The sequence below is a fragment of the Dendrobates tinctorius genome, unplaced genomic scaffold, assembly GCF_039654945.1.
Source record: "Dendrobates tinctorius isolate UK_male_01 unplaced genomic scaffold, ASM3965494v1 ptg000086l, whole genome shotgun sequence".
Taxonomy (NCBI): domain Eukaryota; kingdom Metazoa; phylum Chordata; class Amphibia; order Anura; family Dendrobatidae; genus Dendrobates; species Dendrobates tinctorius.
Window position 1 is genome coordinate 62,153,718 of NW_027361754.1, and position 72,089 is coordinate 62,225,806.

Sequence of the window (72,089 nt, forward strand, 5' to 3'; positions counted from 1 at the left end):
AGTCCCCTAAGGAGACTAAAGAAAAGAAGTAACTGAAAAAATTGTTACAGAAGAAAACTGAAAAATTTCCCATTAATAATAACAATAATAATGATAATAATAATTTGCATCTCTATTATCACCACATCTATATTGGTCCGATACACAAAAATGCAATATTTATTATTATTAACGCAAACCGTAAACACTGAAATGAGAAAAAAGATGAAAATTGATTTTTTGAGAGTGCTGTATCCACCTAAACAATGGTAATGAAGAGATATCACAATGTCCGCTCTACCCAAGAAAGGTATCAATAAAAGCTACAACTCGACACCCAAAAAATAAGTCCTCACACAGTTCCATCAAGCTATCAAAATCAAAAAGATACAATGTCTCGAAATATGGGGATACAAACCAATTTTTTTTTTTAAATTCACAATTTTCTTTCAACATCAAATAAAATGAAAACCCCTATGTATATTCAGCATTATCATAGTTGTCACTGACGTGGAGAAATATTTTGTGAGGTCATTTTTACCACTTTTTTTTACCCCCACTTTAAATCTTTTTCCTTATTTTCCAGAACATTGAATGGTAAAATAAATAATGTTCAAAACTACAGCTCGGTCCACTAAAAAAACAAGTCCACATACGGCTACTTTGGCAGAAAAATTAAAAATAATTATTGGTTTTATAAGGAGTAAGAAAAAAAAACGGACAGTTACCAGCTCAAGAAGGGGTTAACAAATATAGCTCCAGAAGACATATTACAATTTTGTACAGCATTATGTAAATGAGCAGGAAATGTCTAATATTTGGGCTCCCATTCATCAAAAGTTCCTGTTGCCCATAGCAATGAATCACAGCACAGATTCTATTTCTTAACATTCTATAGAACAATGAAAGCGCATTGTGATTGGTTGCTATGGACAACAAGGACAGTTTTTCTGCACTTTCGATAATTGTGGCCAGTACATAATATTAGGAGTATAATCCCACTCACCCCAGTCGTATTATCCTGAGCAGTGTCCATCTTACCTGGTCCCTCTTTATCCAGTGATATGTTTGGTGGAGAATCACTCTGCTGTTTGTTATCTGGGATGGAGATGTTTTCAGCTGATGTCCTGGACCTCTGTGATGCACCATTCCCATTTATAATGGGTTTAGCATAGATGAGACGTCTTGTACATTGGACAACCAAGTCTCTGCTGTTCCTGATCCTCTTCTGGGCTGCCGCTCTTTGTAGGTTTGGTGTCTCCAGACTTTCAGATCTGGAGAATGTGACATGTCTCGGTGTTTCTTGGAGAACCTCTTCTAGCTCTAACTCTGCGCTGATGTTTCTCCACTTATTGAGGATGTCATCTTTGTTCCTCCTCCGTATTTCAGGGACCAGATCTCCGATTTTTTTCAAGGGGATAAGAATAGCCCTCTGAAGCTCAGCGGAGGCTGCAGAGTGAGACTCCATGAGGGTCTCCATTTTCCTTTTCTCTGTAAGGATGTCATGTCTTTTGGTCTTTCTTATTTTCTCCAGATTTTGTCGTTTGAACACCATTTCTGAGGCTTCAGTGTCCATGTCCAGTAATATAGAGTCTTTTCGCCCTAAAGCGAACAGTGGTACCTGCTCTTCATTTATTCCTCTCTTCTCTCTCAGAACCCAATCTGTTTGGGCTCTTCTTCTCTCTTTATCCATTTTAGAATGAATTTTTGCTTCGCTCGTCATGAAAAGCAAAAGGGGTTGCCTCACCCTTGGGAGTCTGTAAGGCAGTGATTTCCCTTAGGCCGCAACAATGGAATATAGAATGTGATGATGTCATCACATCACTTGTGACATTGGTTTTATTGTGATGTCACCATAAGAGAGATGATATAGATAGATAGACAGAGAGCTATATAGATAATAGATAGAAAGGAAATTTAAAGGGTGATGAACCAAATTTTTGCACATGTATGCATGTACATATATACCCTGTGTGCACAATTTGTATTTGTATACTACTGTGCTGCTGATTGATTCAAAATGTTAATAAATCTGAAACCTGAATATTTAGGAAATTAAAAATAAAGTTTTTTTCTTTCTTAGGAGAATATCTCTGTGCGCAGAAGTATTGAGTAACTATTATTGTGCAGAATTATTATGCAACTAAATGAAAAGCATACATTTTCTCATCTCATTTGTTTATTTTCCTCTTACAGTGAGAATAATAATCAAGGCACTCAAAAAGTTAAAAAATACATTTCTGACATTTAAAAAATATATATCAGTGCCCAATATAGCCGCCCTTCTGTTCATTAATAGACATAAGCCGCTCATCCATGGAATCTGCTGCAAAATCTGCTGCAATCAGCTTTTTGAGCAACACCAACCACAGCCTCCCAGACCCCGGTATAAGATGCATTGATACATAATGTTTTAGAGGATCCCAATTGGATTCAGGTCAGGGCCTGTTTTGGAGGTGGTAGTGGCCCGATAACCTCTTGGACCCCTGTGTGGCTTTACAAGTTGCACCAGGTCTGCGCCTGGGTCTGGGGATCATGGATTCACAGGGCCAGCGTTATGGGCAGCCAGACCAGGTAGCTGCCTAGGGCTCCCACTCCTCCAGGGGCCCCCAGCCAGCGGCACATCACACAGCCGCTATGGGGTCCCTGTGAGCCAGGGTGGCCTGCCTGCCCCCAGCGCCGACTCCTGCCGCCGCCGCCGCATTGAAGGAGGCAGTGATGGAGGAGAGAGCGTCAGCTGACGCTCCCTCTCCTATCATTCCCCACTCTGCCTCTGATACAGTGGGGGCGCAATGACATTATCGCACTCTCACTGTGTGCCAGACAGAGCAGGAGGAGACAGGAGCAGCCAGCAGCGCAGGCACGAGGAGAAGGTGAGGAGTGTTTTTTTTTAAATCCGTGTGAGTACTGGACTGTGGGGCCACTCTGGGGGGACTATATACCATGCTGGGCTGTATTATACCATGCTGGGGGGTTATATACCATGCTGGGCTGTATTATACCATTCTGGGGGACTATATACCATGCTAGGCTGCATTATACTATGCAGGGGGCTATTTGACATGCTGGGCCATATTATACCATTCTGGGGGGCTATATACCATGCTGGGCTGTATTACACCATGCTGGGCTGTATTATACCATTCTGGGGGGAATATATACCATGCTGGGCTGTATTATACCATTCTGGGGGGTATATACCATGCTGGGCTGTATTATACCATGCTGGGCTGTATTATACCATTCTGGGGGGGCTATATTCCATGTTGGGCTGTATTATACCGTGCTTGGCTGTATTATACCATTCTGGGGGGGCTATATACCATGCTGGGCTGTATTATACCATGCTGGGCTCTATTATACCATTCTAGGGGGCTATATACCATGATGGGCGGTATTACACCATGCTGGGCTGTATTATATCATTCTGGGGGGTTATATACCATGCTGGGCTCTATTATACCATTCTGGGGGACTATATACCATGCTGGGCTGCATTATACTATGCAGGAGGGCTATATGACATGCTGGGCCGTATTATACCATTCTGGGGGGGTATATACCATGCTGGGCTGTATTACACCTTTCTGGGGGGAATATATACCATGCTGGGCTGTATTATACCATTCTGGGGGGGTATATACCATGCTGGGCTGTATTATACCATGCTGGGCTGTATTATACCATTCTGGGGGGGCTATATATCATGTTGGGCTGTATTATACCGTGCTTGGCTGTATTATACCATTCTGGGGGGGCTATATACCATGCTGGGCTGTATTTTACCATGCTGGGCTCTATTATACCATTCTAGGGGGCTATATACCATGATGGGCGGTATTACACCATGCTGGGCTGTATTATACCATTCTGGGGGGGCTATATACCATGCTGGGCTGTATTATACCATGCTGGGCTGTATTATACCATTCTGGGGGGCTATATACTATGCTGGGCTGTGTTATACCATGCTGGGCTGCATTATACCATTCTAGGGGGGCTATATACCATGCTGGGCTGTATTATATCATTCTGGGGGGGCTATATACCTTGCTGGGCTGTATTATACCATTCTGGGGGGGCTATATACCGTGCTGGGCTGTATTATGCCATTTTGGGGGGCTACATACCATGCTGGGCTGTATTATACCATGCTGGGCTGTATTACACCATTCTGGGGGGGCTATATACCATGCTGGGCTGTATTATACCGTGCTGGGCTGTATTATACCATGCTGGGCTTTATTATACCATTCTGGTGGGCTATATACCTTGTTGGGCTGTATTATACCTTTCTGGGGGGCTATATACCATGATGGGCTGTATTATACCATGATGGGCTGTATTATACCTATAGCGCCCCTGAGGCGTCAGTCGCCACAGAGGTACTGCACCTTCTCCTAAGTTGTGGTACCCCACCATCCAGGTAGGGTGGGAACTCCCTTTCACATTCCAACACCTGCACCCCCACACACAGGATAGTTCAGCAGGGACCCATCCATGCTTTATGCTGGAAAGGTCATAGGGTGCCTTTTGTGGTCCCTGGCTTCGTAACACGAGAGGTGCTGGGGAGGCGGGTGGAGTTAGCTATAAAAGAGAGGGAAGGTGTAGGATTTCAAGTCAGTCAGTAGAGCAGTCTGACAGAAGGTCAGTCTGGGGTGAGTCCCAGAGTAGGAAGTCACTCAGACAGGATTGAGGATCCCTGGAAGATGGATGGAGGAAGGAGTGCTGCAGCTGCCTTAGTGACCTGAGCCAGCTGGCACGGGAAGGAAGAGAAGGAGAAAGAGACGTAGACGGGAGACTACAGATTCCATAAGAGAGAGAGAACAGATCAGAACGAAGGAGAATAGAACGACGGTGGGAAGCAGGTTGAGAAAAAGAGAGAACCCTTCCAGTCCAGAGCGCAAAGGCCGGGGCCCGATCCCCGAGGTTGATTGGATCTTTATGTCCGGCAACAGACACCGGAGGAATAGTGAGCCACTAACGCCTTGCTCCCATCATAGACTTGGGCACAACAGCAACTGGATAGTGAGTTGGGACGCAGAGAGGAGTCCCCGAAGCAGGCTACAGCTGTCTGTCATACAAGTAGAGACTAGGAACACCTAGAGAGAGGCATTCCAGGGTAACTAAGTACTGGAGTGCTTCGCACCTAAAGGCGCATGGGAGGAGTCGTTCAGTAAGGTACATATTGGCGGAGTATGGAGGGGAGAATCCTACCCTGCCTGGAGGTTGCCTGGGGCCCTGATCTGAAGAACACAGTGCGGAGGCAGGCCGTTGTATGAACTGCAAACAGTGAGTAAAGCTTTGGAACCGCATACTCTGGTGTCCTCCAGATATTCCAGCACTGCTACATCTGGGTAACAACATCTATACCATTCTGCGCCTCTCCTCATCCATTGCACCTACACTGCCCTGGGACTACAGCTCCACCTGTGGGGAGCTACACCATCTTTGCTGCACCACACCATCAGTCCCAACGGATCTGCACGCAGCTTTGGCTCATCTCAGTTGCCAAACACCACGGGTGGCATCACGAACTATCCAAATAAACTATTACACCATTAACATCACCGCCATTGATATTGGGCGCCCAGGGCCACGGACTGGGTCACCGATGCTGTGACACATTCCCCCTGACACCGGCCCGGTACCGAGTACCCCGCTGCCCTGGGTGTGAGGGGCGACCCATACCATTCTGGAGGGGCTATATACCATGCTAGGCTGCATTATATCATTCTGAGGGGCTACATACCATGCTGGGCTGTATTATACTGTGCTGGGCTGTATTATACCATTCTGGGGGGCTATATACCATGCTGGGCTGTATTATACCATTCTGGGGGGCTATATACCATGCTGGGCTGTATTATACCATTCTGGGGGGGCTTTATACCATGCTGAGCTGTATTATACCATTCTGGGGGGGCTATATACCATGCTGAGCTGTATTATACCATTCTGGGGGGGCTATATATCATGGTGAGCTGTACTATACCATGCTGGGCTGTATTACACCATGCTGGGCTGTATTATACCATTCTGTGGGACTATATACCATGCTGGGCTGTATTATACCATTCTGGAGGGGCTATATACCATGCTGAGCTGTACTATACCATGCTGGGCTGTATTACACCAAGCTGGGCTGTATTATACCATTCTGGGGGACTATATACCAAGCTGGGCTGTATTATACCGTGCTGGGCTGTATTACACCATTCTGGGGGGCTATATACCATGCTGGGCTGCATTATACCATGCTGGACTGTATTATACCATGCTGGGCTGTATTATATCATTCTGGGGGGGCTATATACCATGCTGGGCTGTATTATACCGTGCTGGGCTGTATTATACCATTCTGGGGGGCTTTATACCATGCTGGGCTGTAAGATACCATGCTGGGCTGTATTATTCCATTTTGGGGGGGCTATATACCATGCTGGGCTGTATTATACCGTGCTGGGCTATATTATACCATTCTGGGGGGCTATATACCATGCTGGGCTGTATTATACTATGCTGGGCTGTATTTCACCATTTTGGGGGGGCTATATACCATGCTAGGCTGTATTACACCTTGCTGGGGGGGCTATATACCATGCTGGGCTGTATTATACCATATTATACCATGCTGTGCTGTATTACACCATTCTGGGGGGGCTATATACCATGCTGGGCTGTATTATACCATGCTGGGCTGTATTATACCATGCTGGGCTGTATTATATCATTCTGGGTGGGCTATATACCATGCTGGGCTGTATTATACCGTGCTGGGCTGTATTATACCATTCTGGGGGGCTTTATACCATGCTGGGCTGTAATATACCATGCTGGGCTGTATTATTCCATTTTGGGGGGGCTATATACCATGCTGGGCTGTATTATACCGTGCTGGGCTATATTATACCATTCTGGGGGGCTATATACCATGCTGGGCTGTATTATACTATGCTGGGCTGTATTTCACCATTTTGGGGGGCTATATACCATGCTAGGCTGTATTACACCATGCTGGGGGGGCTATATACCATGCTGGGCTGTATTATACCATGCTGGGCTGTATTACACCATTCTGGGGGGGCTATATACCATGCTGGGCTGTATTATACCATGCTGGGGGGGCTATATACCATGTTGGGCGGTATTATTCCATTCTGTGGGGCTATATACCATACTGGGCTGTTTTACACCATGCTGGGCTGTATTATACCATGTTGGGGGCTATATACCACGCTGGGCTGTATTATACCATACTGGGCTGTATTATTCATTTCTGGGGGCTATATACCATGCTGGGCTGTATTATACCATGCTGGGCTGTATTATACCGTGCTGGGCTATATTATACCATTCTGGGGGGCTATATTCCATGCTGGGCTGTATTATACTATGCTGGGCTGTATTTCACCATTTTGGGGGGGCTATATACCATGCTAGGCTGTATTACACCTTGCTGGGGGGGCTATATACCATGCTGGGCTGTATTATACCATATTATACCATGCTGTGCTGTATTACACCATTCTGGGGGGGCTATATACCATGCTGGGCTGTATTATACCATGCTGGGCTGTATTATACCATGCTGGGCTGTATTATATCATTCTGGGTGGGCTATATACCATGCTGGGCTGTATTATACCGTGCTGGGCTGTATTATACCATTCTGGGGGGCTTTATACCATGCTGGGCTGTAATATACCATGCTGGGCTGTATTATTCCATTTTGGGGGGGCTATATACCATGCTGGGCTGTATTATACCGTGCTGGGCTATATTATACCATTCTGGGTGGCTATATACCATGCTGGGCTGTATTATACTATGCTGGGCTGTATTTCACCATTTTGGGGGGCTATATACCATGCTAGGCTGTATTACACCATGCTGGGGGGGCTATATACCATGCTGGGCTGTATTATACCATGCTGGGCTGTATTACACCATTCTGGGGGGGCTATATACCATGCTGGGCTGTATTATACCATGCTGGGGGGGTTATATACCATGTTGGGCGGTATTATTCCATTCTGTGGGGCTATATACCATACTGGGCTGTTTTACACCATGCTGGGCTGTATTATACCATGTTGGGGGGCTATATACCATGCTGGGCTGTATTATACCATACTGGGCTGTATTATTCATTTCTGGGGGCTATATACCATGCTGGGCTGTATTATACCATGCTGGGCTGTATTATACCATTCTGGGGGGCTATATACCATGCTGAGCTGTATTATACCATTCTGTGGGGGCTATATATCATTCTGGGCTGCATTAGACCATGCTGGGCTGTATTATACAATTCTGGGGGGATATATGCGATGCTGGGCTGTAATATACCATGCTGGGCTGTATTATACCATGGTGGGTAGTATTATACCATGCTGGGCTGTATTATACAGCCCACCATGATATACAGCCCAGCATGGTATACAGCCTGTATACCATGGTGGGCTGTATTATACCATGGTAGGCTGTATTATACCATGGTGGGCTGTATTATACCATGGTGGGCTATATACCATGCTGTGCTGTATACCACGGTGGGCTGGGCTGTATACCATGGTGGGCTGGGGTGTATACCATGTGGTGCTGGGCTTTATTCTATGCGGCTGTGTTATATACCATGGGGGGTACATTTTACATTATATTCTATAGGGGAGGCTGTGTTATATAATATGGGGAGGTGAGCTGTATAATATTCTATTTGGGGCTACATTATATTCTTTGGGGGGCTGTATTATATTTATTATATTCGATGGGTCTGCTTTATACTATATGAGGAAGGCTACATTGTATTCTATGGAGGGGCTACATTATACTATATAAGGGGCTGCATTATATCCTATGAGGGGGTTACATTATCTTCTGTGGAGTGGCTGCATTATACTCTGGGGTAGCTGCATTATTCTCTAAGGGGTGGCTGCATTATACTATAAGAGGGGGGCTGCATTATATTCTATGGTGCTGCATTATACTATATGTGGGCTGCATTATACTGTATCGAGGACTATGGTGAATACATTATATGAAGAACTATGGGGTGCTATGGGAAGTGAATTGTATTACATGGGTGACTATTGTGGTGCATTATACTATATGGAGGACTGAGGAGTGTATTATGCTATATGGAGGACTATGGGGCAGATTATATTATTTGGAGGAATATGGGGTGTAAACTGTAGATGTGCTACTGATAACATGATACTGTATGGTGATCTGTTAGGATGTGTGCACACGTTGTGGATTAGTCTGTGGCTTTTTCTGCAGAGAATCCATATCTCTTGGCAGAAAACGCAGGGTAAAACACATGCATTTTTCCTGCGGATTCCTAGCATGTGTACAGCGGATTTGATGCAGGTTCTAGTGCGGTTTGGCAGTGCGGATGAGAGAGAGAGATTGATTGATTTATATGTCCCAGAACGTACACTGCAGCTGCGGTTCGCAAAAAAGAAGTAACATGCTGCGGAAAATAAACCGCAGCAAATCTGCGCAGAATTTTCTGCAGCATGTGCACGGCGGAGTTGGTTTTCCATAGGTTTACATGGTACTGTAAACCGCATGGAAACCACTGTGGATCCGCAGGACCAACTCCGCTGCGGATTCGCAGCAAAAACCGCAACGTGTGCACACACCATTAGTGATCCATTAGTGATTGTTCTGTCCCCATCATTCTTTCTCAGATGGTGGAAAGAGGCCGGGAAACAAGTGGTGAACGACTTCTTCAGTTTTGTCGATCTCATTTACCGGCCTGAATTCAGCGCATGTAAATACAATCGAAATGCTTCTGTGATGTGCAATATGTTAGCATTTGAGGCCCCATTTTAAACTTTGCCTAGGGCCCCACTTTGCCTAAAACCAGACCTGTGGACTTATCTATACCTTCATCATCCAGTAACTGCATACCCAGTCTGGTCACATGAGGTCGAGTAATGTCCTGCACTAGGAGGAGCCCAGGGTCCACTGCACCGCGGTAAGGTCTGACAATGGCTCTGAGAATTTCATCCTGGTACCTAATAGCAGTCAGGAGACATTGGCTATCACATAGTACCTGTCCTACCAGGTGATGGTGCAGACTGCATAACATTCACCACGGCGTCTCCAGACTATCACATCTGTCACTTGCTCAGTGTGAACATGCTCTCATCTGTGCAGAGAACGTAGGACCGGCCAATTCTGGTGTTCTCAGGTTTGTGCCACTTGAATTACAAGGTGCTGGGCTGTTAGTAAGGCTAGTTTCACACTAGCGTTTATGAGCGCAGCGACGGCCTGCGCACGGCCGCCGCTAAGCCCCGCCCCCTGCCGTGCCTCCGCCGGTAGCTCCGCCTACCGGCGCATGACGCTGCATGCGCCCTGCATCCCCTATCTTTATCACTGGGGGAGCAGGCCGTGCGCAATATGTGTTTGGCGGCGCATGCGTCCTTTTGACGGTGCGCCGACCTGCGCCAAACGCAACCTGCTGCAGTTTGGTTGCGCCGGCGCACCGTCAAAAAGGTGCATGCGCCGCCAAACGCATATTGCGCACGGCCTGCGCCCCCAGTGATAAAGATAGGGGACGCAGGGCGCATGCAGCGTCATGCGCCGGTAGGCGGAGCTACCGGCGGAGGCGCGGCAGGGGCGGGGCTTAGCGGCGGCCGTGCGCAGGCCGTCGCTGCGCTCATAAACGCTAGTGTGAAACTAGCCTAAGGAGGCTGCGAGTAGGGAATTCAGGTGGAAGAAAGGGAGTAAGCGAACCAGTGGAAGACCGGGCACAGACAGGAGATTGGCGATATAAGTGTATGTTTTTTTATTTTTTAACCAGTCTGTTTATTGGCTTTTCATTCTGCAGAGACTACAAGAAAAAAAACAACAAAGTAAACGACAAATATAAATCGTGTTATCGAATATCTAAACTTTATTAACCAAACAGTAGATGTGCAAGAATAATACAACAGGATGACAGGGGGTGCATATCCAAATAATAATGTGAATAATCTAAAAACTATAAAAATTGTGTCTCCAAAGAAGCAGCTGAATAGAGACGAGCAACTTTGCCTTTATTCGGGTCGAGTTGGGTTTCATGAAACCCGACTTTCGCAAAAGTCGGGTCGAACGAAATCGGCTGATTATCGTGAAAAGTTGAAGGCCGACTGAAACACGAAGCCCAATGCAAGTCAATGGGGAAGAAAAGTCGGCAGTGAGTGGAGGACAGGAAACACACCTACCGTGCCCATTTTAATGCCAAAACCATCAATTCTTATTACTTAAGCTTGTTAACCTTAATTTACTTTATAATAATAGTTAGGCTTTGAAAACTGGGGGTTATTTGGCTAAAGTTGTGGGGGGGTAGGGCTGGCTCCAGATTTTCATGGGCCCAGGGCCAAAGAGTGTCACTGGGCTCTTTTAACACATGCCACAATTCATGATCCTCTGATACGGTAGAGAAATAGCGGTATAGTACAATGAAAAATACTTCACTTCTTACATCACATGACTGATACCCATTTTAAATTCACCAACAGCTCCAAAAACGGACAGTGTTATGGTCACTGCATAGAGCGCTATACAGAGTAATGAGGCCCATATAATTCTCCATACAGAAGCATTGGTCCCATATAATGTTCCATACAGTATATGATGAGCTCCACATAATGCAACAGTATATGTTGGTCCACATGGATGAAGCTCCACTGTCTTATGGGCCCAAATAATGCTCCATATATAACGGGCCCCATTTCTAGTGCTCCAATGTATAATGGGCCCTGTAAATGCTGCTCCAGTGTCTGATGTCCACCTTTGGAATGCTCCAGTGTATGGTGGGCCCCATATATCATTCTCCAGAGTATAGTGCTCCCCAAAAATTGCTCCCAACCTTTAAAACAATTAAATAAGTCTCCTCGCTAGGGAATCCCTGTACTAGTCTGGACTCTTCGTCGTCCCCATCTTCCATCTCTCTGCACTTGGACTGTTTAGGCAGAGGGCGTACAGACGTGATGTCATCGCGCTCTCTGACCAGAATGTCACTGTCAGGAAACGCGGAAGAAGTCACGGCGGTGGAGCAGGGAGAGGTAAGTATTTCAACTTTGCAAGTGCTGTGATCCTGAGCAAGCAGGGGGGCCCACACGTTGGCGACGGCACTGTCACAGGGCCCCTCATTGTACGGCGGTGTGTCTGACGGCGGGTGGGCTCTCCCACCGGCAGAGACACTTTTGCGTACTATGAGGGGCCCTGTGCCAGTGCCGTCGCCAACGAGTGGGCCCCCCTGCTTGCTCAAGGAACCTGCACTTTCATCTACATCTTCCTCTTTGTCACCGTGTAAGGTGGTATAGTATGCGGGAAGGGGAACCTTAGTTTGGTCAGGGTCAGATTCTGGCTGTGTAGAGTGCGGGGGGAATATAAGTGGTCTGGGTCAATTTACCAGCAGAATCATCTAGCAGTGGCTGGGCATCAGTGCACTTGTGGCGCCCCCAGGAGTACGGTCGCCACAGTGGCATTACCTTCCTCCTAGGGAGTGTGATGTCATGCTTCGGAGCAACGAAGGATCTCTCTAGCAGTTAAACCAACACACAACACAGTTCCCACTCCAGGCCAGCAGGGAGAGCTCTGAACCTGACTGCTGAGGAGCTGCTCTCTGTGGTTGGGAGGAGGGAAGTTAGGGCAGTCTGTGAAGGGAAGGGGAAGTGTGTGGATGTAAGAAGGGGAGCTGGAGGATGAGTAGAGTTAAAGCTCACTCCTAGCTGGAGCGCATGGTCTGGATTCCGGTCTCCGAATTTGTAGGGACACTGACGGTCCTGCAGCAGAAACCGGAGGAGGTAGCAGCTGTAAATGCTCTGTTCCCAACTAAGGCTCGGAGGCCCCAGCAACGACTTGTGTGAGCCAGAAGGAAAAGGCTACGGCTGCCTGCCATACGAGAAATTTTCAAAAGAGAGTCAACAGGGGGAACGTCAGTGAACTCAGTACTGCGAGTACATCAGATAAGCGCTAGAATGGAGGCCAGACTACCTATCTGCAGATAGAGAATTGCTAATTTGCTTCCAGGCTTACCAACTCCTTCTCCATCTGTACTCTGGGTCCTGTATGGCACTTACCAAGTACAGGTAAAGGGACTGCACGACTGTGTCTGTCATCTTTCTCCTGCGCCTGGCACATGGCTCTGCTACATCCTGCACTGCACACCATCTACCAACTTTTTCATCTGCCCTGTGACTACGGCCCTACCTGTGCAGGGCTTCTACATCTTAGCTGCACCACAACATCTGTCCCAGAGAAGCAACACTGCAGCGCTGGTCAATCTGATCAGAAACCACAGGTGGCGCCACGTATCATTCACCTATAAACGGTATTCACCCCTTTGCATGGACGCCCATGCCCACTGACCGGGTCACGACCACCGTGACACATCCCTCTGAGATACCGGCCCGGTACCGATTAACCCCACTACCCTGGCTGGCCACCCACACTCCATGTCAGATTCATCTTGGACTGGGGAATTCATGATTTGACTTGATAACCAAGGCATGGTATGTGGGAAAGAGCTACATGGACTAATGTGAAGTGTGGCCTGCTGCATCATTCACTTTTGGTGGGGGTGAAGGACACAAGGAAAGGGGTTCTGTTGTGAGTTCATTTTGCCCTTCACTACTGAGGCCCGAGGAACTCCCTCTTCTGGTAAAGAAAGGTAGTGAGCCTGATTATCAAACACCTGAGCCCGATGATGATGACTGGCTGAGTGGAGTTACTGACTGGATATAAGGCTGCCGACGCCCTTCTGCCCTGCGGGTGATTTCTCTGTGGGATCCTTGGAGACCAGTCTGAATTCCTGCTCTTCTAAAGCTAAGTTTTCTGCTCGGCTTTTTGCATTTGTGCTTTGACTTTGTTTTGCTTTGTTTTTCTGGATTTCTGCCATTCCCTGCTGGGGTGTGCTGAATTCCTTTAGCTCTGTCTTCTGAAAATACCTGAGTGCTGATTTAGTTTTTGAAGCCTAGCTGCTTCAGGGTCTTTTTCCATATCAGCTTGTTGGCTTATGTCTTTGATAGGGTTTTGGCAGATTGCAGACAGCAACCTTCCTTTCCTGTTCTGTTTAGTTAGCTTGGGCCCCATCGTTTGCTCAGCCTATCTGTCTATCTGTGTGAGTGTTTTTTCATCTTGCTTCACCGTCATTATATTTTGGGGGCTGCCTTTTACTTTGGGGTCTGCTCTGGGGCAGTTTAGATTTCCTTTTCTGTCTTTAGGCTATTTAGCTCTCCGGCTGTGATCGAGGGGTCTAGGGCATCGTAGGAACCCCCCCACGGCTACTGCTAGTTGTGTTGATAGGTTCAGGGGTCTGCAATCTGATAGTTGCCAACTTCTCTGGTTTTCTGGACGTAGCTTCTATTTTTGTGTCTGCCTCCTACGGTGACTCAATCATAACAGGGTTCTTCCTGACCAGGAGCCTGCACTTGACGACTCAGTACTTGCATTTTTTGAAACTTCAGAAGAGGAGGGCATATTTGCTGGAGTCTGTTACGGCAATGTAAGCCAAAACCAGTTCCTGATGCTCCGGCTTTAAAAGCGGTTAACCTACTCCCAGAAAAGGTAGCCGATTTGAGACGTGCTCTGGAAGAGTTCCAGGAGGGCAAACCTGAGCATTGTCCCAGTGGAAAGTTGTATGTTCCTGACCAGTGGAAGAAGAGAGTGATGTCTGAAGTTCATTGCTCTGCTTTGGCTGGTCATCCAGGTATTTTTGGTACTAGAGATCTGGTGAGTCAGTCTTTTTGGTGGCCCTCCTTGTCTCGTGATGTCAGGAATTTTGTGCAGTCCTGTGGGACGTGCTCCCGGTCAAAATCGTGTTCTCGCTCTAGTGGGTTGTTGATGCCTTTGCCTGTCCCCAAGAGGCCATGGACCCATATTTCAATGGATTTCATCTCTGATATGCCTGTCTCTCAAAGGATGACTGTTATTTGGGTGATTTGTGATAGGTTCTCTAAGATGGTTCATCTTGTACCACTCCCTAAGTTGCCGTCTTCCTCTGAGTTGGTGCCCCTTTTTTTACAACAGGTGGTTCGCTTGCACGGGATTCCTGAGAACATTGTATCTGACAGAGGAGTCCAGTTTGTGTCTAGATTTTGAAGAACTTTCTGTTCCAAGCTGGGAATTCAGTTGTCCTTCTCCTCTGCTTTTCACCCTCAGACCAATGGGCAGACAGAGAGAACAAACCAGACCTTGGAGTCATATTTGAGATGTTTTATTTCTGCTGATCAGGATGATTGGGTTTCATTTTTGCCCTTGGCCGAATTTGCTTTAAATAATAGAGCTAGTTCTGCCACTTTGATGTCACCTTTTTTTGTAACTTTGGGTTTCATCCTCGATTTTCTTCAGGGCAGGTGGAGCCCTCTGCCTGCCCAGGTGTTGACACTGTGGTGGAGAGAATGCACCAGATCTGGGACCAAGTGGTGGATAAGTTATCTCTCTCCCAGGAAAAGGCCCAGCGGTTTTCCAACCGACATAGGACCATTGGTCCCCAGTTTAAGGTTGGTAATATGGTGTGGTTATCATCAAAAAATATTGCTATGAAGGTGGCTTCTCCTAAGTTTAAGCCTAGATTTATTGGACCTTACAAGATTTTGGAGATTATTAATCCGGTCTCTTTTCGGTTGGCTCTTCCTGTCACATTTAAAATCCATAATGTGTTCCATAAATCTTTGTTGAAGAAGTTTGTTGAACCAGTTGTTCCGGGGGTGGCACCTCCAGACCCTGTATTGGTTGAAGGTAACATGGAATATGAGGTAGAGAAAGTACTGGATTCCCGTCTGGCTAGACGGAGACTCCAGTATTTGGTTAAGTGGAAGGGTTTTGGTCAGGAGGATAATTCCTGGGTCTCTGCCTCTGATATTCATGCCAAAAGATTGGTGCGTGCCTTTCATCGGGCTCACCATGATCGCCCTGGTGGCGTGGTTGAGGGTTCGGTGACCCCTCCTCAAGGGGGAGGTACGTTCATTTTCCCCTTCACTACTGAGGCCCGAGGAACTCCCTCTTCTGGTAAAGAAAGGTAGTGAGCCTGATTATCAAACACCTGAGCCTGATGATGATGACTGGCTGAGTGGAGTTACTGACTGGATATAAGGCTGCCGACGCCCTTCTGCCCTGCGGGTGATTTCTCTGTGGGATCCTTGGAGACCAGTCTGAATTCCTGCTCTTCTAAAGCTAAGTTTTCTGCTCGGCTTTTTGCATTTGTGCTTTGACTTTGTTTTGCTTTGTTTTTCTGGATTTCTGCCATTCCCTGCTGGGGTGTGCTGAATTCCTTTAGCTCTGTCTTCTGAAAATACCTGAGTGCTGATTTAGTTTTTGAAGCCTAGCTGCTTCAGGGTCTTTTTCCATATCAGCTTGTTGGCTTATGTCTTTGATAGGGTTTTGGCAGATTGCAGACAGCAACCTTCCTTTCCTGTTCTGTTTAGTTAGCTTGGGCCCCATCGTTTGCTCAGCCTATCTGTCTATCTGTGTGAGTGTTTTTTCATCTTGCTTCACCGTCATTATATTTTGGGGGCTGCCTTTTACTTTGGGGTCTGCTCTGGGGCAGTTTAGATTTCCTTTTCTGTCTTTAGGCTATTTAGCTCTCCGGCTGTGATCGAGGGGTCTAGGGCATCGTAGGAACCCCCCCACGGCTACTGCTAGTTGTGTTGATAGGTTCAGGGGTCTGCAATCTGATAGTTGCCAACTTCTCTGGTTTTCTGGACATAGCTTCTATTTTTGTGTCTGCCTCCTACGGTGACTCAATCATAACAGAATCACCCGCCATACCGCAGATCCTAGGGTACTCAATAGCAGGAAAGAATTGTATAAAAAAAAAAAAAAAAAGGGTCTATATTTTTTCCTCTATATCTCTGAGGCCGTAGGGGGAATTTTTTTTCTCTCAATGGAGATAAAGCAATTGTCTGATCGTGTGGAGCAGCTCGCTGCGGAAGTGCGGGGAATTTCCGCCTACCTTGCTCATTCACATGCTGCTGAACCAAAGATTCCTATACCTGATGTATTTTTTGGGGATCGGTCTAAATTTTTGAATTTCAAAAATAATTGTAAATTATTTTTTGCCTTGAAGCCTAACTCGTCAGGGAGCTCCGCGCAGCAGGTTAAAATTGTCATCTCTTTGCTGCGTGGCGATCCCCAGGATTGGGCGTTTTCTTTGAAACCAGATGATCCTATTCTGACTAATGTGAACGCATTTTTTCAGGCCTTGGGGTTGTTGTATGACGAACCTAATGCCATTGATCAGGCTGAAAAGACCCTGCTGGCATTGAACCAGGGTCGAGATTCTGCAGAATTGTACTGTCAAAAATTCCGAAAGTGGGCAGTACTTACTACCTGGAATGATAATGCCTTGGCTGCTCTCTTTCGGAAAGGGTTGTCAGAAGCCGTAAAAGATACTATGGTGGGATTTCCTGTTCCCTCTGGTCTTGACGATTCCATGTCATTAGCCATTCAGGTTGATCGGCGTTTGCGCGAACGCAAAGCTGCACGAGAGTTGTTGCCACCTGTTGAACAAATGTCTGAACCTATGCAATGTGATAGAGTTTTTTCCAGAGAGCAGCGTCAGGAGTTCAGAAGGCGTAATAAGTTGTGTTTTTTCTGTGGAGATGCCTCGCATATTATTTCTGTCTGTCCTAAACGAGAGAAACGCTTTGCACACATGTTTTCTGTTGGTGGTGTTCAACTTAAGTTTCTTCTGGCTATTACTCTGATCTGCTCCCTGTCCACATTTTCCGCCAAGGCTTTTGTGGATTCGGGAGCAGCCCTAAACCTAATGGACTTGGATTTTGCTAAACGTTGTGGATTTCCGATGACACCTCTGCAGACGCCTATCCCTTTGAGGGGGATTGATGCTACTCCTTTGGCTAAAAATAAACCTCAGTTTTGGACCCAGGTGGTAATGCGGGTCGCCCCAGACCACCAAGAAAATTGCAGATTTTTAGTGTTGCATAATCTGCATGATACTATTGTTCTGGGGTTTCACTGGTTACAAATTCATAATCCAGTTTTGGATTGGAAATCTGTGTCTGTGGTGAGTTGGGGTTGTTGGTGTGCCTTTAGTGAGGCTCCGGTGTTTTCCACCTCTCCTCAGTCGCATGACGTTCCTGATTATTTGGCGGACTTTTATGATGTATTTAGTGAGAATGAGTCTGCGTCTCTGCCTCCTCATAGGAGTTAAGACTGTGCAATTGAACTGAGCCCGGGGTGTAAATTTCCCAAGGGTCGGCTCTTCAATTTATCTGTACCCGAGCACGAGGCTATGCGATCCTATATTAAGGAGGTGTTGGAGAAGGGTCATATTAGACCATCCTCGCCACTCTTAGGTGCCGTTTTTTTTTTTGTAGCCAAAAAGGATGGATCATTAAGACCTTGTATTGATTATCGTGCCCTCAACAAAATTACTGTTAAATATCAGTATCCGTTACCCCTGATTTCTGATCTATTCTCCAGAGTTAAAGGTGCTTGCTGGTTTACCAAGCTTGACCTCAGGGGGGCGTATAATCTTATTCGCATTAAGCATGGGGATGAATGGAAGACGGCGTTTAATACTCCGGAGGGACATTTTGAGTACCTGGTGATGCCTTTTGGGCTCACTAATGCCCCTTCTGTCTTCCAGTGCTTCATGAACGATATTTTCCGAGATTTTGTCGATAAATTTTTGATTATCTATCTGGATGATATTTTGATCTTCTCCAAGGATTGGGATTCTCATGTGGAACATATTTGGACTGTGTTCCGGATCTTGAGGGAGAATTCCCTGCATGTCAAAGGATCTAAATGCCTTTTTGGAGTACAGAGGATTTCTTTTTTGGGATTTATTTTGTCCCCGTCAACTATTGAAATGGACCCGGCCAAGGTACAGGCCATTTACGATTGGGTTCAGCCCACTTCTTTGAAGGCCCTCCAGAAGTTTTTGGGTTTTGCTAATTTTTATCGGAAATTTATAGCAAAATTTTCTAGTATTGCCAAGCCATTGACTGATTTGACTAAGAAGGGTGCTGATGTGTTATATTGGTCTCCGGAGGCTGTTTCTTCCTTTCAGGAGCTGAAGCGAAGATTCACCTCCGCCCCGGTTTTGCGGCAACCTGATGTCTCACTTCCGTTCCAAGTAGAGGTGGATGCTTCTGAGATTGGTGCAGGAGCTGTTTTGTCCCAAAAGGATCCTGTAACATCTAAACTGAATCCCTGTGCTTTCTTTTCCCGAAAGTTCTCTCCATCTGAACGTAACTATGATGTGGGGAATCGGGAACTGTTGGCCATGAAATGGGCATTTGAGGAGTGGAGACATTGGTTGGAGGGAGCTAAGCATCAAGTCGTGGTCCTCACTGACCACAAGAATTTGATTTACCTAGAGTCGGCTAAGCGCTTGAACCCTAGACAGGCTGTGTGGGCCTTGTTTTTTACACGTTTTGATTTTGTGGTTTCTTTTCTTCCTGGAACTAAGAATGTCAAGGCAGACGCCCTCTCTAGGAGCTTCTTTGCTGATTCTCCTGTGGTGACCAAGCCTGCTACCATCTTAGGCGAAGGGGTAGTTCTTTCTGCCATCTCGCCCGATTTGAGACGTGCTCTGGAAGAGTTCCAGGAGGACAAACCTGAGCGTTGTCCCAGTGGAAAGTTGTATGTTCCTGACCAGTGGAAGAAGAGAGTGATGTCTGAAGTTCATTGCTCTGCTTTGGCTGGTCATCCAGGTATTTTTGGTACTAGAGATCTGGTAAGCCGGTCTTTTTGGTGGCCCTCCTTGTCTCGTGATGTCAGGAATTTTGTGCAGTCCTGTGGGACGTGCTCCCGGTCTAAATCGTGTTCTCACTCTAGTGGGTTGTTGATGCCTTTGCCTGTCCCCAAGAGGCCATGGACCCATATTTCAATGGATTTCATCTCTGATATGCCTGTCTCTCAAAGGATGACTGTTATTTGGGTGATTTGTGATAGGTTCTCTAAGATGGTTCATCTTGTACCACTCCCTAAGTTGCCGTCTTCCTCTGAGCTGGTGCCCCTGTTTTTACAACAGGTGGTTCACTTGCACGGGATTCCTGAGAACATTGTATCTGACAGAGGAGTCCAGTTTGTGTCTAGATTTTGGAGAACTTTCTGTTCCAAGCTGGGAATTCAGTTGTCCTTCTCCTCTGCTTTTCACTCTCAGACCAATGGGCAGACAGAGAGAACAAACCAGACCTTGGAGTCATATTTGAGATGTTTTATTTCTGCTGATCAGGATGATTGGGTTTCATTTTTGCCCTTGGCCGAATTTGCTTTAAATAATAGAGCTAGTTCTGCCACTTTGATGTCACCTTTTTTTTGTAACTTTGGGTTTCATCCTCGATTTTCTTCAGGGCAGGTGGAGCCCTCTGCCTGCCCAGGTGTTGACACTGTGGTGGAGAGAATGCACCAGATCTGGCACGAAGTGGTGGATAAGTTATCTCTCTCCCAGGAAAAGGCCCAGCGGTTTTCCAACCGACATAGGACCATTGGTCCCCAGTTTAAGGTTGGTGATATGGTGTGGTTATCATCAAAAAATATTGCTATGAAGGTGGCTTCTCCTAAGTTTAAGCCTAGATTTATTGGACCTTACAAGATTTTGGAGATTATTAATCCGGTCTCTTTTCGGTTGGCTCTTCCTGTCACATTTAAAATCCATAATGTGTTCCATAAATCTTTGTTGAAGAGGTTTGTTGAACCTGTTGTTCCGGGGGTGGCACCTCCAGACCCTGTATTGGTTGAAGGTAACATGGAATATGAGGTAGAGAAAGTACTAGATTCCCGTCTGGCTAGACGGAGACTCCAGTATTTGGTTAAGTGGAAGGGTTATGGTCAGGAGGATAATTCCTGGGTCTCTGCCTCTGATATTCATGCCAAAAGATTGGTGCGTGCCTTTCATCGGGCTCACCCTGATCGCCCTGGTGGCGTGGTTGAGGGTTCGGTGACCCCTCCTCAAGGGGGAGGAACTGTTGTGAGTTCATTTTCCCCTTCACTACTGAGGCCCGAGGAACTCCCTCTTCTGGTAAAGAAAGGTAGTGAGCCTGATTATTAAACACCTGAGCCTGATGATGATGACTGGCTGAGTGGAGTTACTGACTGGATATAAGGCTGCCGACGCCCTTCTGCCCTGCGGGTGATTTCTCTGTGGGATCCTTGGAGACCAGTCTGAATTCCTACTCTTCTAAAGCTAAGTTTTCTGCTTGGCTTTTTGCATTTGTGCTTTGACTTTGTTTTGCTTTGTTTTTCTGGATTTCTGCCATTCCCTGCTGGGGTGTGCTGAATTCCTTTAGCTCTGTCTTCTGAAAATACCTGAGTGCTGATTTAGTTTTTGAAGCCTAGCTGCTTCAGGGTCTTTTTCCATATCAGCTTGTTGGCTTATGTCTTTGATAGGGTTTTGGCAGATTGCAGACAGCAACCTTCCTTTCCTGTTCTGTTTAGTTAGCTTGGGCCCCATCGTTTGCTCAGCCTATCTTTCTATCCGTGTGAGTGTTTTTTCATCTTGCTTCACTGTCATTATATGTTGGGGGCTGCCTTTTACTTTGGGGTCTGCTCTGGGGCAGTTTAGATTTCCTTTTCTGTCTTTAGGCTATTTAGCTCTCCTGCTGTGATCGAGGGGTCTAGGGCATCGTAGGAACCCCCCACGGCTACTGCTAGTTGTGTTGATAGGTTCAGGGGTCTGCAATCTGATAGTTGCCAACTTCTCTGGTTTTCTGGACGTAGCTTCTATTTTTGTGTCTGCCTCCTACGGTGACTCAATCATAACAGGGTTCTTCCTGACCAGGAGCCAGCACTTGTCAACTCAGTGCTTGCATTTTTTGAAACTTCAGAAGAGGAGGGCATATTTGCTGAGTCTGTTACGGCAATGTAAGCCAAAACCAGTTCCTGATGCTCCAGCTTTAAAAGCTGTTAACCTACTCCCAGAAAAGGTAGGTTAACAAACACATAGAAAACAATTACAAAACACATTAAAAGATGTCCCAAAGCAGACACAATGGTCAGAAAACAAAAATAACATATGGAAAAGGGCAACTACATATAGAAAAGAGGTGGAGGAGTAAAAGGAGGAGGAGGAGACACAGATATAGGCATGTCATGCCCTTATAAAGTCAAGAAAGGCTGGACTAAAAATCTAAAATAAAAAAAATCTAGAATTCTAAAATTGAAGACGATCGTATACTGTTGGACTTCCCACCATAAATTAAGCCAACTGCCGATCGGGCGGCGTTATTCCCACGACCCTCCGAACAGCGTCCGTGCAGGCAAAGTGTTTTGTTTCCGGGGGCTGTATGGTTGCAAAGCTGAACCTTAAAGGAATGTCTAGAAGGGCACCACCAGGAGTGGAGCCTGCGGCTTAATTGGACTCCATACAGGCAACCTCAACCATACCAGCTATGGAAAAGATGGACAGATTGCAAGCTTTGTCGATTCTGTGGGTGGTGGTGCATGGCCGATTTTAGTTGTGCTAGCGATTTGTAAGCCTAATTCCGTTAACGAACGAGACTCCGGCATGACCCCGCGGTCCGCGTCCAGCTTACTAGAGGGACACGAGAGGCTCTGGCATGCAAGATCGAGCAATAACAGGTCTGTCAGGCCCTTACTTGTCTGGGGCTGCATGCACGCTACACTGAAAGGACCAGGGTGTGTCGCTTACAGGTGCGGATAACCCGCTGAACCCCGTTAGTGATGGTGATTTGGATTCCAATTCTTCCCCGCGAACGAGAATTTCCCAGTAAGTGCAGGTCAACCGGAATCCCGGAATTAGGCCTAACCGGCAATCCAGAAAGAATGTGAAAAAATTAATTGTCCAAACGACAGGTGCTGTAGCTTGCTTAACAGCTGGGCTCCTCTGCTGAGTAGCACGCAGTTCTTACATAAAAAGGCGGCATAGCTTGGTTCATGGGTGGGCAACTCTGCTGAGTAGCAGACAGTGCTTACATCAACAGGCGGCATAGCTAGGTTCACGGGTGGGCTCCTCTGCTGAGCAGTAGACACAGGTACTAGGCCCAAAGTATTGACTGGGCTAAATGGAGTTAAAAAATGGTTCTTACTTAAACAGGCGGCACAGCTTGGTTCACAGGTGGGCTCCTCTGCTGAGTAGCAGACACAGTTACTAGGCCCAAAGTATTAACTGGGCTAAATGCAGTCAAAAACTGGTTCTTTCATAAACAGGCGGCATAGCTAGGTTCACGGGTGGGCTCCTCTGCTGAGTAGCAGACAGTGCTACAAGGCCCAAAAGGATTTTCTGGACAAGATGCGGTAAAAAATTATTAGAAACACACACGGTGTAGCTCCTTGACAGGTGCACTACACCGCTGGCTACCAGACACCGCTACTATGCCATGAAACTGTCTATTAACATTTAAAACTATTATTAATGTGAAAATAAAGTTATGCTTTTGGTGAACGAACCGTTCTCGAACGGAACCTCTAACAGCCAAATTTTAAGCAAAGTGTTCGAGTTCGACGAACGGCTCGAACACTGCCCAAAACAGCTCGAATTTGAACTTGGCAAACAGGTCGACTCGAACACCGCTCATCTCTAATCAGGAGGCAGACTCAGACATTCTCAGGCCCAGTATGGATTCGACAAGATTGTAGAAAGTTGAGAAAGGGTACAGTATCACCAGATAACAGGTATATATGTAGCATAGTTTACACATTACAAATCGATGTCTGTATGTCAGGAGGCAGACTCAGACGGTCTCAGGCCCAGTATGGATTCGACAAGATTGTAGAAAGTTGAGAAAGGATACAGTATCTCTGGATACCAGGTATATATAGCATAGTTTAAACATTAAAGATCTCCCTGTATATTTCCGTAGTCCGACAAAGACACTTATAGCCTCAGTATGGATTAGACAAGAATTTAAAAAGTAGAAAAAGGGTAATGTGTTCGAAGCGTACACCAGTATACACTGTTGGGGTATTTTTCAATCTTCATATATATTTCAGTCTCAGTAAGACAGTCCAGACTCTCCGCAAGAGTAAACGAGATGGATACAAGTACAGACGGAAAGTCGAGTGTTTGCAGAAATTTGGGAATTACTAATCACGGGAAAAACTCCCGGGAGAATTCTCAGAGGCGATACTGACCCTCAATTACTTTGTCTGTGAAGACAGCGAAAACAGTTCTTGTGAAGAAAGGTTTGCTGTATCGCAGTACCGTGGATCCCATCACTGTTACTCATCTCCATCAAATTGTATTTACAGGGAGAGATGTAGACAATGTCCTCACTGCCTATCATGATCTGTCAGGTAACTTTGGAGTGAAAAAGACAGAAGCCACAGGCCGTAGGCGATTCTATTGGATTGGCATGAGAGGACACATTTAAAAATGTGGGCAGGAATGTCACAAGTCTGTGAGTCAGAAAACCGTGAAAGCTGATGACAAACCACCACTGCATCTCATTGTGAGTCGATGCCCATAACAAATGGAAGCCATTGATCATCTGAAGATAGAGCCCAGCAGGACAGGGCATAGCTACGTCTTAACCATCATCTATCAGTTCACCAAATTTGTATTGGCAGTCCCAGTGAAGGATTTAACAGCCCAGACTACACAGCGGTGGAGCAGGGAGAGGTAAGTATTGCAAGTGCTGGGGCTCTGAGCAAACAGGGGGGGCTCACTCATGGGCGGCGGTACTGGCACAGGGCCCCTCATAGTACGCCGGTGTGTCTGACAGCGGGTGTACACCCCCACCGTCAGAGACACTTGATTGTACTATGAGGGACCCTGTGTCAGTGCCGTCGCCCAAGAGTGTGCCCACCCACCTGTCCAGGGCAACGGCACTCACACGGGTGCGTGCGCCAAGTGGTGACCCCGGCCCTGGTGGGGGAGGCAGCACAGTTAGGGAGGTTGAAAAAATGGCATATGTTGATGTTGGACATTCAGCAGCTGAAAATGGAGGAATTGGAAAAGTCAGAGGAAGAGGAGGACAAAAGCGAGCCATTTTTCGGGCAACCTATGTGTCAGCAGGGGAAGCTGGGACAAAATCCTTTGAAACCCATGCATGGTTCATTTTAATGAAGGTTAGATCATGAACATTTTGGGTCGACAGACGGGTCCTTTTTTCTGTCAGGATTGATCCAGCAGCAGTGAAGGCTCTTTCGGATAGCACACTAGCAGCAGGGCAAACGAACTCCTGTAAGGCATATTGTGCCAATTCAGGCCAGGTGTCCAGTTTACAGGCCCAATATCAAAGGGGAATGACCTGTGAGGGAGAACATCGATATAGGAGGAGAAGTAGTTTGTAACCATAGTTGACAACTGCTGTCTCCTGTCACTTTCAATCGATGCAGTATTACCAGTCGTGTGAGCGGTACTTGCAAAATCAGTCCACAACATGGTCATGAAACCCCTGTGTCCAATGCCACTTCGGCTGTGTGCACCACGAACACCTCTTCCTTGTTTCCCCCATGGCTCGTGGGAGAACTATCACCACCGCTGTGTGCTGGGAATGCCTCAAACAAACGGTTTACCAGAGTTGCTTGTTTGTTAGCCAATATTAGCTCTCGGTTCTCCTGTGGCATGATGTTTTGGAATTTGCCTTTATAACGTGGATCCAGGATGCTGGCCAACCAGTAGTCATCATCGTTCATCATTTTGGCAATGCGGGGGTCCCTTTTTAGGATCTGCAAGGCATAATCACACATGTGGGCCAATGTTCTAGGTGTCAATGATGCACTGCGAGTGCTGGGTGGAGGAGCACTTTCTGGCAAATCAACATCCCTCCAGTCACGCACAAACCCTGTACCTGACCTTGCCACACCAACATTTTCTCTTGCCCCCTGAGAAGCATCCTCTTCCCCTAAATAATCATCCCCATCATCCTCCTCCTCCTCCTCTTCCTCTTCTTCCTCCACCTCGTCCAGGAGAGTTCCCTGAGCAGACAATGGCTGACTGTCATCAAGGCTTCCCTCCTCCTCTTCCTCCTCAGCTGCAGACGCCTGCTCCTTAATGTGCGTCAAAGTTTGCATGAGCAGACGCATAAGTGGGATGCTCATGCTTATGATGGCATCGTCTGCGCTTACCAGCCGTGTGCATTCCTCAAAATACTGAAGGACTTTACATAGGTCTTTCAGCTTCGACCACTGCACACCAGACAACTCCATGTCTGCCTTCAAACTGCCTGCCCATGTATCTTCCCACAAATGCATTACAGCCTGCCTCTGTTCGCACAGCCTCTGAACCATGTGCAGGGTGGAGTTCCACCTTGTTGCAACATCGATAATTAGTCAGTGCTTGGGAAGGTGGAGCAATCGCTGCAGCTTCTGCATACGACTGGAGTGTACGGGCGACCGGCGGATGTGCGAGCACAGTCTTCACACCTTATGGAGCAGGGCTGTTAACTCTGGATACTTATTGAGGAAGCACTGCACCACCAGGTTCAAGGTGTGAGCCAGGCAAGCTATGTGTCTGAGTTTTGAAAGGGCTATGGCTGCCACAAAATTCCATCCGTTATCACTAACTACCTTGCCTGCCTCAAGATGTAGACTGCCCAGACATGACTCAGTTTGTCGCTGCAAGTAGTCGGCCAGTACCTCCGTGGTGTGTCTGTTGTCGCCCAAACACATCATCTTCAACACAGCCTGCTGACGCTTACCACTAGCTGTTCGATAGGTGGACACCTCGTGTGCAACACTGGCAGCTGCGGATGGAGTGCTCGTGCGACTGCGCTCTGTGTACGAGCTTTCGCTTCTGGAGGAGGAGGAGGGTCGAACGCATACAGCCAACTGTTTCCTATACCATGGGCTAGGCAGCACTGTCCCACCGCCACTGTACCCTGTGGAGCCTGCATCCACCACATTACCCAGTGCGCAGTGATGGACACGTAACGGCCCTGGCCATACCTACTGGACCATGCATCTGTTGTGAGGTGCACCTTTCCACTCACTGATTGCTTGAGTGCATGGACAATGCGGTCTTTCACATGCAGGTGGAGGGCTGGGATGGCTTTTCGAGAAAAGTGCCGACTGGGTAGGTCATAGCGTGGTACTGTGTAGGCCATGCGCTCGTGGAAAGCTTCGCTTTCAACCAACTGGTAGGGCATCATCTCTAACGAGATTAGTTTGGCAATGTGGGACTTCAAACACTGTGTACGAGGATGAGAGGATGAGTATTTTCTTGTCCTACTGAGAGTCTCTGGTAGGGGGAGCTGGACTTGAGAGCTGCATATGGTGGAACTAGCGGTGGACAATGCGGACTAAGAGAGGGTTGGTGATGGTGATGGTGTTGGTGGTCTTGCTGATGGCCTAGATTTAGTCTTTTGTAGCAATAACATTGTGATTCCCTGACTGCTTTGGCCTTGCGACGACACCTCAACATTTGCTGCTGGTGGTGTGCTAACCGGTGGGCTTACAGTGGGGGGAGCAATGTAGCGTTGCTGACTACCTTCATTCAGAGCAGGTGCACATTGGTACGTGAGGTTTGGTAGTCCGTCCACGCTTGCAAGTGCATGGTGGTTAAATGTCTAAGCATGCAACTGGTATTCAAATTTGTCAGATTTTTCCCTCGGCTAAAGGTCTTTGCGCACTTCTTACAGATAACCTTTGCTTGATCATTAGGATTTTGTTCAAAAAAGTGCCACACTTCACTCTTAGTACTATGGAAGACATTTTGAGGCCTTGCACGCTGTGCTAATTTGACCGTCTGGCCAAGCTGTCCTGCAACTCTTTGGGTTTTTGTAAACCGCTTTTGGACTGCTACGGGCCTGCCAGATAACAGCTGTTGCGATGTCGATGCCTGCTGCGGATCCTCCTCCTCCTCTTCTGAGCTATTGGCTGCGGCACCCTCTTCCTCCAATGGATGCCTATCTGGGTCAACAACTGGGTCATGCATCACCTCCTCTTCAATTTCATGTGCACCTTCCTCTGTGTCACCGTGTAAGGTGGTATAGTATGCGGGAAGGGGCACCTGAGTTTCATCAGGGTCAGATTCTGGCTCAGTACACTGCGAGGACAATGTAGTGCTCTGAGTGAATGTACCAGCAGAAAAATCAAGCAGTGGCTGTGCATCAGTGCACTCCATGTCAGATACATCTTGGACTGGGTAATTCACGATTTGACTTGATAACCCAGGCATGGTATGTGAAAAGAGCTCCATGGAGTAATCTGTAGTGTGGCCTGCGGCATCATTCACTTTTGATAGGGGTGAAGGACACAAGGAAAGGTGTTGTTCCTGACCAGGAGCCTCCACTGACGACTCAGTGCTTTTATTTTTTGAAACTTCAGAAGAGGAGGCGAGAGAGCTGGAGGCTGTGTCAGCAATGTAAGCCAAAACTTGTTCCTGAATCTCCGGCTTTAAAAGCGGTTTACCTACTCCCAGAAAAGGGAGCCTTCGAGGCCTTGTGGAGCCAGACGATGACGCAGGCTCAACACCTCCTTCTTTAGGTGCTATTGTGCTTTTGCCACTACCAGCAGATGCACCACAACCTCCACCACTATCGGGACCAGCTGGCAACCCCCGCCCACTTCCACGGCCTCTTCCACCATAATTCCTCATTTTTGGAAAAATGTACCCAAAATACCACCAGCTATATGGTACTGTAAAACAAGGTACAAGGTGTATATAGTATTGGGGAGAATTGGAAGCTCCCTATAGATTTTAGGAGGCTGAACTATTATCTCAGGCCCACTATAGATTACACCTCAGTTTAACAGGCTGAAATTGGCTGGTGTGTGACAAAGTACAAGGTGTGTATATAGTATTGGGGAGAATCAGAAGCTTCCTAGAGATTTTAGGAGGCTGAACTATTATCTCAGGCCCACTATAGATTACAACTCAATGTAACAGGCTGAAATTGGCTGGTGTATGACAAAGTACAAGGTGTGTATATAGTATTGGGGAGAATTGGAAGCTCCCTAGAGATTTTAGGAGGCTGAACTATTATCTCAGGCCCACTATAGATTACACCTCAATTTAACAGGCTGAAATTGGCTGGTGTATGACAAAGTACAAGGTGTGTATGGGTCGCCCTCCCAGGGCTGCGGGGTACTCTGTGCTGGGCCGGTATCAGGGGGAACGGACCGTGGCCCTGGGCGCCTAAGAAATGGCGGGGGATGTTGTGAATGGTGGAATGAAGTTAGATAAATAGTTCGTGACACCACCTGTGGTGTTCAGCAAGGGAGGTGTTAAGCCGACGCTGCAGACAGATCCTCTGGACAGATGGTGTGGTGCAGCAGTGATGGTATAGCCCTCCACAGGCAGGGATGTTGTCTCAGGACAGTGTAGATGTGGAGACACTTAGATGGTGTAGTGTCCGGCGCAGGGGATGTAGCATTGTCAGGCGGTCGGACGCAGGAAGGAATGGAGGACACCAGGGCATGTAGTTCCAAAGCTTTACTCACAGTCTGTAGTGCCCGCTTCTGTGCCATGTCCTCCAGGTCTGGGACTCAGTCAACTTCCAGGCAAGATGGAAAGCACCCTTCCACACTCCGCCAACTTATGTGCCTTTTCTGAACGTCTCCTCTGTAACGCCTTTAAGTGTGAAGATCTCCTAGTACCGTGTTACACTGGAGTTCCTCCTGACAGATGTTCCCAAGAACTTTACTTGTACGACAGACAGCTGTAGCCTGCTTTAGGGACTCTCTACTACTAAGTTCCGGCTCTCTATCCGTGTTGCTGTTGTGCCCTCAAGTCTTAGATGGGTGTAGTGCATTTACAGCCCACTACTCCACTGGTGTCTGCTGCAGAACCATTAGTGTTCATACAACCTCGGGGACCGGGCCCCGGCCTTGCGCTTAGAACTTCTAGGCAGGGTTCTTCCTCTAACCCACGTCCTCTGTGTTCACTTTTACTCCTACGTTCCGTACTTGTCCTTTCCTTATATGGAAGCTCAGGCTTCGGTTCAATGTCCGGTTCAATGTCCTTCTCCTTCTTTCCTTTCCTTTCCCGTGCCAGCTAGCTTAGGTCACTGAGGCAGCTGCATCACTCCTTCCTCCATTCCTTCTTCCAGGGATCCCCCACTCCTCTCCGAGTGTCTTCTGAACCTCCTGTCAGACTGAACCCCGAACTGAACTGACCCCTAATCCTGGAACTGTCCCACTCTTTTATATGAATACTCAACTCCACCCACCTCCCAGCACGTCTAGTGTTCCAAGCAGGGAACCACCAAAGGTGCTCTGCTACTCTCTAAGCAAGGAGCCGCAAAGTGGTTATGCTGAACTACTCTTTTGTGTGGGGTGCGAGTGTTGGAGCGTGGTCAGGAGCCTCCAGCTTACCTGGATGGTGGGGCACCACACCTTAGGAGAAGGTGCAGCACCTCTGTGGCGACTGAGCCTCAGGGGTGCCACATGTATATAGTACTGGGGAGAATTGGAAGCTCCCTAGAGATTTTAGGAGGCTGAGCTATTATCTCAGGCCCACTATAGATTACACTTCAATTTAACAGGCAGAAATTGGCTGGTGTATGACAAAGTACAAGGTGTGTATATAGTATTGGGGAGAATTGGAAGCTCCCTAGAGATTTTAGGAGGCTGAACTATTATCTCAGGCCCACTATAGATTACACCTCAATTTAACAGGCTGAAATTGGCTGGTGTATGACAAAGTACAAGGTGTGTATATAGTATTGGGGAGAATTGGAAGCTCCCTAGAGATTTAAGGAGGCTGAACTATTATCTCAGGCCCACTATAGATTATGTGGCGCCCCTGAGGGTTCAGTCACCACAGAGGTACTGCACCTCCTCCTGAGGTGTGGTACCCCACCATTCAGGTGAGGTGGAGACACCTGACCACACTCAAACACCTGCATCCCACACAACATAGTAGCCTAGCAAAGAACCTTTGGTGGCTCCCTGCTTGGAACACGAAGAGTGCTGGGAGGTGGGTGGAGCTTAGTTGTCCAAGTGAGTGGGAGATTATTAGGACGAGGCCAGTCTGTATGAGAAGCTCCCCTGAGAGGGATGGAGTGAAGGAGGTGCTGCAGCAGACTCCTGTGACTTGGAGCTGCTGGCATGGGAAAGAGAACTAGAAAGTCTGATTCTCCAGAAGAAAGAAAGATTAGTATGGAACGTATGGAGAAGAAGAGAACTAAGGACTAGGGTCGGCGCGGAGCCCTTCCTCAAGTTCTAAGCGCATGGCCGGGTTCCGGTCTCCGAGGTTGTATGGATACTAATGGTCCTGCAGCAGACACCGGAGGAATAGAAGTTGTCACCACTTTATTCCCACTTAAGACTTGGGGGCACAACAGCGACGTGAGTGAGCCGGGACTTGGTAGCAAGGAGTCCCCGAAGCAGGCTACAGCTGTCTGCCGTACAAGTAGAGTTCTAAGGAACATCTGATAGGAGGAACTTCAGTGTAACTCAGTACTGTGAGTACCTCAAATAAGCACTAGTGTGGAGACGTTCAGAACAGGCACACGAAAGGGAGAGCTGGAAAGGTTAATTCCATCTGCCAGGGAGTTGGCTGAGCCCCTGATCTGGAGACCGAAGCACTGAAGCAGGCACCTGTCTGTGCCAAGAACATGAGTAAAAGAACTGGAACTGCATTCATCTGTCTCATTGCCTTCTTCCTGCGCCAACCCACTCAGCACTGCTACATCTCTGTGCCCAACACTGCACCATCTGCTTCTCCTCACTATCTCCTCATTTTGCCAACCTCATCTACTCTGCCCTGGGACTGCAGCCCTGCCTGTGGAGGGCTGCAGCATCATTGCTGCACCACACCATCTGTCCTGGAGAGACAGCCCTGCAGCGCTGGTCAAACTGACCGGAAACCACAGGTGGCATCACGAATCATCTTAATAACTTTATCCCCATCACTCTACCTCCCTTTTACATGGACGCCTAGGGCCTCGGACCGGGTCGCCGCCACTGTGACACTTCCCTCTGAGATACCGGCCCGGTACCAATTACCCCACGGCCCTGACGGGCGATCCATTTTTGGCGTCATGAACAGGATGACAAAGGCCGGTACCACCGGGTCCTGTGATGAAGATTTATTACATTGGACTTAAGATTGCTGAGAATGTGCAAAAAGACCAAAACTAATAGACTGTAAAATAGACTCTCAAAATGGCCACCGGTGCGGTCAAGAAGGGCGTGACAACATAGGTGGCCCTAAGAAAAGAGCGCAAACTGTCCTGGGCCTCCCCTGCCTGAACTTCTGTGCAACCGCAACATGGCCCACCCCTAGAGGGGTTTGTATACTGGCTTGGTATGGAGGCAGAGAAAGAAGACGCTGCCCCCAGAAGGAGGAGCGAGGCCCTGTGGCAGGAAGGGAGCCCAGGAGGGAGAGAGAACGCCAGGACGCCATATTGAAAGAAGCACGGAGGCCTGAAGAGCTGCAAGTAGTCGGCCAGTACCTCCGCGGTGTATCTGTTGTCGCCCAAACACATCATCTTCAACACAGCCTGCTGACCCTTACCACTAGCTGTTCGATAGTGGAACACCTCGTGTGCAACACTGGCAGCTGTGGATGGAGTGCTTGTGCGACCGCGCTCTGTGGACGAGCTTTCGCTTCTGGAGGAGGAGGAGGGTCGAACACCTACAGCCAACTGTTTCCTATACCGTGGGCTAGGCAGCACTGTCCCACCGCTGCTGTCCCCTGTGGAGCCTGCATCCACCACATTAACCCAGTGCGCAGTGATGGACACGTAACGGCCCTGGCCATGCCTACTGGACCATGCATCTGTTGTGAGGTGCACCTTTCCACTCACTGATTGCTTGAGTGCATGGACAATGCGGTCTTTCACATGTAGTGTGGCCTGCGGCATCCTTCACTTTTGGTAGGGGTGAAGGACACAAGGAAAGGTGTTGTTCCTGACCAGGAGCCTCCACTGATGACTCAGTGCTTTTATTTTTTGACACTTCAGAAGAGGAGGCGAGAGAGCTGGAGGCTGTGTCAGCAACGTAAGCCAAAACTTGTTCCTGAAGCTCCGGCTGTAAAAGTGGTTTACCTACTCCCAGAAAAGAGAGCCTTCGAGGCTTTGTGGAGCCAGATGATGACGCAGGCTCAACACCTCCTGCCTTAGGTGCTATTGTGCTTTTGCCACTACCAACAGATGCAACACCTCCACCACCACCATCGGGACCAGCTGGCAACCCCCGCCCACTTCCATGGCATCTTCCACCATACTTCCTCATTTTTGTGAAAATGTACCCAAAATAACACCAGCTATATGGTACTGTAAAACAAGGTAGAACGTGTATCTACTATTGGTGAGAATTTGAATCTCACTATAGATTTGAGGACGCATAACTATTGTCTCAGGCCCAGTAGAGATTACACCTCAATGTAACAGGCTGAAATTGGATGGTGTATGACAAGGTCTAGGGTTTCTATAGGATTGGTGAGAATTTGAATCTCACTATAGATTTGATGACGCTGAACTATTGTCTCAGGCCCAAGAGAGATTACACCTCAATGTAACAGGCTGAAATTGGATGGTGTATGACAAGGTGGAGGGTGTCTATAGGATTGGTGAGAATTTGAATCTCACTTTAGATTTGAGGATGCTGAACTATTGTCTCAGGCCCAGGAGAGATTACACCTCACTGTAACAGGCTGAAATTGGATGGTGTATGACAAGGTGGAGGGTGTCTATAGGATTGGTGAGAATTTGAATCTCACTATAGATTTGAGGAGGCTGAACTATTGTCTCAGGCCCAAGAGAGATTACACCTCAATGTAACAGGCTGAAATTGGATGGTGTATGACAAGGTGGAGGGTGTCTATAGGATTGGTGAAAATTTGAATCTCACTATAGATTTGAAGACGCTGAACTATTGTCTCAGGCCCAGGCGAGATTACACCTCAATGTAACAGGCTGAAATTGGAAGGTATATGACAAGGTGGAGGGTGTCTATAGGATTAGTGAGAATTTGAATCTCACTATAGATTTAAGAAAAATATTCAGGATTGAGAGTCCTCAGTAGTTGATACCTTTTGAGGACGCTGAACTCTTTTCTCAGGCCCAGGAGAGATTACACCTCAATGTAACAGGCTGAAATTGGATGGTGTATGACAAGTTGGAGGGTGTCTATAGGATTGGTGAGAATTTGGATCTCACTACAGATTTGAGGACGCTGAACTATTGTCTCAGGCACAGTAGAGATTACACCTCAATGTAGCAGGCTGAAATTGGATGGTGTATGACAAGGTGGAGGGTGTCTATAAGATTGGTGAGAATTTGAACCTCACTAGAGATTTGAGGACGCTGAACTATTGTCTCAGGCCCAGTAGAGATTACACCTCAATGTAACAGGCTGAAATTGGATGGTGTATTATAAGGTGGAGGGTGTCTATAGGATTGGTGAGAATTTGAATCTCACTATAGATTTGAGGACGCTGAACTATTGTCTCAGGCCCAAGAGAGATTACACCTCAATGTAACAGGCTGAAATTGGATGGTGTATGACAAGGTGGAGGGTGTCTATAGGATTGGTGAGAATTTGAATCTCACTATAGATTTGAGGACGCTGAACTATTGTCTCAGGCCCAGGAGAGATTACACCTCAATGTAACAGGCTGAAATTGGATGGTGTATGACAAGGTGGAGTGTGTCTATAGGATTGGTGAGAATTTGAATCTCACTATAGATTTGAGGACGCTGAACTATTGTCTCAGGCCCAGGAGAGATTACACCTCAATGTAACAGGCTGAAATTGGATGGTGTATGACAAGGTGGAGGGTGTCTATAGGATTGGTGAGAATTTGAATCTCACTATAGATTTTAGGACGCTGAACTATTGTCTCAGGCCCAGGAGAGATTACACCTCAATGTAACAGGCTGAAATTGGATGGTGTATGACAAGGTGGAGGGTGTCTATAGGATTGGTGAGAATTTGGATCTCACAACTGATTTGAGGACGCTGAACTACTCTGCCATGCCCAGTAGAGATTACACCTCAATGTAACAGGCTGAAATTGGATGGTGTATGATGTGGCGCGTTCAGGAATATGATCGCCACAGTGGCATTGCCTTCCTCCAGGGAGGGTGATGTCAGGCTTGGAGAAAATGAAGGGTCTCTCTAACAGTTAACCATGTCATGCAGCACAGATCCAACTCCAGGCCAGCAGAGGGAGCTCTGAACCAGAATTGGGGGAGAAGTGCTCTCTGAGGGCCAGGAGACGAAATGAGGAGTGAGTGTGAGGAGGGTAACAAGTGTAGACGTGTGGAGAGAAGCTGGAGGTTGTGCTGAGGATAGAGAGCTCCCTCCAAGTGATAGCGCATGATCTGGAGCCTGGTCTCCACAGTTGTATGGATACTGAAGGTCCTTCAACAGAAACCAGAGGAATAGGAAGCTGCAAATGCTCTATTCCCAACTAAGACTCGGAGGCACAACAGTGACGTGTGAGCCAAGAGAGATAGAGGGCTACAGCTGTCTGCCATACGAGGTAGTTCTAAGAGAAGATGAGAAGGAGGAACTTCAGTGTAACACTGTACTGCATGTACTTCAAGCCAGCACTAGGAAGGAGACTACACAACCCATCTGATAGAGAGATCCCTGAGTTGCTTCCAGGCTAGCCTGCTCCTGTGCCATCTGTAACCAGGACCCTGGACTGCGTTTGCCAAGTAAAGGTAAAGAAACTGCACACTGTTGTGTCCTTGCGTCTTCCTGCAACATCCTCGGTACTGCTACATCTCTGTGCCAAACACTGCACCCTATTCCTAAACATTCCGCTACACTGCCCTGGGACCAACAGCCCTACCTGTGGAGGGCTACAACATCATTGCTGCACTACACCATCTGTCCCAGAGGATCTGTCTGCAGCGTCGGCTTAACACCTCCCTTGCCGAACACCACAGGTGGCGTCACGAATCACTTATAAACTTTATTCCCAACTCAACCACTTTTACATGGGTGCCCAGGGTCACAGACAGGGTCACCACTGCTGTGACAATCCCCTCTGAGAGACCGGTCCGGTACTGAGTACCCCACAGCCCTGGGAGGGCGACCCATTTGACAAGGTGGAGGGTGTCTATAGGATTGGTGAGAATTTGGTTCTCACTAGAGATTTGAGGACGCTGACAATGATGCTCTCAGTCTGAATATGGACGCAGGCAGCCTAATAAGCAGGACTGCTGCACACACAAATGGGTGGAAATATGAACGCTTGGTAACTGCAGAAAAGAGGAAGAAAAGTATTTTTGCTTTTAAAAAAGCAGTTTGCACAGCAGTGTGCCAACAGCAATGCAGCTATCAGGGAGCCTTATAAGGCAGCCTAATAACCAACACAGCTGTTGCACAAAAATAGAGCCTCCCCTGTCACTGCACACAAAGTGTTATGTTGTAAGTGGAAATCGCTAACAGCAGAAGCAGTTTTTTGGTTCTTCTTCCCTGCCTAACGCTCTCCCTACAGAATCAGCAGCAACAGCAGCTCTCCCTATGCTAAGATCGGCATAAGTAAAATGGTGGTCGGCGTTCACGCCCTTTTATAGCCCCTGTGGTGCCACACAAAGCCAGCCAATCACTTGCATGCCCTTCTCAAAGATGGTGGTGACCGATGCCTATGTCATCGCGTTGCCCAGAGTGTGCGTCCTCCATCATTGGCTGAAAAAGGGCGCTGGAAGTATCTTTTGAAACGCGACTTTGGCGCTCTGGTTGCCGACCTCGTGGCCGATCTCACGCTATGATCGGGTTTCGTTTCATGAAACCCGACTTCAGCGAAAGTCGCCGATTTTTCAATATGACCGACCCGTTTTGCTCAACTCTAGTCATCATCATTATCAGGTGGCAAGCCTCTGTCAATCTGACCAGCTCTACTACCTCCAGTTACCACCAGAGGGAGCCCAGAAAGAGAACTCACAACACCTCTGTCAATCTGACCAGCTCCACTACCTTTAGTAACCACCAGAGGGATCCCAGAAAGAGAATTCACAACAGACTATTACTCCTTCTGACTTACGGCGCTCCGAACAAGCAACAGCCAGAATACCACCAATCAATACAATCAGGATCAATTTATTTGACAGCAAACTGTCCACGGAAAAGAAGACTGCCAAAGCGTTTTACAAGAACACTGGCCCGTAAAATGGTGAGCAAAAGGAGAGGAGGGGGAGTGTAGGAAGATGGATCGGGCCGGTGGTACCTCTCTCGCGTCGGTTACGAAATCATTGGGACTGTCACCATTGTTGCTGGTTGGGAAGCTTTCTGACCTGGACACACCTTTGCACCCGACTGTAGGGGTCATGACAGAAATAAAAGAGATGATGCTCGAGAAAGCAGTATACTTGGAGGGAAGACAGAGTGCACAGCAGGAGAAGGTTGATTCCCTCTTCGTGGAGCTACGCGATAATTCAGGCCCGACCTGCAGCTCCCCAGCCCATACACACACTGACTGTGAGCAACTTATTCGTGTGTGTCCGTTGACTCTGGTGACTGAGAATCAGTCCCGCTCCGCTGACTGCTTCGGGTGTGTGGCCTAATTCTGACCAGGTAAATCATACAGAGCCGGGTTGCTTCACCCCCAGTCTCCGCCACTGAACTGAGTGACACTCCGGCGGTGCCACAGACTACGTCACACCACGTTCGTTGCTCTGGGAATGTAGGACCTCGCCTAGAAGAGCCAGTATATGCGCTTCTGTCAGGAAACAGTGGATCTACTTTCTTCAAGATCAGGCGAGAGACTTCACGCATTACTTGCGGCGCTACCGTGGGATTTCACGCTTCCCCTGCCTGGAAACCATCCGACTGATAAGTTTACCCATTTCATAAACATTCGTTCTTACCCTGATACGTTACTCAGTTTACTCCCCCTCATAACTCTTTCTCTCCGTGCGTAGAGTAACCCCTGTAATAAACCCTTTAACTCTTGCTCTGCCTTCTGCTTGTCACTGCATCCCACGTACCTGTGATTTCTACATATGTTCCCTCACACTGCCTGCATGCACTCTTACTAATTTTTCCCTTGCAAAGCATTGTCTTCTGAAGCCAGTTCCTGGCTTCAGTGTCCAAGTCACGGAGCCACATGACATCACTGCCATGCGCCCAGTCACGTGCACACCGACATCAGCTGCTGACCTATGATTGGCCAGCAGCTTATATTGCGGAGCACGGACCGGCACGCTCCTGAGCTGCAAAACACTTCAGCTGGATGTGCGTCCGATTACCCACGGTCAGCTGAAGTAGGGGCTGGCGTCGGCGGTGTCCGCACTACGGCGTCATTTTATCGATGGCACTCTTCAATAAAAAGGTGCTGCAGTACAGTATGCACATGCGCTGCTCCCGACTCCACACTGCGCAGCCATCAAGTCTTCAGTCACATGGACACATCTCCATTTACATTATAAATATAATGCATGACACAATACATGCAATACAGTCCACACCCTTACAGCATGACATTAATTGAAACCAAACAGCCCCCATTATAGTTAAGCTATGATAGTTCCCATGACCATTATTGGGTTTGACATCTAAAATATGAGATGTCAGTGATGAATATTATTATTTGACCTTTGTATTGCGTAAATGATCTACAATGATTGGTTCTACATAAAACTCTGAAAATGTGCTCCCTGTTAAGCCTCACCCCTAAAAGTACGGCACTTTTTTTCACTTTTGTTGGTATTTTTGGTGAAAAAGGATACAATTTTAGTGGAACTGGTCATCAAAGCATATTTCCTGACTGTTCGGAGGGTGGAGATGCTGCGTTGGGGGTCCTGTTAAGCATAGTTTCTGACCCATTACTTTGCTTGGAAAGATGCCATTGGCTTCATCTGCCTAAGGCTTCAAAATACCTTGTCCTGACCCTGATCATATTACTAAAGATACCAAAAAGCAGGTCTGTATATGAGAAGAATCTAACCAAAAGCTACATAGATGTTTTATATATATATATATATATATATATATTTGTGCATAAAAGATGTTAATATTATGCAAATATGAAAAAGAAAGTGTGTAGATACAGTGACTTTCTCTATAAAGGAGCAGATGATGACGATTCCGCTTCTTGGGCCTTGGTTTGCACTTGTGCTGATTTTGGACATCCAGGTCTGGATCACACATGACAGAGATGAGAAGAGCAGGAATGTGTGACATGTGATCTGTGTAGTTGAAGTTTTCCTGGATTACTACAGCATTGCGGTCAACCATATGGCCTTCTGTCTGACCATGGGCAGTAAGGTGAAGGAGCAGCCGCTTCCTTCCATCTGTCCATGGCCTTTTAGGTGAAGGAGCAGCCACTTCCTTCTGTATGTACATGGCCAAGTAGGAGAAGGAGCAGCCGCTTCCTTCTGTCTGTACATGACCAAGTAGGTGAAGGAGCAGCCGCTTCCTTCTTTCTGTAATATCCGGTAGGTGAAGGAGCAGCCGCTGCCTTCTTTCTGTAAATATCCAGTAGGTGAAGGAGCAGCCGCTGCCTTCTGTCTGTCCATATTCGGTAGTCTTATCCTTGCCACCACATTGTAGATGAGTCGTCCAGATGGTGACAAAGCAAGTATTGCTGAAAGAATTCCTTCAGTTTCAGCCATTAATTACTTGCTATGTTGCTCCAGAGGAAGGCGAAAAATAACCCTGAGGACTTGTTGATGGATTGTCCTCATATCAGGGAAAAAAATTCCTTCCTGATCCCAAATATGGCGATCGGAATAAATCCCTGGATGTTTGGTGCTCAAATCTACGTGGGTGTTATGTGGTGGAAGCTCAGTAGGTTTGTCACAGTCCGGTTAATGAGAAAGTCCAGTTTTGTCATCTCATCCGATTAATGTAAATCTTCATTCCTGGATGTTACTGGAATGGGGCTGATTGTTATCAGCTTAATAGTCTTGCTGTAAGAAGAGAAATATACATGTCTGAGAATGAGTTCCTCACATTCAGAAAATACAGTTTACTGGGGGATATAACAATAAGGGGTATAGTGGGTAATTGCGTTACTGGGTAGTGATAACATTATGGATGTCCGCATGTGTTATACTTACATAGTAATATGGGAATGGTGGGTCGGATCTGCCGCACTCCACATCGCTCCAGTCTATGGAGTGGAAGAATGGGTGGGACCTGATGGATGTTGTTATGGCAAATCGGGTATATGGAGTTTTGCAGAGAAGCTAGAAAATGAATGAGACCATTAGTCATTAGATTATGTATTATTACTGATAAGTTATTACACAATGTCTATGGACTGTCCACATCTTATCTTCTATCTATTCTTGTAGTCCACAGTCATCTTTATCCATCTGATACTACTCACCCCTTTTATGATGTCAATGGTATTAGTGCACATCCCTGGTGGAAAATAAGGGATGTGCTCACGCAGAGACTGGTGGTATTCGTCCAGTGAGCCATTGCTGTAAAATGGCCAGGCACCTACACTCATCATATATAGGATGACTCCGAAGGAAAAGGAGTCTGCCAGATGGTTGTATCCTTCCTCATTCATTATCTGTGGGAACATGAGATTGGAGAGAAGCTGAATATAACGGGAAGAATGACACACAGAGAATATGAGTAGCGGTCTGTGATTAGATGTGAGCAGGATACATTGGGATCAGATTATCCCTCAATCCTGCTATCGGCACCAATCACACAGAGATGTTCCTTACCTCAGGCGCTACGTAACCCTTAGTGCCAACAAGGTATCTCACTATGTCACCCTCAGACACATTCATGACTGATAAGCCAAAGTCTGAGATTTTGATATGTCTGGTGTCTTGAAGGAGGATGTTCTCTGGCTTCAGGTCACTGCAGGGAGAAGGAACAGACACTGATTGTGAGGATTATTCATGAAAATAACTTTCTACAACAGATATGTAAGGAGACAACAGAGAGTCACAGGTGACAGATTTATGGAGGTGAAATGATTACCTATGTATGACGCCGTGTTCATGCAGGAATTGTAGTCCGCACACCATCTCTGCCGCAAAGAGTCTGTGGAGTAGAAAGTAAAAGATGGATCAGTGGTACAAACACAATCATACGGAGAACATGAGGAGATCACACACATGTCCTTTTCACCTCATTATTTGCTCTTGTTGTCATTCTCCATTGCTCCAGGACTACAATGTGTGGGCAGCGGATTATTAAGATTCAGTATAAGACATTTACCCTGTTGTCTTTGTGTTAAACATCATTGAATCTTTCATGTGGTGAGACAGGTCTCCTCCGGCCATATAGTCCATGGCTATTGCATACTCCGTAGGTGTCTCCATAAACGCCCTCATAGACATTAGGTAGGGGCACCCGGCAGCCAGTCTCAGGACTTCTACCTCTGAAGAGATTATGTGCTCACAAGATCTCTTGTCCATGATCTTAATGGCCAGCAGTCCTTCACTGACCGGATCTGATGCCAAGCTGACCTGGAGAAAAATCACAACAGATCAGACCAAACTCCCAAATATTACTCTGTAATATGTCACTAGTTTATTTCAAGTATCATTACATATGAACATCCTGTAATGAATAAGTCCATCCCTCCTGTGTATCTGTGCAGGATACATTGAGGGTCACGGACAAATATAAATTGACACTTACTTTTCCATAGCCTCCTTTTCCAAGATCTTTCAGGAACTCAAGACTGTAAAGGTCCATAGGTTGGTCTGTGTGGACCAGTCCTCTGTGTGGAGAAATGTGTACACTGGCATCACGAAGGCGTCGTGCCGGCATGTATGGTGTGTCCATGGACATCATTTCCACTCCGTCGATGGACATCTTATCCATTCCATCTGCAAGAGATGATACAAGATTAGCCCCTTAGCGAGCACATGATGGAAATGTTTGTCAGGTTGTGTAGTAAATGTATGGATTGGGCTCAGAAGCTGAGCATGCATCGTACCAATGCCTGCTGTATTACATAGCTGCCACCTGCCTATAACTTCAGCGACCAGAGCGTTCTCCGATTACTGTAGTTTATCCATTTCAATGCTGACAATTGTATTTAAACTAAGTGACTTCCAATTTGTGTCCACGCAATTGCAGGACATAATTGCTGGGGGTTGATTGTTTGAAATGACTACCTGGGCCTGCTGGAAGCCCCTGTCTCTCACTTTCCTTCTCCTGTGAAGACCAGCCTGGCTTAATTTCATGAGAACATTAATTTAGCTATATACAGTTCTATCACAGTATATAGTACAAGTGATCAGAAAATCACAGGTTCAAGTCCCCTAAGGAGACTAAAGAAAAGAAGTAACTGAAAAAATTGTTACAGAAGAAAACAGAAAATAAATGTAAAAACGTAAACTTTCCAATTAATAATAGCAATAATAATGATAATAATAATAATTTGCATCTCTATTATCACCACATCTAATGTATATTGGTCAGATACACAAAAATGCAATATTTATTATTATTAACGCAAAACGTAAACACTGAAATGAGAAAAAAAATGAAAATTGATTTTTTGAGATTGCCGTATCCACCTAAACAATTGTAATGAAGAGATATCACAATGTCCGCTCTACCCAGGAAAGGTATCAATAAAAGCTACAACTCGACACGCACAAAATATGTCCTCACACAGTTCCATCAAGCTATCAAAATCAAAAAGATACAATGTCTCAAAATATGGGGATACAAACCAATTTTTTTTTTTTTAAGTTCACAATTTTCTTTCAACATCAAGTAAAATGAAAACCCCTATGTATATTCAGCATTATCATAGTTGTCACTGATGTGGAGAAATATTTTGTGAGGTCATTTTTACCACTTTTTTCTTTTTCCTTATTTTCCAGAACATTGAATGGTAAAATAAGTAATGTTCAAAACTACAGCTCGGTCCACTTAAAAAACAAGTCCACATACGTCTACTTTGGCAGAAAAATTAAAAATAATTTTTGGTTTTATAAGGAGTAAGAAAAAAAAAAATGGACAGTTACCAGCTCAAGAAGGGGTTAACAAATATAGCTCCAGAAGACATATTACAATTTTATACAGCATTATGTAAATGAGCAGGAAATGTCTAATATTTGGGCTCCCATTCATCAAAACTGTCCATTAGCAAAAGTTCCTGTTGCCCATAGCAATCAATCACAGCACAGATTCTATTTCTTAACATTCTATAGAACAATGAAAGCGCATTGTGATTGGTTGCTATGGACAACAAGGACAGTTTTTCTGCACTTTCGATAATTGTGGCCAGTACATAATATTAGGAGTATAATCCCACTCACCCCAGTCCTATTATACTGAGCAGTGTCCATCTTACCTGGTCCCTCTTTATCCAGTGATGTGTTTGGTGGAGAATCACTCTGCTGTTTGTTATCTGGGATGGAGATGTTCTCAGCTGATGTCCTGGACCTCCGTGATGCACCATTCCCATTTATAATGGGTTTAGCATAGATGAGACATCTTGTACATTGGACAACCAAGTCTCTGCTGTTCCTGATCCTCTTCTGGGCTGCCGCTCTTTGTAGGTTTGGTGTCTCCAGACTTTCAGATCTGGAGAATGTGACATGTCTCGGTGTTTCTTGGAGAACCTCTTCCAGCTCTAACTCTGCGCTGATGTTTCTCCGCTTATTGAGGATGTCATCTTTGTTCCTCCTCCGTATTTCAGGGACCAGATCTCCGATTTTTTTCAAGGAGATAAGAATGGCCCTCTGAAGCTCAGCGGAGGCTGCAGAGTGAGACTCCATGAGGGTCTCCATTTTCCTTTTCTCTGTAAGGATGTCATGTCTTTTGGTCTTTCTCATTTTCTCCAGATTTTGTCGTTTGAGCGCCATTTCTGAGGCTTCAGTGTCCATGTCCAGTAATATAGAGTTTTTTCGCCCAAAAGCGAACAATGGTACCTGCTCTTCATTTATTCCTCTCTTCTCTCTCAGAACCCAATCTCTTTGGGCTCTTCTTCTCTCTTTATCCATTTTAGAATGTATTTTTGCTTCGTTCATCACGAAAGACAAAAGGGGTTGCCTCACCCTTGGGAGTCTGTAAGGCAGTGATTTCCCTTAGGCCGCAACAATGGAATGTAGAATGTGATGATGTCATCACATCACTTGTGACATTGGTTTTATTGTGATGTCACCATAAGAGAGATGATAGAGATAGATAGACAGAGAGCTAGATAGATAATAGATAGAAATGAAATTTAAAGGATGATGAACCAAATTTTTGCAGATGTATGCATGTACATATATACCCTGTGTGCACTATTTGTATTTTTGATTCATTTTATTATTGAACAACTACTATGCTGCTGATTGATTCAAAATGTTAATAAATCTGAAACCTGAATATTTAGGAAATTAAAAATAAAGTTTTTTCTTTCTTAGGAGAATATCTCTGTACGCAGAAGTATTGAGCAACTATTATTGTGCAGAATTATTATGCAACAAAATGAAAAACATACATTTTCTCATCTCATTTGTTTATTTTCCTCTTACAGTGAGAATAATAATGAAGGAACTCAAAAAGTTAAAAAATACATTTCTGACATTTAAAAAATATATATCAGTGCCCAATATAGTCGCCCTTCTGTTCATTAATAGACATAAGCCGCACATCCATGGAGTCAGCTTTTTGAGCAACACCAACCACAGCCTCCCAGACCCCGGTATTAGATGCATTGATACATAATGTTTTAGAGGTTCCCAATTGGATTCAGGTCTGGGCCTGTTTTGGAGGTGGTAGTGGTCCCCTAACCTCTTGGACTCCTGTGTGGCTGTACAAGTTGCACCAGGTCTGCGCCTGGGTCTGGGGATCATGGACTCACAGGGCCGGTGTTATGGGCAGGCAGACCAGGTAGCTGCCTAGGGCTCCCACTCCTCCAGGGGCCCCCAGCCAGCAGCACATCACACAGCCGCTATGGGGCCCCTGTGAGCCAGGGTGGCCCGCCTGCCCCCAGCGCCGACTTCCGCCGCCGCATTGAAGGAGGTAGTGATGGAGGAGAGAGCGTCAGCTGATGCTCCCTCTCCCATCATTCCCCGCTCTGCCTCTGACACAGCGGGGGCGCAATGACATTATGGCACTCTCACTGTCTGCCAGACAGAGCAGGAGGAGACAGGAGCAGCCAGCAGCGCAGGCACGAGGAGAAGGTGAGGAGTGTTTTTTTTTTCTTAAATCCGTGTGATTTCTGGACTGTGGCTGTGGGGCCACTCTGGGGGGACTATATACCATGCTGGGCTGTATTATACCATGTTAGGGGGTTATATACCATGCTGGGCTGTAATATACCATTCTGGGGGGACTATATACCATTCTGGGCTGCATTATACCATGCTGGTGGGGCTATATATCATGCTTGTTCGTATTAGACCATTCTGGGGGGCTATATACCATGCTGGGCTGTATTATACCATGCTGGGGGGCTATATACCATGCTGAGCTGTATTACACCATTCTGGGGGGGCTATATACCATGCAGGGCTGTATTATACTGTGCTGGGCTGTATTATACCATTCTCGGGGGGGGCTATATACCATGCTGGGCTGTATTATAGCATGCTGGTCTGTATTACACCATGCTGGGCTGTATTATACCATTCTGGGGGGGCTATATACCATGCTGGGCTGTATTATACCGTGCTGGGCTGTATTACACCATGCTGGGCTGTATTATACCATACTGTGGGGGCTATATACCATGCTGGGCTGTATTATACCCTTCTGGGGGGGCTATATACCATGCTGGGCTGTATTATACTATGCTGGGCTGCATTATACCATTCTGGGGGGGCTATATACCATGCTGGGCTGTATTATACCGTGCTTGGCTGTATGATACCATTCTGGGGGGCTATATACCATGCTGGACTGTATTATACCATGCTGGGCTCTATTATACCATTATGGGGGGCTATATACCATGCTGGGCTGTATTACACCATGCTGGGCTGTATTATAAGATTCTAGGGGGCTATATACCATGCTGGGCTGTATTATACCGTGCTTTGCTTTAATATACCATTTTGGGGGGCTATATACCATGCTGGGCTGTATTAAACCATGCTGGGCTGTATTATACCATTCTGGGGGGCTATATACCATGCTGGACTGTGTTATACCGTGCTGGACTGTATTATACAGTGCTGGGCTGTACTATACCATTCTGGGGGTTATATACCATGCTGGGCTGTATTATACCATGCTGGGCTGTATTATACCATTCTGGGGGCTATATACCATGCTGGGCTGTATTATATCATTCTGGGGGGTTTATAAAATGCTGGGCTGTATTATACCATTCTGGGGGGCTATATATCATGATGGGCTGTATTATACCATGCTGGGCTGTATTATACCATTCTGGGGGGGCTATATACTATGCTGGGCTGTATTATACCATGCTGGGCTGTATTATACCAATCTGGGGGGCTATATACCATGCTGGGCTGTATTATACTGTGATCGGCTGTATTATACCATTCTGGGGGTGCTAATTACCATGCTGGGCTGTATTAAACCATGCTGGGTTGTATTATACCATTCTGGGGGGCTATATACCAAGCTGGGCTGTATTATACCGTGCTGAGCTGTATTATACCGTGCTGGGCTTTATTATACCTTTCTGTGGTGCTATATACCATGATGGGCTGTATTATACCATGCTGGGCTTATTATACCATTCTGGGAGGCTATATACCATGCTGGGCTGTATTATGTGGCGCCCCTGAGGCTCAGTTGCCACAGAGGTACTGCATCTTCTCCTAAGGTGTAGTGCCCCACCGCCTACGTAAGTTGGGAACTCCTTTCCACACTCCAACACCTGCATCCCACACACAGGATAGTTCAGTAGGTCCACCTAGCAGCTTCAGGCTGGGAGAAGCAGAGCACCCTTCATGGAACCCTGCTTCGTAACACGAGATGTGCTGGGAGGTGGGTGGAGTTAGTATGAAAGAGGGGAAAGTGAAGAAGTGTAGGTCAGTCTGACGGGAGGTCAGGCGAGAAGAGTTCAGTTCTGAAGCTAGTTTGAGTTCAGTTTGAGTTCAGTTTAGAAAGAGTGCTGTAGCTGCCTCAGTGATCTGAGCCAGCTGGCACGGGAAGGAGAAGAGAAGGAGAAAGACGTAGACCTGCAACCTAAGCTTCCATAAGAAAGAGAAGGAACAGTGTGGAACGAAGGAGTAGGAGAACAGAGAGGAGTTGTGGGTTGGAAGAGGAACCCTGCCTATAGGTTCTCAGCGCAAGGCCGGCTCCCGGTCCCTGAGGTTGTATGGACACTTATGGTTCTGCAGCAGACATCGGTGGAGTAGTTGGCTGTAAATGCACTACTCCCATCAAAGACTTGGGACACAACAGCAACCGATTAGCGAGCCAGGACTCTGAGAGGAGTCCCCGATAGAGGCTACAGCTGTCTGTCATACAAGTAAGGTTCTAGGAACATCTGACAGGAGGAATTCCAGAGAACTACGGTACTGGAGTTCTTCACACTAAAAGGCGCAATAGAGGAGTCGTTCAGTAAAGGCACATGTTGGTGGAGTGTTGGAGAGGAGAACCCTGACTTGCCTGGGAGGTTGATTGAGTCTCTACCCCGGAGGACACGGCATGGAGGCAGGCACCAGTGGGTACCAGGAACTGTGAGTAAAGCTTTGAATCTGCAAGCCCTGGTGTCCTCCATTCATTCGCCGCTAACACCTTCAGCACCGCTACATCTGGGTACCAGCAACTATACCATTCTGCGCCTCTCCTCATCCATTGCACCTACACTGCCCTGGGACTACAGCTCCACCTGTGGGGAGCTGCACCTTCTTTGCTGCACCACACCATCAGTCCCAGTGGATCTGCATGCAGCATTGGCTCAACATCTTATTTGCCAAACACCATGGGTGGCGTCACAAACTATCCATATAAACTATACTATTAACGTCACCGCCATTGATATTGGGCGCCCAGGGCCACGGACCGGGTCACCGCTGCTGTGACACATTCCCCTGACACCGGCCCGGTACCGGGTAACCCGCTGCCCTGAGTGTGCGGGGCGACCCAATTTTACCATGCTGGGCTGTATTATACCATTCTGGGGGGGCTATATACCATGCTAGGCTGTATTATATCATTCTGAGGGGCTATATACCATGCTGGGCTGTATTATACTGTGCTGGACTGTATTATACCATTCTGGGGGGATATATACCATGCTGAGCTGCATTATATTATTCTGGGCTGTATTACACCATGCTGGGCTGTATTATACCATTCTGGGGGGACTATATACCATGCTGGGCTATATTATACCGTGCTGGGCTGCATTTTACCATTCTGGGGGGGCTATATAAGATGCTGGGCTGTATTATAAAATGCTGGGCTGTATTATATAATTCTGGGGGGCTATATACCATGCTGGGCTGTAATATACTGTGCTGGGCTGTATTATACCATTTTGCGGGCTATATACCATACTGGGCTGTATTATACCGTGCTGGGCTGTATTATACTTTTCTGGGGGGCTATATACCATGCTGGGCTGTATTATACCATGCTGGGCTGTATTACACCATTCTGGGTGGGCTATATACCATGCTGGGCTGTATTATACCTTGCTGGGGGGCTATATACCATGCTGGGCTGTATTATTCCATTCTGGGGGGCTATATACCATGCTGGGCTGTATTATACCATGCTCGGCTGTATTATACCATTCTGGGGGGGCTATATACCATGCTGGGCTGTATTACACCATGCTGTGCTGTATTACACCATGCTGGGTGGCTATATACCATGCTGGGCTGTATTATACCATACTGGGCTGTATTATTCCATTCTGGGGGCTATATACCATGCTGGGCTGTATTATTCCATGCTGGGCTGTATTATACCATTCTGGGGGGCTATATACCATGCTGGGCTGTATTATACCATTCTGGGGGGCTATATACCATGCTGGGCTGTATTAGACCATTTTGGGGGGCCTTTATGCGATGCTGGGCTGTATTATACCATGCAGGGCTGTATTATACCATGGTGGGCTGTATTATACCATGCTAGGCTGTATTATACAGCCCACCATGATATACAGCCCAGCATGGTATACAGCCTGTATACCATGGTGGGCTGTATTATACCATGGTAAGCTGTATTATACCATGGTGGGCTGTATTATACCATGGTGGGCTATATACCATGCTGTGCTGTATACCACGGTGCGCTGGGCTGTATACCATGGTGGGCTGGGGTGTATACCATGTGGTGCTGGGGTATATACCATGTGGTGCTGGGCTATATACTATGCAGCTGTGTTATATACCATGGGGGGTACATTTTACATTATATTGTATAGGGGGAGGCTGTGTTATATAATATGGGGAGGTGGGCTGTATAATATTCTATTTGGGGCTACATTATATTCTATGGGGGGCTGTATTATATTTATTATATTCGATGGGGGCTGCTTTATACTATATGAGGAGGGCTACATTGTATTCTATGGAGGGGCTACATTATACTATATAAGGGGCTGCATTATATCCTATGAGAGGGTTACATTATATTCTGTGGAGTGGCTGCATTATACTCTGGGGTAGCTGCATTATTCTCCAAGGGGTGACTGCATTATACTATAAGAGGAGGGCTGCATTATATTCTATGGGGGTCACATTATATTGTATGGCGGGGCTGCATTATACTCTGTGGGGTGGCTGCATTATGCTCTATGGGGTGGCTGCATTATACTATATGTGGGCTGCATTATACTGTATTGAGGACTATGGGGAATACATTATATGAAGAACTATGGGGTGCATTATGCTATGGGAAGTGAATTGTATTACATGGGTGACTATGGTGGTGCATTATACTATATGGAGGACTGAGGAGTGTATTATACTATATTGAGGTCTATGGGGCAGATTATATTATTTGGAGGACTATGGGGTGTAAACTGTAGATGTGCTGCTGATAACATGATACTGTATGGTGATCTGTTAGGGTGTGTGCACACGTTGCGGATTATACTTAACCAAAAATATAGGAGTACGAATAACCTACATTTATCAATGATATGGACAAAAAAATTTCATAAAACCAAAAGAAGCCACATATCCAAAAAGAGCCAATAACACAATTACAATATTGAAATCAATATAAATACTTTTATTAAGGACACCAAAGGACACATTAAAATCACAACACAAAAAGACACATAATGAAAAAGCAAAAAGAGGGGGAAGTGAAACAGCACATATATACCATATAGTAGCAATCCAATTTAATAAATTATATTATCATCAAAAGTATTGACCAAAAAAATATATCTAAATAAAGTGCAGTGCATATATAAAGTAATTTTCTAGTCAAAAAAAGTGCATATTAGTAAAAAATAAAAATAAATCCCATAATAAATTTAAATATTAAAGAAAGATTTCATTTACTAACCGGGATTCATCCTAAATGTGCCGTCACTGTCACCCCACACCCCAACGCGCGTTTCACATGTTGCTTCCTCAGGGAGTGATAGAGCAGAGGGGCAATGAGGGGTTCATATAAGGCAATAATCACCCATGCACCAATAGCAGTGCATCCATACATGTGTATCCTAATTAAAATGATTACCGTCCATGCATCAGTGACGATGTATCAATGCAGGTGTCTCCTAATCAGAAGGCAGTGCGTGTGGCCAGATAATAGGTAGCGCACCATGTGTTATTCTGGTGTGCGAGCCGCCTGTCACGAGGCTCGCGGCAACGCCACTAAAGGGTGCCGTCTCACCCATCGTGACGTCACAGGCGGGACACGTGACCAGGCGGGCCGGCACACTACGTGTAGCCAGATAATAGGCGGCGCTTCATGCATTGTCCCAGCGTGCGCGCCACCTGTTGCGAGCCCCGCGGCAACGTCACTAATGGGCGCAGTCGCACCCATCGTGACGTCACAGGCGAGACACGCGACCGGGCGCGCCCACATAGAACACACCAAGCGCACAGTATCCAGCAGCCATATTAAATCCGGGCAAGAAGTATGGGCACCAATAAAAATGCCATAAAAACATACAATCTAGAATAAAGTGTTATAAATATAAAGATATGCATGGACACCAAAAATATATACCATAAAGAACCACACAATGTAGGATATAATGACATAAATATATGAATACGATCGAGAAAAAAGGAGGGGGAAAGAAAACAAAAAAAGAGAAAAATTTCTCTTAACAAATAAATAATAATAATAATGAAAAAGTGAATGAACATAAAAGTGAAATTGATATAGAAATACATTATTCCATACAAAAATATATTAAAATCTTATATATGTGAATAACAAAATAAATTAATATATCAATATAAAGAATATATAAGATGCAAACAAATGTAATAAATATGTGAACAGACACCAAGAATATCTCAAGATTACAAATACAATCATCTTCTAAACAGAAGGTTAGTGACTCACTTAATAAATACTAATGAGGAGAGAGAAGAATCTTCTTCTTTTTCTAGTCAAATCCATTCTTTAGGCTAAGTGCACACGTACCGGAACTCTCGCGGAAATTACCACGAGAATTCCGGAATTCCATTCCGCGGGAAAATCGCATATTAAATTCCCGCGATTTTCCCGCAGAAAAACTAGCATTTTGCAAGCGTATTTAGCTTGCAAAATGCTAGCGTTTTCCAAGCAATCTGCAGCATCGCTTGGAGAACTGATTGACAGGTTGGTCACACTCGTCAAACATAGTGTTTGACGAGTGTGACCAACTTTTTACTACTGAGGCCGCCTATGTAGCATCAGTAGTAAAAGATAAAATGTAAAAAAAAATAAAAAATAGTGTTATTCTCACCTTCCGGCGTCCCACGCATCCGTTCCCAGTAATCCTTTGCGAAAATGACCGCGATGACGTCCGTTCTCGCGGGATCGCGATGACGTCGCGCGAATGACCGCGAGACTTCGCGATCCCGCGAGACTGGACGTCATCGCGGGCATTTTCGCAAAGGATTACTGGGACCGGGAGCGTGGAGAGAGGCGGGAATGCTGCGCGGGACGCCGGAAGGTGAGAATAACAATATTTTTTATTTTAAATTCTATTTTTTACAGGGATATGGTACCCAAAGCCCGGATGACAGTCTCCTCTCCTCCGGACAGTGGGTACCATCCGCAATTGTTCTGCTTACTTTCCGCATGGTGTGCACAGCCACATGCGGGAAGTAAGCGGAACAATGCATTCCTATGGGTGCGGGATCGCCGCGATTCCGCAAATTAATGAGCATGCTGCGTTTTTTACCGCGAAGCGATTCCGCCGCGGTAAAAACCGCAGCATTAGCACAGCTTTGCGGAATCCCATAGGAATGCATGGGATGCTTATTTTTCGCATTTTCGCGGCAAAATCGCATGGTTAAAACTGCCGCGGAAACGCGAAAAAAACGCCACGTGTGAACTCAGCCTTACTTCTTTTTCACTCCCTAATTTCTCTCTCTCCTCTACTTCTTCCTCCCTTCAATTCCTTCCCCACCAAGGATCCACACATTTCCGCTAGATACCAAAGAGGAGGTAATATCATATCTAGATAAGAATAATCAAGAATATTTTGTTAATCCTCCAGCTAACATACCCATCCAAAAAGGATTACCCACATGGCTATATTCAATATCAATTATACAAACCCCGATAAAATTTAAAAAACAAAAAAATATATATATTAAAAACAAGAAATAAAAATATATTTTTTATATAATATATATAATACATTTTTAATAATAGTAATTAAATATCAAAAATATTATCTATCATCATTAATTATTAAATAATGGACGAACAGCAGCCAAGAAACATATCTCACAAGAAACTAGAGAAACCCCATTGGTCATTAAGACCAAATGGTTTCATAGTCCTAAGGATAGTGATCCAACGGCATTCCTTTTGTGCCAACTTATTCATAAGGTGTCCACCACGAATTCCCAGATGAACCACATCAATGCCCCTCACTTCAAAATTAATAGGGCCAGATGGATGAAAATCCCGATAGTGCTGAGGTAAGGTTTTTAATTTAGCAATATCCCCCTTATTATTTGAATCAATCAATCTAGCAGCCCGTATATCCCTTGCGTGTTCTAAAACACGGACACGTAGCTGTCTTGAAGTCAAACCTATATAGATTAATCCGCATGAACATGTTAAGTGATAAATCTCCGATGTTGTTTTACAATTTATTGGGTGAACAATCTTAAAGACACGCGAACTTGTCGAATTAGTGAAAGTATCAGTTTCACACGTTGCGGATTAGTCTGCGGCTTTTTCTGCAGAGAATCCATATCTCTTGGCAGAAAACGCAGGGTAAAATACATGCATTTTTCCTGCGGATTCCTAGCATGTGTACAGCGGATTTGATACAGGTTCTAGTGCGTGTTGGCAGTGCGGATGAGAGAGAGAGATTGATTGATTTGTATGTCCCAGAACGTACACTGCAGCTGCGGTTCCCAAAAAAGAAGTAACATGCTGCGGAAAATAAACCGCAGCAAATCTGCGTGGAATTTTCCGCAGCATGTGCAAGGCGGATTTGGTTTTCCATAGGTTTACATGGTACTGTAAACCGCATGGAAACTGCTGCGGATCCGCAGGACCAAATCCGCTGCGGATCCGCAGCAAAAACCACAACGTGTGCACACACCCTTAGTGATCCATTAGTGATTGTTCTGTCCCCATCATTCTTTCTCAGATGGTGGAAAGAGGCCGGGAAACAAGTGGTGAACGACTTCTTCAATTTTGTCAATCTCATTTACCGGCCTGAACTCAGCGCATGTAAATACAATCGAAATGCTTCTGTGATGTGCAACATGTTAGCATTTGGGGCCCCATTTAAACTTTGCCTAAAACCGGCCCTGTGGACTTATCTATACCTTCATCATCCAGTAACTGCGTACCCAGGCTGGTCACATGAGGTCGAGTAATGTCCTGCACTAGGAGGAGCCCAGGGTCCACTGCACCGCGGTAAGGTCTGACAATGGCTCTGAGAATTTCATCCTGGTACCTAATAGCAGTCAGGAGACATTGGCTATCACATACAGTGGCGGATCTTAATAGGGGCGGATGGGGCGGTCGCCCCGAGCCCAAGGTTTTTAGGGGGCCCACCCGCCCAGGCAGGGGCCAATCCGGTCGGTCGGCATCGCATCGCATATGATCTGAGACTGTCATGTCACTGCTCACTGTGTGAGCCGCCCGCCGCCGCCCAGTGGCGTAGGAACTTGGAAGGGGGGCGGGCAGTCCCAGGCAGGAGCAGAAGTTCCTTCCTCCTCTCTCTGTGTGCTGTGGGCGGTCAGGACTGAGAAGCGTGGAGGCGGCGGCCGGCCGACTGGCAGAGCGCAGTGAGGAGGACTCGGAGAGAAGAGAAGAGGTGGCAGGGAGGTGGGTCACTGACAGTCTGACTCTGACACTCACCGTCGGTCGGCGTCACCATTTGGGAGGAGGATGCTCTGCCTCTCCCCAGCCTCCCTGGCTGCTCCTTCGGCTCGGCTCGGCTCCTGGGGCCTGTATATGATGAAGGGGGGGTGACTGGGGCCTGTATATGATGAAGGGGGGATGAGTGGGGCCTGCATATGATGAAGGGGGGTGACTGGGGGCTGTATATGATGAAGGGGGGGTGACTGGGGGCTGTATATGAAGGGGGGGTGACTGGGGCCTGTATATGATGAAGGGGGGATGAGTGGGGCCTGTATATGATGAAGGGGGGGTGACTGGAGCCTGTATATGATGAAGGGGGGATGAGTGGGGCCTGTATATGATGAAGGGGGGGGTGACTGGGGCCTGTATATGATGAAGGGGGGGTGACTGGGGTTGTACAGGATGAAGGGGGTGAGTGGGGGCTTCACAGGATGAAGGGGGGATGAGTGGGGGCTTCACAGGATGAAGGGGGGTGAGTGGGGCTGCACATGATGAAGGGGGGGTGAGTGGGGCTGCACATGATGAATTGGGGGTTAGGGGGACTGCACATGATGGTGGGGGTAAAATTAACTGCACATGATGATGGGGTAGTGGGGCTGCACATGAAGTTGGGGGGGAAGGGGACTGCACATGATGAAATGGAAGGGGGGATAAGGGGCTGCAAATGATGAAGCGGCACTGCAGATGAAGTGAGTAGGTGATAGGGTACTGCAATGGATGAAGTAAGGGGACTTCAAATTAAAGTGGGGACATTAAAGTGGATCCCCTATGGCCAGGATCACGTTGGGCGAATTTGTGCGTATTGGCCGTAGGCCTACAGCTTATGTGCAACGTCTTTTTAGGCCATGTCCACACGTGGTGGAATGGTGGCGGGTTTTCCTTATGGACCCGCAGCAAACCAAGTGCTGCGGTCCGTACGGCTGTCAATTCCCGCACGGGGACCGCAGCGCTCAGGTGGGAAGGGGGGTACAGGGGCCCAGGTTTTATGAACAGCCCCGGGCCCATAGTCCACTTAATCCGCCACTGATCACATAGTACCCGTCCTACCAGGTGATGGTGCAGACTGCATAACATTCACCACGGCGTCTCCAGACTATCACATCTGTCACTTGCTCAGTGTGAACATGTTCTCATCTGTGCAGAGAACGTAGGACCGGCCAATTCTGGTGTTCTCAGGTTTGTGCCACTTGAATTACAAGGTGCTGGGCTGTTAGTAAGGAGGCTGCAAGCAGGGAATTCAGGTGGGAGAAAGGGAGTAAGCGAACCAGTGGAGGACCGGGCACAGACAGGAGATTGGCGATATAAGTGTATGTTTTTTTATTTTTTAACCAGTCTGTTTATTGTGCTTTTCATTCTGCAGAGACTACAAGAAAAAAAAAAACAAAGTAAAGGACAAACATAGATCGTGTTATTGAATATCTAAACTTTATTAACCAAACAATAGATGTGCAAGAGTAATACAACAGGATGACAGGGAGTGCATATCCAAATAATAATGTGAATAATCTAAAAACTATAAAAATTGTGTCTCCAAAGAAGCAGCTGAATAGAGATGAGAGACTTTGCCTTTTTTCGGGTTAAGTCGGGTTTCATGAAACTTTTTCGCAAAAGTCGGGTCGAACGAAATTGGCTGATTGTCGTGAAAAGTCGAAGGCCGACTGAAACACGAAACCCAATGCAAGTCAATGGGGAAGAAAAGTCGGCAGTGAGTGGAGGACAGGAAACACACCTACAGTGCCCATTTTAATGCCAAAACCATCAATTCTTATTACTGAAGCTTGTCAACCTTAATTTACTTTATAATAATAGTTAGGCATTGAAAACAGGGGGTTATTTGGATAAAGATGTGGGGTGTAGGGCTGGCTACAGATTTTCGTGGGCCCAGGGCCAAAGAGTGTCACTGGGCTCCTTTAACACATGCCACAATTCATGATCCTCTGATACGGCAGAGAAATAACGGTATAGTACACTGAAAAATACTCCACTTCTTACATCACATGACTGATACCCATTTTAAATTCTCCAATAGCTCCAAAAACAGACAGTATATTACTCCATACAGTATTATGGCCACCGCATAGTGCGCCATACAGAGTAATGAGGCCCATATATTTCTCCATACAGAATCACTGGTCCCATATAAAGTTCCATACAGTATATGATGAGCTCCACATAATGCTACAGTATATGTTGGTCCACATGGATGAAGCTCCACTGTCTTATGGGCCCAAATAATGCTCCATATCTAATGGGCCCCATTTCTAATGCTCCAGTGTATAATGGGACCTGTAAATGATGCTCCAGTGTCTGATGTCCACCTTTGGAATGCTCCAGTGTATGGTGGGCCCCATTTATCATTCTCCAGAGTATAGTGCTCCCCAAAAATTGCTCCCAACCTTTAAAACAATTAAATAAGTCTCCTCGCTAGGGAATCCCTGAACTAGTCTGGACTCCTCGTCGTCCCCATCTTCCATCTCTCTGCACTTGGACTGTTTAGGCAGAGGGCGTACAGACGTGATGTTATCGCGCTCTCTGACCAGAATGTCACTGTCAGGAAACACGGAAGACGTCACGGCGGTAGAGCAGGGAGAGGTAAGTATTTCAACTTTGCAAGTGCTGTGATCCTGAGCAAGCAGGGGGGGCCCACTCGTTGGTGACAGCACTGGCACAAGGCTCCTCATAGTACGGCGGTGTGTCTGATGGCGGGTGGGGTGGGCCCTCCCCCTCCCTCCCACCGGCAGAAACACACCCCTCCCACCGGCAGAAACACTTTTGCGTACTATGAGGGGCCCTGTGCCAGTGCCGTCGCCCATGAGTATGTCCCACCTGCTCAAGGAACCTGCACTTTCATCTGCATCTTCCTCTTTGTCACCGTGTAAGGTGATATAGTATGCGGGAAGGGGAACTTGAGTTTGATCAGGGTCAGATTCTGGCTGTGTAGAGTGCGAGGGGAATGTAGTGGTCTGGGTCCAGCAGAATCATCTAGCAGTGGCTGGGCATCAGTGCACTTGTGGCGCCCCCAGGAGTACGGTCGTCACAATGGCATTACCTTCCTCCTAGGGAGTGTGATGTCATGCTTGGGAGCAAGGAAGGATCTCTCTAGCAGTTAAACCAACACACAACACAGTTCCCACTCCAGGCCAGCAGGGAGAGCTCTGAATCTGACTGCTGAGGAGCTGCTCTCTGTGGTCGGGAGGAGGGAAGTTAGGGCAGTCTGTGAAGGAAAGGGGAAGTGTGTGGATGTGAGAAGGGGAGCTGGAGGATGAGCAGCGTTAAGGCTCACTCCTAGCTGGAGCGCATGGTCCGGATTCCGGTCTCCGAGTTTGTAGGGACACTGACGGTCCTGCAACAGAAACCGGAGGAAGTAGCAGCTGTAAATGCTCTGTTCCTAACTAAGGCTCGGAGGCCCCAGCAGCGACTTGTGTGAGCCATAAGGAAAAGGCTACGGCTGCCTGCCATACGAGAAAGTTTCAAAAGAGAGTCAACAGGGGGAACGTCAGTGAACTCAGTACTGCGAGTACCTCAGATAAGCGCTAGAATGGAGGCCACACTACCTATCTGCAGAGAGAGAATTCCTAATTTGCTTCCAGGCTGACCAATTCCTTCTCCATCTGTACTCTGGGTCCTGTACGGCACTTACCAAGTACAGGTAAAGGAACTGCACGACTGTGTCTGTCATCTTTCTCCTGCGCCTGGCGCACGGCTCTGCTACATCCTGCACTGCACACCATCTACCAACTCTATCATCTGCCCTGCGACTACGGCCCTACCTGTGCAGGGCTTCTACATCTTAGCTGCACCACAACATCTGTCCCAGAGAAGCGACACTGCAGCGCTGATCAATCTGATCAGAAACCACAGGTGGTGTCACGTATCATTCACCTATAAACGGTATTCACCCCTTTGCATGGACGCCCATGCCCATGGACCGGGTCACCACCACCGTGACACATCCCTCTTAGACACCGGCTCGGTACTGATTAACCCCACTACCCTGGCTGGCCACCCACACTCCATGTCAGATTTATCTTGGACTGGGGAATTCATGATTTGACTTGATAACCCAGGCATGGTATGTGGGAAAGAGCTACATGGACTAATGTGAAGTGTGGCCTGCTGCATCATTCACTTTTGGTGGGGGTGAAGGACACAAGGAATGGGGTTCTTCCTGACCAGGAGCCAGCACTTGAGGACTCAGTGCTTGCATTTTTTGAAACTTCAGAAGAGGAGGGCATATTTGCTGGAGTCTGTTTCGGCAATGTAAGCCAAAACCAGTTCCTGATGCTCCGGCTTTAAAAGCGGTTAACCTACTCCCAGAAAAGGTAGCCTTCCAGGCGTTCCGGAGCCAGACCATGATGCAGGCTCAACACCTCCTGCCTTAGCTGCTATTGTGCTTTTGCCACTACAGCAGATGCAGCACCACCACCATCAGTACCAGCTGCCCACCCCCCCACAGCCACGTCCGTGGCCTCTTCCACCATACTTCCAAATTTTGGAGAAAATGTACCCAAAATAACATCAGATATATGGTACTGTATCAGAAGCGTACAGCTCTATACAGTCAAAGGATAATTGTCAATCTCCCTATATATTTCATGAGTCACACAGAGAGGCTCACAGGCTCAGTATGGATTAGACAAGAATATAAAAAGTAGAAAAAGGGTACAGTATCATCAGATACCAGGTATATATAGTATAGTTTAAACATGCTCAGGATGGATCACACCACAATATAAAAAGAAGATCCGCAAAGAAATAATCACACGTGGGCCAATGTTCCAGGTGTCAATGATACACTTAGAGTGGTGGGTGGTGGAGGACTTTCTGGCATAAAGGGTACAGTATCACCAGATACCAGATATATATAGCATAGTTTAAACATTAAAAATGTACGCCTATATATATCAGGAGTAGTGTTGAGCCACCCCAGTAGTGTTGAAGTTCGGTTCGTCGAACAGGAGGCAAGTTCGTCGAATGTTCGACGAACACCGTTGAGCCCCATTGAAAACAATGGCAGGCAAACACAAACACATACAAACACATAGAAAACAATTACAAAATACCTTAAAAGGTGTCCCAAAGCAGACACAATGCTCAGAAGACAAAAATAACATATGGAAATGGGCAACTACTTATAGAAAAGCGGTGGAGGAGTAAAAGGAGGAGGAGGAGACACAGATATAGGCATGTCATGCCCTTATAAAGTCAAGAAAGGCAGGACTAAAAATCTAAAATAAAAAAAAAATCTAAAATTCTAAAATCGAAGACGATCATATACCGTTGGACTTCCCACCATAAATTATGTCAACTGCCGATCGGGTGGCGTTATTCCCACGACTCTCCGAACAGTGTACATGAAGGCAAAGTGTCTGGTTTCCAGGGGCTGTATGGTTGCAAAGCTGAACCTTAAAGGAATGTCTAGAAGGGCACCACCAGGAGTGGAGCCTGCGGCTTAATTGGACTCCATACGGGCAACCTCAACCATGCCAGCTATGGAAAAGATGGACAAATTGCAAGCTTTGTCAATTCTGTGGGTGGTGGTGCATGGCCGTTTTTAGCTATGCTAGCGATTTGTCAGCTTAATTCCGTTAACAAACGAGACTCTAGCATGACCCCGTGGTCCGCGTCCAGCTTACTAGAGGGACATGCGAGGCTCTGGCACGCGAGATCGCGCAATAACATGTCTGTCATGCCCTTACATGTCTGGGCCCGCATGCGCGCTACACTGAAAGGACCAGCGTGTGTCGCTTACAGGTGCGGATCACCTGCTGAACCCTGTAAGTGATGGTGATCTGGGATTCCAATTCTTCCCCGCGAACGAGGATTTCCCAGTAAGTGCAGGTCAACCGGAATGCCGGAATTAGGCCTAACCGGCAATCCAGAAAGAATGTGAAAAAATTAATTGTCCAAACCACAGGTGCTGTAGCTTGCTTAACAGCTGGGCTCCTCTGCTGAGTAGCACGCAGTTCTTACATAAACAGGCGGCATAGCTTGGTTCACGGGTGGGCAACTCTGCTGAGTAGCAGACAGTGCTTACATAAACAGGCGGCATAACTAGGTTCACGGGTGGGCTCCTCTGCTGAGCAGTAGACACAGGTACTAGGCCCAAAGTATTGACTGGGCTAAATGGAGTTAAAAAATGGTTCTTACTTAAACAGGCGGCACAGCTTGGTTCACAGGTGGGCTCCTCTGCTGAGTAGCAGACACAGTTACTAGGCCCAAAGTATTAACTGGGCTAAATGCAGTCAAAAACTGGTTCTTTCATAAACAGGCGGCATAGCTAGGTTCACGGGTGGGCTCCTCTGCTGAGTAGCAGACAGTGCTACAAGGCCCAAAAGGATTTTCTGGACAAGATGCGGTAAAAAATTATTAGAAACACACACGGTGTAGCTCCTTGACAGGTGCACTACACCGCTGGCTACCAGACACCGCTACTATGCCATGAAACTGTCTATTAACATTTAAAACCATTATTAATGTGAAAATAAAGTTACGCTTTTGGTGAATGAACCGTTCTCGAACAGAACCTCTAACAGCCGAATTTTCAGCAAAGTGTTCGAGTTCGACGAACGGCTCGAACACTGCCCAAAACAGTTCGAATTTGAACTTGGCGAACAGGTCGACTCGAACACCGCTCATCTCTAATCAGGAGGCAGACTCAGACAACCACAGGCCCAGTATGGATTCGATAAGATTGTTGAAAGTTGAGAAAGGGTACAGTATCACCCGATAACAGGTATATATGTAGCATAGTTTACATATTAAAAATCTATGTCTATATATCAGGAGGCAGGCTCAGACGGTCTCAGGCCCACTATGGATTCGACAAGATTGTAGAAAGTTGGAAAGGGTACAGTATCACCGGATAACAGGTATATATGTTGCATAGTTTACACATTACAAATCGATGTCTATATATCAGGAGGCAGACTCAGACGGTCTCAGGCCCAGTATGGATTCGACAAGATTGTAGAAAGTTGAGAAAGGGTACAGTATCACTGCATACCAGGTATATATAGCATAGTTTATTTAAACATTAAAAATCTCTGTGTATATTTCCGTAGTCCGACAAAGACACTCACAGCCTCAGTATGGATTAGACAAGAATCTAAAAAGTAGAAAAAGGGTAATGTATTCGAAGCGTACACTAGTATACACTGTTGGGGTATTTTTCAATCTTCATATATATTTCAGTCTCAGTAAGACAGTCCAGATTCTCCGCAAGAGGAAACGAGATGCATACAAGTACAGACAGGAAGTCGAGTGATTGCAGAAATTTGGGAATTACTAATCATGGGAAAAGCTCCCGGGAGAATTCTCAGAGGCGATGCTGACCCTCAATTACTTTGTCTGTGGAGACAGGGAAAACAGTTCTTGTGAAGAAATGTTTGCTGTATCGCAGTACCGTGGATCCCATCACCGTTACTCATCTCCATCAAATTGTGATCACAGGGAGAGATGAAGACAATGTCCTCACTGCCTATCATGATCTGTCAGGTAACTTTGGAGTGCAAAAGACAGAAGCAACAGGTCGTAGGCGATTCTATTGGATTGGCATGAGAGGACACATTTAAAACTTTAAAACTGTGGACAGGAATGTCACACGTCTGTGAGTCGGAAAACCGTGAAAGCTGATGATAAACCACCACTGCATCTCATTGTCAGTCGACGTCCATAACAAATGGAAGCCATTGATCATCTGAAGATAGAGCCCAGCAGGACAGGGCATAGCTACGTCTTAACCATCATCTATCAGTTCACCAAATTTGTATTGGCAGTCCCAGTGAAGGATTCAATAGCCCAGACTACACAGCGGTGGAGCAGGGAGAGGTAAGTATTGCAAGTGCTGGGGCCCTGAGCAAGCAGGGGGGGCCCACTCGTGGGCGGCGGTACTGGCACAGGGTCCCTCATAGTACGCCGGTGTGTCTGACAGCAGGTGTGCACCCCCAGCGTCAGAGACACTTGATTGTACTATGAGGGACCCTGTGTCAGTGCCATGGCCCAAGAGTGGGCCCACCCACCTGTCCAGGGCAACGGCACTCGCACGGGTGCGTGCGCCAGGTGGTGACCCCGGCCCTGGGGGGAGGCAGCCCAGTTAGGGAGGTTGAAAAAATCGCATATGTTAATGTTGGACATTCAGCAGCTGAAAATGGAGGAATTGGAAAAGTCCGAGGAAGAGGAGGACAAAAGCGATCCATTTTTCGGGCAACCTATGTGTCAGCAGGGGAAGGTGGGACAAAATCCTTTAAAACCCATGCATGGTTCATTTTAATGAAGGTTAGATCATCAACATTTTGGGTCGACAGACGAGTCCTTTTTTCTGTCAGGATTGATCCAGCAGCACTGAAGACTCTTTCGGATAGCACACTAGCAGCAGGGCAAACGAGCTCCTGTAAGGCATATTGTGCCAATTCAGGCCAGGTGTCCAGTTTACAGGCCCAATAGTCAAAGGGGAATGACCTGTGAGGGAGAACATCGATATGGGAGGAGAAGTAGTTTGTTACCATAGTTGACAACTGCTGTCTCCTGTCACTTTCAATCGATGCAGTATTACCAGTCGTGTGAGCGGTACTTGAAAAATCAGTCCACAACATGGTCATGAAACCCCTGTGTCCACTGCCACTTCGGCTGTGTGCTCCACGACCACCTCTTCCATGTTGCCCCCTACTGCTCGTGGGAGAACCATCACCGCCGCTTTGTGCTGGGAATGCCTCAAACAAACGGTTTACTAGACTTGCTTTTTTGTTAGCCAATATTAGCTCTAGGTTCTCCTGTGGCATGATGTTTTGGAATTTGCCTTTATAGCGTGGATCCAGGATGCTGGCCAACCAGTAGTTGTCATCGTTCATCATTTTGGCAATGCGGGGGTCCCTTTTTAGGATCTGCAAGGCATAATCACACATGTGGGCCAATGTTCCAGGTGTCAATGATGCACTGTGAGTGCTAGGTGGAGGAGCACTGTAAAATAATGCATATCCTGTAAAATACTCAGGACTAGTTACCAGATAAAAATATAGTGGTTTATTTGGTTTCTTCCATCAAAGAAAGGTTATTACAGAAAAACAGGTGAATAAAAATAAGTGAAAGAGATATTGTCCATTAGATCATGCTCTGAGATCCCACATGGCAAAAGCAACATGTATTCTTCTTCTCTCCGAGATCCTGAATAGCAAATGGCTGCTGTGTCTCAGTTCGGCTTCTCACATCGCCGTCAAGTAATATACCAGCTGTTATGTCATGTCATCTTGCGTCTGTCTCTCATGATGGTGAGGGAAGAAGAGGAGCGACCTCTACAGTTAGCCATGAATTATATACGTCTCCTAAAGCACGTGGTCTCTACATATATGGAGCTGTCTTTCTACCATGAGCCAAGCTTAAAAATAGCCTATGTCATGTAAGCTAAAGCATTCTACAGAACTGGGTCTTATAAGAAATTAACGGATTATTAATATTTAACAATTCCCCCTTTTGAGGGAGACAGACATTAATTGGAACCCTCAAATATAACGATCTTTTTTCTTCTTTTCTTCTTCTTTGACAAAATAATTTAATATCAATAATAATAATAATAATAATAATAATAATAATAATAATATTAGATTACCGTTATAAGTACTCAATGACATAATTGATGTGAATTCATGTTATGGTAAGCCGTGAACAATATTCATATAAAATATGTATAATTATACTTCCCTAAGTCTAAATTGAAGCATCTCAGGTCCAGTCATCATCATCTGGTGTCATCTGGTCTTCATTTTGATGTCTTCTGTCTTCTTCTTGGTTCTTTTAAAAATACAGTTTTCTTATAGCATATAGATGTGTTGTGTATCAAATCAAAGTCCATAAATTCAAATGTTGATAAGAAACAAAGTCTATAGATGAAATGCAGCTTTAATATCTGTGCAGTGTCATCTTTAAAAAACTGGGCTTACATTGGCTCGCCTTGGATATTCTGGAATCCTCCATCGGTACTGGTCTTTGAACAGGTGTGACGTCTTTGGTCAGCAAAGCAAGGGTTAAAATGACTCTTCCTTGCTAAACATAGCACCATAACCAGTCCTTGTCCTAATGCACAGGACATATGTCAGGGTTGTAGCTTCCTGATAATTACCTTCATTGTTCACCAGCTTTCATCGAAGCTTTTCAGGTGATTGAAAACTTCTGGAACTTGATAAGAACGAGATAACACAGTTCATCTCAGCATCATAGGATCATCGTCCTCTGGTTGTCAGGTTAGACACTTTAATTGTGACTGTCGGTGGTGGATACTGCACTTGTGACTGTCAGTGGTGGATACTGCACTTGTGACTGTCAGTGGTGGATACTGCATTTGTAATTAACACAGTCTATTACTCAGTAATCATAGCTTTGTTACCTTCTGGGATTTCTGGATCGCGGCATTCTTCTTCTTGCAACTGATAAAAATCAATGAAGTTTAGAAATGTGAAAAGTCTTTATTAACATAATTTCAGTATCTTGCTTGAAGTCTTCATTCCCTATTCTATACCAAATCTGGTAATTTCCCTATCCCATAATATCACAGCGTACCATAGCAATCAGTAATATCCATATAATTATTATCAGAATTTGTACCATATATGGATTTCAATATTTGAAATAATAAACCAATAATAAGTGATAATACATTATTATCCGCATTTTTCATGTGATAGAACATTTTTTATGTCATAGGTGTAATTACCTTTTTCAACCCATAGGTGTCACTGTGTTTTATGTAACCAGTGTTATCATCTTTATTAATAAGGAATATATTTATTATACTAATAATATGTAGGAATGTATAGCCATGAACCAAAATAAGAATATATGAGTGAGCGAATGAATGAATAAAAGAATTGTTGCATATAACTCAGAAGTGAAACATTTTCCTTAGTAAAAGAACCATATAATTGCTATATTTAATGAAGCAATATTCTCAGTAGATATTACTTTACTAAATATTGGTGAAAGAATTAAAAATAATGAAAAATAAGAATAAAAATAAAAATAAGAATAAGGCCTTTATGTTGATGCAGAGTAGTTATGTCTTCAGTAACATATACCCTTAATATTTCCATGATCTGGATTATTTCATAATTGTCATAAACTTGTGTTACCAAAATATTCAAATTATGCAACTTTGCATGTAATTCCTCTTAGTGTAAAGAAATGACTCTTTATAATACTTGTTATTATACCCAATACTTATACCATTGTACCTTATTAATATTTTTTTTTCCTATTAAAATGTGTGAAGAAGAGGTATTAATCAAATGTGATTATGTAGTCAGGATAAAAAACATATTTCCCCCTTAATACCAAAAAATATTGTTTCATGAAATAATTCATTTATCAAAACCAAAATTAAAAATAATTAATGTATAAATTATGTGAATTTATACTTGCTTATACCATTATTTGTCTGAAGATGTGTAACCATCAAAATTAATTTGAATATCATAAAATTATCCTTTGGAAAAACTAATTTAAATGTAGTTTAAGATTAACACACTTGGACAGAGAAGGAAGGTCCACTATTCCCAGATGCAGCTGGTGAATACCAGGCTCTGTGCTGGTGCCTGTTTAAAAGAGCTAAAGCTGATAAGGAAAGAATAGATTTCCTTCCTAAACTATTTTCTATTTTGTTGTGCGATTGCACTTATCCACAATTAACTAAATCAAGAAATAATTACTATAGAAATACAGAAATATATGTTGTATAGATAATATTTCATTATATATCCTAATATTCTAATAATTTAACTGATCTGCATATTTCCTCCTAAAGATAAAAGCTTTTGGGGGTTTTTTTTTTTTTCTCTCTTATAGAATCCTGAGGCCTCACAAACATATCACATTACTCGCTCAGCAGCTGCTCATACACTCAGTCACTGTCACTCAGACTGTGTCACATATTAACTTTAAACCAAATACCTCACATATGAAGGTGTGATGAATACACGTATTTTAACCCAAATTATCCTAATTATCAATGCATTGTAAACTATTTCAATTTAGTCTCTTAATATTTCTTTGAATATTCCCCAAATACACATGACATAAATATATATGTATAGCTATACTTGACATTTAGGCCTGGAAAAAAAATTCCATTGCTTTGCAAAAGTTGAGACCCCCTTTTAAAATTCTTTTCCTAAGGAACAGGGACATAGTATACTGGTATACTTGTATTATTAGAACAAGGTTGAAATTTTCACCTGTTGAGGTTGTCATTCAAACCATGCAGTAAAGCACACACCCAGAACACTTTAAAAAGCAATTGGTTATTTCCTTTTAAGGGTTAGATATATAAAATCATGCAATTATTGCAACATCCTGTGTAAATAAAGGCATAAATCCTTGGAAGAGAATTTTTCTCGATTAAGTCCTGCTTTGAAATGAAAATTCTAAGGAAACATAAAAAAATAAGGTTAATATCATATTCATATTCTAAATATTATTACTGATGTAGATTTTAATTTTCATTAAAAAATACAGTTCTACTATTTCTACTTCTACAAACACTCTATATATATACTGTATGACTATGTATATATCCACAAACCATAAAACTACAGGATTATACTCTATAAAATAATTACATATAACTCACTAATTGTATAACACTGTTACACAATATATATATTACTTTTTCTAACCAATTCCTACACCCATACTTATTTCTCTGCAAAAAATATCCTGAAAGGTTCTTGCCATTTTAAAGCTGATAGATTCTTGGAGCAGAGTATTCAGTTTACAGGCCATGATGTCACTCACCACCTGTTTCTGTCTGTTAAATTCGGCCATCTTTGTTACAGAAAGAAAATCAGAACTCATCATTTTTCTTAATTCAATTTGTGTCTTTTCGGTGTTCTTTTGCATCATTCCATATGGTTTATAACAAACATGTGATTTTCTTTTTCTTTCTTCGTAGATTTGATTTTGGGGAAAACTCATTTTAGAAGGCTTTGCTAATACAGGCTTCTGATAAGATTTTACTCTGCCTGTCTTTACAAAATTAGCACAATTTACTTTCCTCTCACGATTCTCGTGTTTTCTGGCAAAATCAAGGGATTGCGCACATTCAAACAAAGAATCTTTTTGTGACGCAATAACACGAGATGCAGGATTTAGAAACCAAAATTTGCTTACAAAACTCCTTATGAGGGACGGTGTTTTGACATTCTCACTCAGCATTTTGTACAAACGTTCATATATGGACATGAACGTAAAAATACATTCCTTCCGACCAATCCTTAATTTTTGAAGAATATCAATATCTGGATGATTTTCATTTGATGAACAAAAAATGAGAATTTTTAATCTGTCTTTATCAGTTAAATTCTCATGTGTTTCACCAGATAACTTTAAAGACAATCTCCTTGCAAAATTTACAGGGATCCACATTTTGAACAACTGATTCTTCTCCTCGTTAGATAAATCAAAGTTATCAGTACAACTTTCAAAGATCTCAGAGTTTCTACAAACATCTATTTTGTTGTCATAAGCAGGAATTATTTGGCATATCTTTATCAAATCCTTCCTCACGCTACTTCGGATTTGGGCCTGTGAGTCTTCTATTTTTAGTGGTACGTCTTTCCCTTGTACATCCTCTACGTCAGTTCTGAAGTCTCCTCCTACTTCTCCATCTTGTTCCACGTCTGCAAGGTCACCTTCAATAGCTGCTACTACTTGTAACTGTTTCTCCACATTACAGTGAATCTCGGGAATATCACTATCCTCTACACAATCATTTTTAGATTTCTCTGACACAGATCTATGAAATATATCTACCATCTGTAGAATATTTTTTAATCTCTCTCTTTCTCTATTGAAAAACTTAGAATCTAACCTCTGATTCTCGAGTTCACACTCGGCATATAAACTTAACCATAAAACTTCTGAATTAGAATTGTCTACAGACTTAAATTTCAATTTACTCTGCTTAGCAAGACAATTAATGACATCCATTTCTCTTACCTTGAAATGTCTCAGCTTGTTCCCTTTGATGGACAACGCTGGGTTCCTGTCTTTACACGTCTGGCTTACGTCTGGTACTTTTGGCACTTGTAGTACTTCTCAATCTATCTGGTACTTCTTACTTCTAGGTTCTATGTGATTCTTGTAAGTAGTGGAATTCCCGATAACTTGCACATATGATTTGACGTTAGCAAAGTCCAATCCCCCGTGTGTGCAAGTTGAGGGAAATCCGCAAAAAAGTACAATAATTCAGATCTGGCTGGCTCTCCAATGTAAAATAATGCATATCCTGTAAAATACTCAGGACTAGTTACCAGATAAAAATATAGTGGTTTATTTGGTTTCTTCCATCAAAGAAAGGTTATTACAGAAAAACAGGTGAATAAAAATAAGTGAAAGAGATATTGTCCATTAGATCATGCTCTGAGATCCCACATGGCAAAAGCAACATGTATTCTTCTTCTCTCCGAGATCCTGAATAGCAAATGGCTGCTGTGTCTCAGTTCGGCTTCTCACATCGCCGTCAAGTAATATACCAGCTGTTATGTCATGTCATCTTGCGTCTGTCTCTCATGATGGTGAGGGAAGAAGAGGAGCGACCTCTACAGTTAGCCATGAATTATATACGTCTCCTAAAGCACGTGGTCTCTACATATATGGAGCTGTCTTTCTACCATGAGCCAAGCTTAAAAATAGCCTATGTCATGTAAGCTAAAGCATTCTACAGAACTGGGTCTTATAAGAAATTAACGGATTATTAATATTTAACAAGCACTTTCTGGCAAATCAACATACCTCCAGTCACGCACAAACCCTGTACCTGACCTTGCCATGCCAACATTTTCTCTTGCCCCCTGAGAAGCATCCTCCTCCCCTAAATAATCATCCCCATCATCCTCCTCCTCTTCCTCTTCATCCTCCACCTTGTCCAGGAGAGTTCCCTGAGCAGACAATGGCTGACTGTCATCAAGGCTTCCCTCCTCCTCTTCCTCCTCAGCTGCAGACACCTGGCCTTAATGTGCGTCACAGTTTGCATGAGCAGATGCATAAGTGGGATGCTCATACTTATAATGGCGTCGTCTGCGCTTACCAGCCGTGTGCATTCCTCAAAACACTGAAGGACTTTACAGAGGTCTTTCAACTTCGACCACTGCACACCAGACAACTCCATGTCTACCTTCAAACTGCCTGCCCATGTATCCTCCCACAAATGCATTACAGCCTGCCTCTGTTCGCACAGCCTCTGAACCATGTGCAGGGAGGAGTTCCACCTTGTTGCAACGTTGATAATTAGGCGGTGCTTGGGAAGGTGGAGCAATCGCTGCAGCTTCTGCATACAACTGGAGTGTACGGGTGACCCGCGGATGTGCGAGCACAGTCTTCACACCTTATGGAGCAGGGCTTTTAACTCTGGATAATTATTGAGGAAGCACTGCACCACCAGGTTCAAGGTGTGAGCCAGGCAAGGTATGTGTCTGAGTTTTGAAAGGGCTATGGCTGCCACAAAATTCCGGCCGTTATCACTAACTACCTTGCCTACCTCAAGATGTAGACTGCCCAGACATGACTCAGTTTGTCGCTGCAAGTAGTCGGCCAGTACCTCCACGGTGTGTCTGTTGTCGCCCAAACACATCATCTTCAACACAGCCTGCTGACGCTTACCACTAGCTGTTCGATAGTGGGACACCTCATGTGCAACACTGGCAGCTGTGGATGGAGTGCTCGTGCGACTGCGCTCTGTGGACGAGCTTTCGCTTCTGGAGGAGGAGGAGGGTCGAACTCCTACAGTCAACTGTTTCCTATACCGTGGGCTAGGCAGCACTGTCCCACCACCGCTGTCCCCTGTGGAGCCTGCATCCACCACATTAACCCAGTGCGCAGTGAAGGACACGTAACGGCCCTGGCCATGCCTACTGGACCATGCATCTGTTGTGAGGTGCACCTTTCCACTCACTGATTGCTTGAGTGCATGGACAATGCGGTCTTTCACATGCAGGTGTAGGGCTGGGATGGCTTTTCGAGAAAAGTGCCGACTGGGTAGGTCATAGCGTGGTACTGCGTAGGCCATGAGCTCGCGGAAAGCTTTGCTTTCAACCAACCGGTAGGGCATCATCTCTAACGAGATTAGTTTGGCAATGTGGGCGTTCAAACACTGTTTACGAGGATGAGAGGATGAGTACTTTCTTGTCCTACTGAGAGTCTCTGGTAGGGTGAGCTGGACTTGAGAGCTGCATATGGTGGAACTAGCGGTGGACAATGCGGACTGAGAGAGGGTTGGTGATGGTGATGGTTTTGGTGGTCTTGCTGATGGCCTAGATTCAGTCTTTTGTAGCAATAACATTGTGATTCCCTGATTGCTTTGGCCTTGCGACGACACCTCAGCATTTGCTGCTGGTGGTGTCTTAACCGGTGGGCTTACAGTGGGAGAAGCGATATAGCGTTGCTGGCTACCTTCATTCGGAGCAGATGCACATGTGGAGACAATAGGGCGCCTTGCTAGTGGCAGCCCATTGCAGCAGCTATTATTTTATTTTATTTTGTTTGTTACAGTCTTTTATACCTTTCCTGATGTCTTTTTGGACCTCTAATTTCAACCTTGGATCTATGCAACGTTTTCATCTCGTGGATTGCGACGTTCCTGCACGCTGGTCTGCTGTGGGATGGAAAATGCAGCACACCCCCACACTTTCTACTGCTGCCGGGCACACTGCATATGGTTTTTACCCGGATCCTCCACTACCACCCACAAGTCCCCTGCTGGCATGGCCACTTTGGGGTACGCAATATGGTCCATCTCAGCTAATACTACCGACGGATGTATGCTGCTGCCCACAGCCTGTGTCAGTGATACAGCCATATGTGCTTAGCGGAGAGCACCGTATACAGTATGCCACGGAGAGGTCTCCCGGGATGGATGGAATCACTGATCGGATGGTTGTCCCTAGGTCTGTCGCTAATCGAGTAGTGTATTCAAGGAGTCGTCTTCTGGAAATGCGCAGGACAAAGTCTTCTCCAGCAGTTGCAATACCACATGTTCCACGGGAAATGAGGAGACCTTTCAGAGGTTGCAGAGCAGGCAAGATGACCAAGTCCTGGAGGAGAAGGTTTAAACCTGCAGTCCCATCCATCATCATGGGTAATGTACGATCGCTTGGTAACAAGTCGGATGAACTGCTGGCTCTGAGTAAGACCCGGAAGGAGTTCAGGGAATGCAGTCTCATGTGCTTTACAGAAACCTGGTTGCATGAGGACGTCCCGGATTCAAGTATATCGGTACCGGGGTTTCAAATGGTTCGGGCTGACAGGGACAGAGTGAAGTGCGGTAAGAAGAAGGGTGGAGGAGTGATACTGTACATTAACAACAGATGGTGTAATCAGGGGCATGTAACAGTAAAGGAGAGACATTGTTGCCCAAACATTGAACTATTAGCAGTGGGCCTCAGGCCTTACTATCTGCCTAGAGAATTCTCTCTTGTTATTGCAGTGGTGTCGTATATACCACCATCTGCAAATCCAGAGGCAGCTGGGGATGTACTGTCTGGGGTGATTGCCCGGCTTCAGACGAAACACCCTAACTCTCTAACTGTCATTTCTGGGGATTTTAATAGAGCCAAGATCTCATTACCAAAATTCTATCAATATGTCAAATGTTCTACAAGGGACAATTATATATTGGATCTCCTCTATGCCAGTGTTAAGGATGCTTACTCATCATCTGCATTGCCCCCCCTGGGGAAATCTGACCACAATCTCATACTATTGTCTCCAGCTTATCAACCAGTTGTCTGCAAACAACCAGCGACAATTAAACGGATAAGGAAATGGTCTCCGGCAGCTGAAAAGACTTTACAAGACTGCTTTGAATGCACAGACTGGGAGGTGTTATGTGCCAGGGAACCTAATGATGATGTTAATGAGGTTACCAGGAGAGTTACTGATTACATCAACTTTTGTACTGACAATATTGTACCTATTCA